The sequence below is a fragment of the Arachis hypogaea genome, chromosome 17 (assembly GCF_003086295.3).
Source record: "Arachis hypogaea cultivar Tifrunner chromosome 17, arahy.Tifrunner.gnm2.J5K5, whole genome shotgun sequence".
NCBI lineage: Eukaryota > Viridiplantae > Streptophyta > Magnoliopsida > Fabales > Fabaceae > Arachis > Arachis hypogaea.
In genome coordinates this window covers 17,167,701-17,228,648 of record NC_092052.1, presented here as the reverse complement: position 1 = coordinate 17,228,648, position 60,948 = coordinate 17,167,701, and the positions used below count along the sequence as shown (strand labels likewise).

The following is a 60,948-nucleotide window of genomic DNA, read 5'->3' as shown; positions in this document are numbered from 1 at the left end:
TACTTCCCACCACCACAAAATGATTCAAGTCATTATTCTAATGGTGGCTGGGAGTATCACCAAGGAATGAAAGAGCATCCACCCTCACGTTCCAGTTTCTCATTTGAAAGTTCTTCATCACTTGATTATGCTTCAACACAAACCTCCACGAACCAAAGCCTCTCAAAGCTTGAGACCATGTTTGAAAAATATGAGAGGGAGGCACAGATATCCTGGAACGAGCAAGAGAGTTCATTCAAAAACATAGAAGTGCTGGTAAACCAAATGTTTAGTGCACGGGAGAAGGTGGAAGAGCAAAATGAAGAAACCCTTGAACTAGTTGAAGATCCCCTTCAAAAATCCAGAGAATTGTTGAAAAGACAAGAACAACTCATGGAGGAACAACAACAATCCTGGAGAGAACAAGAAATCCTTCTTCAGAAGAAGGATGAGCATTTGGAGAACATAGGGAAACACTCAGAATCACTAAGCAAGAAAAATGAAGACCAATTGATGGATGTGAAGGATAAAGTGAAAGAGCAAGATGAGGAGGCTACTGCATCAAGTGAACTTTCAATGAAGAATGAGGTGGTTGAAAATGAAACTGCACTTGAGATGACAAGGGAACATGAAGACTCACAACTCTCACAAACGTCCCTGACCCAAAAACTCTCAACAATTGAATCTGTGATTGAAAAATATGAAGAGGAGATGAAAAAATGTTGGGAAGATCAACAAACCTCCTCAATGAAAAAGCTATTAAGTCAAATGTTGGGAGGGGAGGAGCATGAAAATGAGGAAGTCATTCCAGAAAATTTACACTCAAGTGAGGCAGAGAAGTACATGAAGGAAGAGTTCATGGAACCACCAATTCAAAAGGTTCTGGATGAATATAAAACTCCAATAATCACACAGCAACCAAGTCTTGAATCCAAAGAAGTGAAGGCAACTAGCAAGAACACCAATTCTGTCCCTGATCCAGCAAGCAAGATTAATCAAGCCATTTGCAAAAGGAAGCTTGCTGAGGAAAGGCCAAGACAAAGGATACTAGCTGAATGTTCTCCCCCCTTAAGGTCATTCCTCTTAACAAACTGGAAGAAGAGGAAGAAAGTGAAGAACAACATGTCAAGCTAATGACACTAAAAGAGCACTTGTTGGGAGGTAACCCAACCGTAGGTAACATTTCTTCTCTGCTTTGTCTTCGTTCTTTGTTTTGTTTAAATTCAATAAATTGGCATATGGTTACATTCTAAGTTTAGTGTTGTCTTGCAACAAATTGTTTTCAATCTTTTTGGATGATTGCATCAAATTAAAAATGAAAGTGACACACCAAGATTCTAAGTTTGGTGTGCTACTTATTTTTCTATGCAATTTATTCAAGCAACACTGCTTGTTTGCATAATCATAATGCCTCTGCAATTTTATTTTTCTCTTTTGGTTTAACATTTTAGTTTCCTCTTTATTCATTTACGTGTTTTTTTTTTTAATGCTTTCTTTTATTAATTGTGTTTGTTAATACATCATCAAGAGAGCTTTATTCATGACAAGATTCTTGGCTTGGTGATTGTATTTAACATACCACAGTTTTATTTAGTCTTATTTCAAATAAAATGGACATAGGATTGCATTCTAAGTTTGGTGTTGCTATGCAACAAAATTTGGTTCCAATTCTTACAAGATACTTGCATCAATTCCAAGTGAAAGTGTCACACTAAGTTTGGTGTGCCACTTATCTTTTATGCAAAGTATTATGCACACCTTCTTAAGTTTGCAATCACAATGTCTCTGTCTCTTGTGCCTTGATTATTATCTTTAATTTTGCTTGCTTAGAACATATGTACTACTAACATTTCATTATGTAAGACATTCATGATCCATCTTAGCCCCATAGCCATTGTTCTAATTGTTGCTTGAGGATGAGCAAGCATTTTGAGTATTGGTATGGGAGGAAGGAAGAATAGAAGGAAAAGAACAACAATAGAGAAGATGAATTACAAGGTTGTAAAGTTCCTTTTCTTCTCATTTGTTTCCAGCATTTATTGCATGATTGTCTTCACCTTCTCTGTTTACATGTGTGTATGAATAAAGCATAATTTGAATCTTGATTTGTAATATGCTGTTGTGGCATTATGACTACCAACTTGAGTTTTGTGAGTTCAAAAGCAATAAAGCATCATGATCATGAACAAACAAGGCATTAAAGAAGATTTTAGCATGTGCATACAAGTATTGGAAAGCTAGTATGATTAATTGTTGCTCAATTGTATTGGATTTTATTTAATTGAAGTTTTCATCTAGTACATTTTGTGAAATCTTTTGAAAATCATGAAAACCTTGAAGAAGCAAATACAATTAAAGCAAGAAAAGAAAAAGGGAAAGGATGAGAAAGCTGAAGGCTCTGAGTACCAATGGCAATTTATTTGTTAAGTACTTGTGGTGTTTATGTATCAAGCCAAATGCTTGAAAACAAAACACTTAGAAGTCAAGGCTAGGCTCAAGTGCAAAAGCACTCCCTCAAAGCTCAAGGTTCTGAGCATCAATGATTAGAGAGTCAAGAAAAGAAAAGAAAAATGAGCTTAATGAAGTCCTCTAATTCAAATGCTTGTGGTGCTTATGTATCAAGTGGTAATACTTGAAAACAAAGCATTTAGAATCGTAGCTTTGTTATTAACTCATGGGGCAAAGCACCTAAAAGGAGAAGCTAATAAGAAAAATCAAAAGCTTGTTTCAAGGAAGAATTATAAGGAAAAGATTTCATAAATTGAGCTAGATAGAAGCATCAATCATTTATATTTCTTTTGTGATTGTAGCATGCATAGAAAACTAGCTTGCCATGAACATTAACTTGCTATTCTTCTCACCTTGAATTGTCACACTTTATTGCATGATTCTTTTCTTGCTTGGGGACAAGCAAGGTTTAAGTTTGGTGTTGTGATGACATGTCAATATGTCATGTTTTTCTATGCTTTTTCATACAAGAAATTGATGATTAGTGCTTAAATATTGTATTCTTTTATGCTTAAATGGTATATTTCCTTGATCTTTTAATTTTATAAATTTGGTAGGAAATAAGAAGAAAAAGAAGCACAAAATAAGCTAAAAAGGAGAAAAAAAGAGCTTTGGGGGCACACTTTGAAATTGGAGCACACTTTGGAGCCTTAGGCCACGCTTTTAAAAGCGTGGCCCATGACCAAATAAAGGAAGCATGAACAATCAGCACACAAAGCTCAGTTCACTAAGTGAACTTAGCTTTGCCGTACAAGAAAAATGTGCTTGGAGGCAAGAAATTTCGCTAAGTTAAAAGTGGGCGTTTACATCATGACCATGCCTCCTTCAAAGGGCAATAACTTGAGCTACAGATGTCCAATTGATGTGCTTCCAGTTGCGTTGGAAAGCTGACATTCAGAGCTTTCCAACGATATATCATAGTCCATATTTGGCATGAAATTGAGGTACGAGTGAAATGCATCTTTAAGAGCTAAAAATAAGCAAAAAAATCAGCCAATGCTTCCACCAAGGCTCGAAGGGGGAGACACAAGGAAAACAAGGAAAGCAAAATAAAGCTCAATTCACTTTCTCAACTGAGCTTTATCGGGCTCCCACTCATGAAAATACAAGAAAAAAAACTCACAAAAGTGCTTCCACCAAGTGTTGAACCTAAGACCTTGAGGCCGAAAGCAAGGCACCACAAAGGAAAGCTCAGTTGGTTTTTCCAACTGAGCACTATCTCCCCCCTTCTCCCCCACAAATTGACACGGACCCAAGGCACCAAGGAACTTTGGCGCACAATTTTGGCACACAACCAAGGCTGGACGCGCATCAAATGACACGGACAGCACAACTTGAAAGCTAAGTTGGGTTTTCCAACTGAGCTTTGCCCTGGGAGCTGCACCATGGTCCAAAATTCAATTAAAAATCAAATTGGATTTAATTCTTCATCAATTAAACCAAGGCCAACTAGATCCATCTCTCTTCAAATCCAAAGCAAGCCAAGCCCACATCATCACTCAAAGGCACAAGAACAAGCTAGAATTGGGATTTTCATTTAATTTGTTTTTCATTTCAATTTCATTTTTATTTTGTAAAAAGCCTATATAAATGCATCATTCTCATTTTCAGGAGGAGCTCGATTAGAAAGGAGGCTAGCTCCAATAGGGAGTTGTGCACTCTTTAGTTTTTATTTTGCTTTCTCTCTTAGTTTTATTTTCTGTTTTGAAATTTTGGATTGAGATTGGAAGGAATTCTGTTTTCATTCTCCATCTGCAACTTCTCTTGTTCTTCTTCTGCAATTTACTCTTTCATTTTCATTTTGCAATTGTTCTTGTTGGATCAAGGAAGGATTTGAGATCTAGAATTGTTATCTAGTCTCTTCCACTCCTGAGATCTTGAACCACTTTTAAATTGCTGCAAATTAAGCATTGCTTTTCTGTCTTAAAATTCTTCAATGCATTTTACTCTTCTGTTTAGATCTGTTGCATGATTTTGCATCTTTTACTTCTCTGTTTGATTGCTATCTATACTTTCCTGTTGAATTTTAATTTCCAGCACCCACTCCCCTTTATATTTCATGCAATTTACATTTCTTGTCATTTAAGATTCTTGCAATTTACATTTCTTGCACTTTAAGATTTCGCTCATTTACTTTCTACAACTTTAAATTCTTGTCAATTTACTTTCTGTTGGCTACATTTCAACCAATTTCACCTCAATGTTAGCTTGACTAAACTAATCACCCACTAAAGTTGCTTGATCCATCAATCCCTGTGGGATCGACCTCACTCTAAGTGAGTTTTACTACTTGATACGACCCGGTACACTTGCCGGTGAGTTTTTGGTGTTTTGGAAATTCATTTTTCCACAAAAATACCATCAAGCGCACAATAAGATACATTGGGGATGGTAGTACAACTCTTTTTTGGAGGGACAATTGGGTGAGGAGAAGAAGCCCTCTTCTGGAACAAGCTAAAAAGAGCGCCAAGAAAATAGAGAGCAGAGTTAGTGAATGGATAAATGAAGATGGAGACTGGAACAGAGATAAATTTATGGAATACCTACTTGAAGGCACCACAATGCAAATTCTTGCCCTCTCACCACCTAATCAGAACAGTGAGGAAGATAGAGATGATTGGATGCACTCGGAAGATGGAGAATTCTCTGTAGCAAGCATATACAAAGTTTTAGCAAATTGGACAAAACCCACCACAACCATTTGGAGCAAGATATGAAAATGGCAAGGACCTCAGAAAGCCAAGATTTTCATCTGGAAAGCCAAGCAACAGAATCCTTACCAATCAGAGGAAGGCGAAGATGTTTAGAAGCAGCGAAGAATGCCAATTGTGCCAAAACCCACAAGAAGACCTTTTGCATGCGTTAAGAGACTGTCCTAAGGTTTCCAGTACCTGGGCACAATTAGTTCGGCTAGAGGCTCTTCAATTTTTTTTTCCAGGCTAACAGGGAAGAATGGATGGATACAAACATGACTCACCGTTTAGGGAGCAACCCGGTTTAGAATTGGATGGATATCTTTATGATAGCATGCTGGAAGATGTGGAACTGGAGAAATAAAGAGATGCATAATCAACAATATAGAAGACCCCAGAGACCACACCTGAAAATTTTGAAGAAAGTTGAGGAAGTCGGAGAGGCTTTTCGAAGAAGACAAGAGAATGGGTTAAGCAAGAACAAGGAAGTGAGACAAATCAAGTGGGTACCGCCAGAACACGAGTAGATGACACTGAACATAGATGGCACATCACAAGAGAGTGACGAGTTTGGAAAACTCTAATTTAATTTTGATGATGAACAAACATTATTAATTACAAAATTATTAATTTGATTTTCATTTAACATATTTTAATTAATAATTTTGTGATGCAGGTTTTTATTTGGGCCAAAATAGAAAGAGAAATCCCAAGCCCAATAAAAATTAAATTCAGCCCTATGTAATTCTTGTTATATGATTGTTGGCTGAAAAAGGTTTTATCTATTGGGCCAGAATGAATCTCATTGCTCCAAAGCCCAACTATGTTCCATGCTTAGTAAACCAATGCTTGATCCAAATTTCATCAGGAAAGCAAATGTTATTATTGGGCCAGAAATTAAATATTGTTACAACAAAGCCCAATGTTACATTTGATGAGAGTTCCTCATGCTTGGTCCGATACTTAATGAAAGAAAGCAAATTGGTTCCATGGTTTCCAACGGATTCCATTTCTTTTTAAGGGATGGACTTCAAATTTAATTTGCTAGCATTGGGAACATGAGAGAGAACTTGACTTTGATTTGATGGGAATCATTATGATTCACGCTACTCCACCTAAGGGAAGTAAAAGCAACCTTCTCTCACTTAATTTTGTTTATCTCATTAAATTGCTTTTCTTCCAACATTGTTTCTTCTCTCTCATCTCTTTCTCTCTTTCGGTCATTAACCAGAAAATAATGGTTGCCATGGAAGCAAAACTGAGCTACCGAAATGAAGGAAGAGCACGCCTAAAGACCATCACAATGATGGCAAGAAAACATATCAAAATAAAAGCATACTGTGGCTAAGATATTCACCAAATATGGTTAGATTTGGTGAAGTAATCTTGAGCTCCTCATGCTCAAAAAGGAAGAAGAAGATTCGGCCAGCAAGGAGGAGACTCTTGGAGGCGTGACTTGTCTTTGATTCTGCTCAACCACCACAGGAAGTAGCTAGAGTGGCGAAGTGATGGTAGAGGCAGAAATTGAAGCAGATGAAGTCATCATCATCATGAAGCATCAAGGGCCAAAAATCCATCTTGGAGAGCAAGCCAAGGATGGAGAGCTCGGATTGATGAAGAGTGGTGACCAAGAAAGGACTAGAGGTAATTGCATGTTGGGTTTTGCATGGTTATCTCTTCTATCTCTATGTGGCCGAACCGGTTCTGTTTCTTGAAGAAGAAGAAGTTAAGCTTGGGTTTTGGCTTCAAGTGTGGAGGCTTCCCTCTTCTATAAAAAGAGTGAACAACCACTGTTTGGAGCAAGGAGTTAGAAGTAAGCAGTGAGAGTGCAAGGCACAGGATTCTCATAGCTACCTAAACTTACAGATTTTCTTCTCCTTCAATGTATTCTGTTTTGTAATTTTTTTGTTTAATTTTGTCATGTCTTGAGTCTCATGGAAAAAGGCAAACAGTGAGGTTTGTATGAAAAAGCCATAGAGCGGAAAAAGGAAGAGAGTGCAAAATTAAAAGAAAAAGGCATAGATGTCTTAGAGTTCCTTTGTTCATCTATGTTGTGTTTCATGATTCTGTGGGAATCTCCTTGTAAGTTGGGTTAGCACTTTACAGCTTGTAATCAGGATTGATTATAGTGAAATTCCATCATGGTTGTGATGGAGACTGGATGTAGGCTGCACTGCACTTAGCAGCTGAACCAGGATATATCTGGGTGTAACCTTCTCTCTTCTCTACCCCAACTCTGTTTCTATTGCACAGGAGGTCAAACTGAAAAATATCTCGTGCCAAGAAACGAGACAAAAAGAAAAGTCTCGTGCCAAGTGACGAGATAAAAATAAAAGTCTCGTGGCTAGGGACGAGACAAAAATCAAAAAGTTTTCTGAGGTTATCTCAAAGGTCAGCAAGTGTTACTAAACAAAAAGGGGGCTAAGATTCAACCCCCCATTCTCTTAGCCACTGAAACCATCAATTGGTATCAGAGCTTGGAGCAAAGATCCTCATGGCAGAAAACAGTGGCTCAAATGTGGTGTCCTATAATCTGACCGAAGGACAATCAAGCAACAGACCTCCTCTGTTCAATGGGAAAAATTATACCTATTGGAAAGAGAGGATGAAGATATTTGTACAAGCAGTGGATTACAGACTTTGGAAGATCATCTTGGAAGGGCCTCAATATCCAACTGTTACAAGTATCGAAGGAGTTGTTTCTCTGAAACCTGAAGCAAATTGGACGGATGAAGATAGAAAAAAGGTGGAGCTCAACGCCAAGGCCATCAATCTGCTCAACTGTGCTATCAGTTTTGAGGAGTACCGACGGGTATCACGTTGCACAACAGCAAAGGAAATATGGGATAAACTCCTAGTCACTCATGAAGGAACAACCATTGTGAAAAAGACCAGGATTGATATGTTAAACAGAGAATACGAAATGTTTGCAATGAAGGAAGGAGAATCCATTGATGAGATGTTTGAATGCTTCAACACCATTATTGTTGGCTTGGATGCTATGGGAATCAAGTATCCTGAATCTGTGCTAGTGAGAAGAGTGTTGAGATGTCTCACAAAAGAGTGGAAAACAAAAGCTTTAATTATCTCTGAGAGTAGTGGTCTTGACTCTATGACCTATGATGACTTGAGAGAAAATTTACTTGCTTTTGAAAACACCTACTTGAAAAAAGATTCAAAAAAGAAAGGAATAGCTTTTTCTTCTGTCACTAACCCTCTGGATGATGAATCCAGTGATAACTCATCTGAAAATGAATTTGTGTTGTTTACAAAAAAATTCAGAAAAATGATGAAACTCAAAGGCAAAGGCAACAGCTCAAGGAAAATGAAGAAAGACCTTAGCAAAGTAACTTGTTACAACTGCAAGGAAATGGGGCATTTCAAATCTGATTTTCCCAATTTAAAGAAGGAAGAGAAGCCAAAAAGAGGAAAGAAGAAGGGACTGATAGCTTCATGGAAAGATTTGGAAAATGACTCAGATGATGATGATGAGGAATCCGAGACCAAGTCACAATCTTGTCTCATGGTAGATCACATAGATCAGGTGTGCCTAACATCCAAACAGAAAGAAAATATGTGGTATATGGATAGCGGATGCTCTAGGCATATGACCGGAAAAACAACCTTCTTCATAAAGCTTGATGAATATGATGGAGGTCTTGTCACTTTTGGTGATGATGCAAAAGGAAAAATAGTGGCTGTTGGGAAAGTTGGTAAAGATTTTTCTTCTTATATAAATGATGTTCTCCTTGTACATGGTTTGAAACATAATTTGCTTAGTGTTAGTCAATTGTGTGATTTGGGTTTTGAAGTTGTTTTTAAGAAGTTTGTTTGTTTGGTTGTTTGTGAAAAAACTGGGGATATTTTATTTGAAGCCAAAAGGTGTAACAATGTGTATGGATTAACTCTTGAGGAATTAAAAGAACAAAATGTAACATGCTTTATATCTCTTGAATCTAAAAAATGGCTTTGGCATAGAAAGTTGGGTCATGCTAGCATGTACCGAATTTCTAAGCTAGTCAAAAAGAATTTGGTTAGAGGAATTCCAAACATCAAGTTTGATAAGGATCTTACTTGTGATGCTTGCCAATTGGGCAAATAAGTAAAATCCTCTTTTAAATCAAAAGATGGAATCTCAACCAAAAGACCATTGGAGATGTTACATATTGATCTTTTTGGACCTACTAGAACTCAAAGTTTAGGAGGAAAATACTATGGTCTTGTGGTGGTAGATGATTACTCTAGATTTGGTTGGGTACTTTTCCTTGCTCATAAGAATGATGCCTTTCATGCCTTCTCCACCCTTTGCAAGAAAATTCAAAATGAAAAGGATTTGAAAATTGCCCATTTAAGAAGTGATCATGGAAGAGAATTTGAAAATCAAGACTTTGAAAAATTTTGTGATGACTTAGGGATCTCTCATAACTTTTCATGCCCTAGAACCCCCCAACAAAATGGGGTGGTTGAAAGAAGGAATAGAAGCCTTCAAGAAATGACTAGGGCTATGCTATGTGAGAGTGAGATTCCTAAATTTTTATGGGTTGATGCTGTGAACACTGCATGTTATATTTTGAATAGAACAATCATTAGAAAAGGGTTGAAGAAAACACCTTATGAGCTATGGAAAGGAACCCCTCCAAATCTTAAGTACTTTCATATTTTTGGATGCAAATGCTTTGTGCTTAACAATAAAGAAAACCTTGGAAAGTTTGATCCAAAATCCTATGAAGGAATGTTTGTTCGATATTCCAACACAAGCAAGGCCTATAGAGTTTATCTCAAAGAGCATAGAACTATAGAGGAATCCATACGTGTTACTTTTTGTGATTCTAACTTAATTCCCAGTACTGTGATAGATAATGATTCAGATGGTGAAGAAGCTGGAACAAGTAAAGAAAATCCTAAATCTGTTCAACTTGAGGAATCTGTCAGCCCAGTTTTGTCTCATCAGATTGGAGGAGACATTTCCGTATTGTCTCCTGAGCAGGCATGAGAAACTGAAATAGTGAGACAACCAGAAGTTCATCAAAGCTCAACACCTGTCCGAAAGCCTAGAGAATGAAAGTCTATGAGGGGTTATCCTCATGACTTCATTATTGGTAACCCTTCTCAAGGTGTAACAACAAGATCCTCCACCAAAAGGCAAACCAAACCTAGCAACTTTGCTCTCTTGTCACAAATGGAGCCCAACAATGTCAAACAAGCTCTTGAAGATCCATCTTGGGTCAAGGCCATGCAAGAGGAGCTTGCTCAATTTGACAAGAATGAGGTTTGGACACTAGTACCTCATCCGGATGGTAAGAAGGTAACGGGTACTAAGTGGGTTTTTAAAAATAAACTTGGTGAGGATGGACAAGTTGTTCGTAACAAGGTTAGATTAGTGGCCCAAGGTTACGATCAAGAAGAGGGTATAGATTTTGATGAGTCTTTTGCTCCGGTAGCTAGAATGGAAGTAATTAGATTGCTTCTTGCCTATGCTGCCCATAAGGGTTTCAAAATGTTTCAAATGGATGTTAAATGTGCTTTCCTTAATGGCTTTATTGATAGAGAAGTGTATGTGGCTCAACCCCCCGGTTTTGAGGATGAAGAGTTTCCAAATCATGTTTTTAAACTATCTAAGGCTCTTTATGGTCTTAGACAAGCTCCAAGAGCTTGGTATGAAAGGCTTAGTGCCTTCTTATTGGAAAATCATTTTCAAAGGGGTACCACCAACACTACTTTATTTATTAAAGCATCTAATGATGATATACTCCTTGTTCAAGTTTATGTTGATGATATTGTATTTGGATCGGCCAATGTATCCTTGTGTGAAGAGTTTGGAAAACTCATGACTAGTGAGTTTGAGATGAGTTTAATGGGAGAGCTTACTTTCTTTCTTGGCCTCCAAATTAAACAAACTCCTAGTGGTACCTTTATTCACCAAGGAAAATATGCAAAATAACTTATTAAAAAGTTTGGCCTAGAAAATTCCAAATCAATGGGTACACCAATGCATCCTAACACAAAACTTGAAAAGGATGATGATGGCCAAGATGTGGACGAAACAAGGTATAGAGGAATGATAGGTTCACTCATGTATCTTACCTCCTCTAGACCGGATATTGTTCAAAGTGTGGGTGTATGCTCAAGATTTCAATCTCATCCAAAAGAATCCCATCTTACGGCTGTTAAACGCATCATTAGATACATTAAGGGAACTTGTGATTATGGCTTGTGGTATCCTAAATCTGATGAATTTTGTGCAGTAGGGTTTTGTGATGCAGACTATGCGGGAGATAGAGTGGATAGACGGAGCACATCGGGCATGTGTTGCTTCCTTGGAAGCTCACTCAACATGTGGTCAAATAAGAAGCAAGCCACAGTGGCATTATCCACAGCTGAAGCAGAATACATATCCGCATCTGCATGTTGCTCTCAATTAATTTGGTTAAAAACACAATTGGAAGATTACAAATTAAAGATCAATAGTATACCCTTATTTTGTGATAATATGAGTGCTATAAACATTTCAAAAAATTCTGTTCTGCACTCAACCAAGCACATTGAGATAAAATATCATTTTATTAGGGAACATGTGCAAAAGGGTACTATTGATATTCAATTTGTAAAATTTGAAGATCAAATTGCTGATATTTTTACAAAACCCCTCTGTGAAGACAGATTCTGTACCCTGAGAAAAAGTTTGGGAATGTTTAATTTAAGTTTCATTGATAATTTGTGAAAAGTTGATTCTGTTCAGTTTTGTCTCATAGGTTTGGACGAGATAAAAATGCAGGGATGATGATGGAGCTATGGTCAAGGGGGGAGGCAATGCAGAATTCAAATTTTATGGGCCCCACCAAAATTCCTTGACCCACCATGACAGTTTTGTTAGTTTTCCGTTTTGTTTGGAAAATAAAATCACAAAATCTCTTGGTTGTCTTATCAAATCTTGTTGGAAGAAGCATGTTATAAAATCAAATCTTTCCTTCTAACTAATCCCTTGATTCAAGGAAACCTCTTTTCAGTTTTTGAAAACCCCCTTGGTTAATAACCGCGCCATTAATGGTTAATAACTCCCTCCATTATCTCTCTCCACTCCACATTTATTGCACCACTAACCTCCCTCCTCCCTCACTCCGTTTCGGCCTCCCTCACCCTTTCATATTCAACTTCTCTTCTCTCCTAACCATGAAAAAGAAAACTGCTCCTAGGAAAAGTGAAAGGCTCTTATTCTCTCAAAAACAGTCTACTCCACAATCACACACTCACATTCACATTCACTCTACATCATCATCATCACCCTCACCTCCCTCAAAACAAACAGACACAATGAGAAGAAAGGTCATTGCCACAAAAACCTCCTCAAGAAAGAAGAAAGGAACGACTCCCGTGGAAGAAGAAGAAGAGTCTCATACATCACCTATTCCTTCTCCTCCACCATCACCACCGAAGAGATCAACTCCCCATGCATCCGGAAAGAGTTCTCACAAGGGCAAGGGTTTCGTGCTTCATGAAACCAGAGAACCCACTAACCTTGGTTCAATAGATTTCAAGAACAAGTTTCACAAATCTCACTCACACTTTGATCCTTCAAGGTACTACACGTGCACTTTCTTTGAGTTTCACAAAGAAGTTTTGGAGAAACGGCATCTGTGCCCCTCTTACCTAGTGAATCTCGAGTCCCTGGCCTCCAAAGGAATCAATCTCCAGCCCTTGTTTGATAGTCTCAAATGGGCACCATTGCTCCTTATTCATAAAATGGTGTACCCAGGTTTGGTGAGGTAGTTTTATGCAAATCTGAGGTTTATTGATGGTAGCCTTCATTCTTACGTGAAACGGGTTCATATCACCCTGAACTCTGAAACCATTTCTTCTGCCCTTGGATACATTGATGAAGGGCCAAAGGCTTACATGAGTCATAAATGGGATTCACATGTAGGGGTTACATACAAGCAGATTCTTCATCAAATTTGTGAAAATTTGTCTGGCCTAGATGGAACTGTTCCTACTCACAAGGCCTTGGGTCCAACTAACTCCCTGCTGCACCGCATCATAACTCACATTCTCACTCCTCAAAGTGGTTCTCACAATAAGGTAACCGTATCTGACTGTCTCATAATATTTGCTCTTGTTACTTCATCTTCCATTTCATTTAGTTATATTATGATTAGACACATGTGGGAGTCTGTGAAGAGTACAAAAAAGGCTAATCTACCTTATGGAATGTTTCTCACGTGCATTTTTGAGTACTTTAAGGTAGATCTAACCAATGAGGATGTAGAGAACAAGGTCTTTATGATCAAAGGAGGCAGGACTGTTAAAAAGGGAAAGAAATCAATGGCTTCTGATGACGACTTTAAGGGCCGCCCAGAATCCTCAAAGACGACCGGTTCCCTCAGAGAAATCCTCACAGAATTCTCCAACATGTCCGACCTCATGATTCAATTTCACAAGTCTGCTCGCAAACTTGCATATGAAAATGAGTCGGCCTGGAAGAAATGCCAAGAAAGGGTCGGTCTAATGCTTGAAAGCCTTGATGATGAAGTTGGCAGTGCTGCAGGAGCTGAGGGATCTGACTTTAATCTTTCTGATGATTAACTTTCTGGTTACTATTTGATATTGGCACAATCTGGCTCAATTTGTTATTTTGTTATGTTAGGTTGCAAACTGATAGTCGTATAACTGTGTGACACTTTGTTAAACACCTTTGGATTATGTTCTGGGTTATATTTTGCATATTATGTTTTCATGTTCAATATTTCTTGCAGGTGCCCCTTAATGCCAAAAGGGGGAGAAAAATAATCCCAAAAATTGAAACTGGAACAGGGAATGAAATTCTTTGAGAAAAGAATTCATGATCACCTCTGTTAATGATTGCTTGATAATGCATTCGGTTTATGCATTTGGTTTATGTTGGTTGATAATGCATTTGGTATACTATTTTTGATAAATGATAATGCATTTGATGTTTATCTTGGTAAAATATTGATTTATGTTGGATTTATTTTTGGCAGTTCCTTTGGTTCTTAATGATGAAAATTGCTGTGTTTGAAAAGATTAAATCATGATTGAAAAATATTTTTCCTACAAAGATTGCTCTGATTTATTGAAAAATATTTTTGAACAGCAAGTCTTTTGCCAAAAACAGATTTTGGTTGATTATGACGTAGTTTGAGCAGAAAATCAATTTATGATATCAAATGAGTTTTTGAATATCATCCAAATCTACTCATAAATCAAGCATTCAACATTTCAAAACAAATATGTTGAATAACATTACTATTTAATGCTTGATTCAAATATCACAGGTTAGTACTTCCCTTAGCAACATTAGCATATATTAAGGGGGAGCCATGTGATAACTTGAAAGGGGGAGAAATTTAAATTCAAAGGGAGTACTCCTTACTCAATCTTAAAATTTTTTTGCATTTCAATTTTAATAATGTTTGTCATCAATGGGGAGATTGATGAGTTTGGAAAACTCTAATTTAATTTTGATGATGAACAAACATTATTAATTACAGAATTATTAATTTTATTTTTATTTAACATATGTTAATTAATAATTTTGTGATGCAGGTTTTTATTTGGGCCGAAATAGAAAGAGAAATCCCAAGCCCAATAAAAATTAAATTCAGCCCTATGTAATTCTTGTTATATGATTGTTGGCTGAAAAAGGTTTTATCTATTGGGCCAGAATGAATCTCATTGCTCCAAAGCCCAACTATGTTCCATGCTTGGTAAACCAATGCTTGATCCAAATTTCATCAGGAAAGCAAATGTTATTATTGGGCCAGAAATTAAATATTGTTACAACAAAGCCCAATGTTACATTTGATGAGAGTTCCTCATGCTTGGTCCGATACATAATGAAAGAAAGCAAATTAGTTCCATGGTTTCCAACGGATTCCATTTCTTGTTAAGGGATGGACTTCAAATTTAATTTGCTAGCATTGGGAACATAAGAGAGAACTTGACTTTGATTTGATGGGAATCATTATGATTCACGCTACTCCACCTAAGGGAAGTAAAAGCAACCTTCTCTCACTTAATTTTGTTTATCTCATTAAATTGCTTTTCTTCCAACATTGTTTCTTCTCTCTCATCTCTTTCTCTCTTTCGGTCATTAACCAGAAAATAATGGTTGCCATGGAAGCAAAACTGAGCTACCGAAATGAAGGAAGAGCACGCCTAAAGACCATCATAATAATGGCAAGAAAACATATCAAAATAAAAGCATGCTATGGCTAAGATATTCACCAAATATGGTTAGATTTGGTGAAGTAATCTTGAGCTCCTCATGCTCAAAAAGGAAGAAGAAGATTCGGCCAGCAAGGAGGAGACTCTTGGAGGCGTGACTTGTCTTTGATTCTGCTCAACCACCACAGGAAGTAGCTAGAGTGGCGAAGTGATGGTAGAGGCAGAAATTGAAGCAGATGAAGTCATCATCATCATGAAGCATCAAGGGCCAGAAATCCATCTTGGAGAGCAAGCCAAGGATGGAGAGCTCGGATTGATGAAGAGTGGTGACCAAGAAAGGACTAGAGGTAATTGCATGTTGGGTTTTGTATGGTTATCTCTTCTCTCTCTATGTGGCCGAACCGGTTCTGTTTCTTGAAGAAGAAGAAGTTAAGCTTGGGTTTTGGCTTCAAGTGTGGAGGCTTCCCTCTTCTATAAAAAGAGTGAACAACCACTGTTTGGAGCAAGGAGTTAGAAGTAAGCAGTGAGAGTGCAAGGCACAGGATTCTCATAGCTACCTAAGCTTACAGATTTTCTTCTCCTTCAATGTATTCTGTTTTGTAATTTTTCTGTTTAATTTTGTCATGTCTTGAGTCTCATGGAAAAAGGCAAACAGTGAGGTTTGTATGAAAAAGTCATAGAGCGGAAAAAGGCAGAGAGTGCAAAATTAAAAGAAAAAGGCATAGATGTCTTAGAGTTCCTTTGTTCATCTATGTTGTGTTTCATGATTCTGTGGGAATCCCCTTGTAAGTTGGGTTAGCACTTTACAGCTTGTAATCAGGATTGATTATAATGAAATTCCATCATGGTTGTGATGGAGACTGGATGTAGGCTGCACTGCACTTAGCAGCTGAACCAGGATATATCTGGGTGTAACCTTCTCTCTTCTCTACCCCAACTCTGTTTCTATTGCACATGAGGTCAAACTGAAAAATATCTCGTGCCAAGAAACGAGACAAAAAGAAAAGTCTCGTGCCAAGTGACGAGATAAAAATAAAAGTCTCGTGGCTAGGGACGAGACAAAAATAAAAAAGTCTCCTGAGGTTATCTCTAAGGTCAGCAAGTGTTACTAAACAAAAAGGGGGCTAAGATTCAACCCCCCTTCTCTTAACCACTGAAACCATCAGAGAGCTTTAACAAGGTGGGATGTGGCGGGTTAGTGAGAGATGGAAGGGGCAAATGGGTAGATGATTTTTCTTATAACATTGGGAAATGCTTCGCCTTTGAGGCGGAACTATGGGTTATTAAAAAGGAATTGGAATTAGCTTGGACATTGGGCCTAAAGAAAGTGAAAGTGAAAGTGGAATGTGACTCTAAAGCTATTGTGGATATTATCAACAGTTCAAAAAATCTTTTGAGCCACCTAAACGTGCTCATTAAAGAAATCAGTAGATGGAAACGGAGAAACTGGAGAATTTTTTTTGTAAATATTTACAGAGAGGACAACAAATATACATATTGTCTGGCACGTAAAAATTTGAATCTAATCCCAAGATTCCACTTTTGAGATATATACCTCCTATGGAGGTAGTTAGTTTACTTACTGATGATGAACAAAGAGTATTTCTGCCTTGTCTTGTTAATCTGTAATTTTGTTTTTTTTTTGGACCCTCAACCCCGTTATAATACCAAAAAAAAAAAAAAGTCATAATGAGTAGTTAGAAATTAACGGTAATTAGTAGTTAATAGATAAATATTTATAAAATTAGTTCATAATATTTTTATATAACTTAATTTTTGTATCAAATAATATCACAAGTTCACAAATAATATTATTTTTAATCTCCTTTTCTCCCAGAAATTTTAATACTAACGTCTAGCAACTTTCAACACCCCTGCTTGATGTTATAGGATTATTTAGCGTGGATGATGTTTGTATCTTCAATGTAGACATGTTAGATATAGCTTGACATGTTCTATGCTTAATCCTTTAAATTCGTGATAAAAGTCAACTAATTATGCAAAAATCATCTTGGAATTTGAGAACTTGCATCCTTAATCTTTTTCATAATGTCGCGTTGTCTCGCTTGACGATAGTCTTCAGTAGTGCTTATTTGGGTAAAGTTACTCTTTAACATTTGCTTCTTGCCTCGCAAGAGTGATTACTTCTCCTTCGTGGCTTGGCTTGGATTACTTTTACTTCAGCCTACTCCTCTTTGATAAGTAGAATCCATTGTTGATCTTCTTAAGTGGTAATTCATTCACGACTCTCATTTACATATTGTTTGGTTCAACGAAAAATGAGTAGAAAGAAAATATAATAAAAATAAAATAGATAAAAAAGGATTTTTTTTCCTATTTGATTTACCAAAGAAAATGATAGAAAAAAATTTTTCAATTGTAAAAACATGATTTTTTCTCATTAAATTTTTTTTACCTCTATTGAGAAGAAAATATGAAGAAAACGTGTTTAAAAATTTTGTTTTTTAAATTTATTCTCAACTTCAACTCATTTGATATAATTATAATTTTTTTTCTATTTTCTTTACATCTAAATAACACGAGAAAATAAGGGTATTTTTAGTTTATATTTTTATTTTCTGTTTTCAATTTCAATGTTTTTTATTTTTAGAATTTTAGAAGAAAAAAAAAAGAAAAAACAATAAGTATAAATATAAATAGAAAATAAGATTAAAGTGCCTGTCCAAAAAATAAATAAAGCAATGATGTGTGCTTCCATATTGAAAAAGAGCAAATAATATTGGACCTCATGGCCATGGTGCTTCTATAATTTTTCATGCGTGGAATAATGGACCATCCCCATTATATATAATCTTTTTAAAAATGTAAATGTTAATCATGGAGACTCAAGCAAGGGTCATTGAAGCCCCTCCAATCTCTTTCCTATGATGGGTTCCTTGTGTCCACATAGCTTCCATGTATATATCCTATCATATGAAATTGGATCAAGTTGTTAATTATCCTTTTCACTGAACAGAAAGAATGGTACTATACGTGTTCAAAATCCACTTTGGCTATATACATATATTCAGTCAATATGGTCCCTACAGGAACAATTTGACTTGGTGCAAATTAAATTTGTTCAACTCTAGAGTTCAAATTTATTCTTGCAATGTAACACTATTTAAATCAAGAGTGGCTAAAAGAAGATTAATAATAAGGACATGGTTTAGATTCTATGTATCTAGGGGGAGAATAACATAACAAGCTAGGAAAAATATATTAAGAAAAAGTAAGGTCAATAAGTTCATAAATATAAAACCGGTTGTTGGGAGATGAAGCAAATGGGGTCTCTTATTTATGTGAGTGGAGTTGTTAAGAACAAACAAATAATGTCATGGCACAACATATGAACCATGAATAATATACTGTGTGGCATAAATGGAATCAAATATAACTATGAATAATGCTGCTGACCCTATGGATTATGGAATTATCTAAAAAACACTTTTGAAAGTGGGAGGATAGGGAGAGAGACAGAAAGAGAAAGGTTAAAGGCTATAGAGAATCTTCAGAATGATAAGTCCATTTTCTGTTTGCTTGTTTTTGGCTTCTTTCCATATATAATGCATGATCAAACCAAGTTGTTAGTTTGTTTGAAATTTTATCTGGTATGTAGGGAAAAGCCATTGACACTTTTTAGACCTACCTATCAGTTTGAACATAATGTGTAATTGTGAATGTTACAAGTAAATAGAATTAAGAAAGTGTTCTTATTGTATTTGATCATGTGATTATGAACATGGCTGAAAAGTGTTATATAACTTTATAATGAAAGAAATATTTTGTATATTTATTCTGTCTCATATTTTAAATATATATATATATAAGATGTAATTACCGATATTAGATTTCTAATATAAAAAGGTGAACTTATGAAGTTTATGATAATGATATTCAGAAAGTAATTGCAAATAATTTATTCCAAAGAGAGTACATAATAATGTAGACTACCTACGACATCCAGATTACTTAAGCATATCTGATCATATCCCCTCACACTATAATAATAGCAATTATTTAAGTTATATTGGTATTAATTCATCATTATATCTATTCCATAAGACCATAACCATAACTCCCACGTATGCTTTTTGCCATAAATTAAACATCAATACCCACCATCTATCTGTCACTTTCTCTTCCCATTTACTACTCCTTTTATATATTTTTATGATTCTTTTTCAAATGCTTCAGAAACATTGGAAACCAAAGGACATGGTTTTGTTTCCTCATGATCAGTGTCATAGTAACAGTGAAGAAAATGTATGTCTCCAATTCCAAAGCAGTTTATTACCAAAGGTGATCTCAGAAGCAAGCTGCTTTCACTTGTTCTTGAAAAGAAACTTGCAAGAGGGTACGCTATACTCTCTTTTACTCTCATGTCTCTACTGAACTTTTGCTTCTGTTGTGCTTCTAGTTTTTCCCTTTTCCTAATTCTTCTTGGTTTTTACATAAGTTGGAATCACTGAAGAATAAAGAAAGCAATGTAAACTCTCCCAAGTAAGCCTGCCTTTGTTGTAGAATATATCTTTGTTTATATAGAATTTGCAGAGATTATAAGGGATTTAATACTTAAATATGGACATGGTGTGCATCTTCCAAGGAATTCAATTCCTTTGCATATAAAATCAGAAGTGATTTCAGAATGATTTGATATCAGATACTAGAATTCAATGTCTTGAATCATTAACAAAACTCAGGCTAACTAGTTTTTCATAGCATGCTTCTTGCTAATTTGTTTCACTCTTTTCATTTGCAAATGATTAGGCAAGATAACAATCATTGGTTAAGGTTCAAGATTCGGTCTAGAAATAGGTCCTAACTGAAGGTGTTACTCTGTATTCTACAATCTGAATTGACTTGCATATGGAACTTGACCTTAAATTCAATCATAAACATTTGCAAACTAGGTGGTTTGGAATGTTCCATATTTAAACTTTTTTGGCCTTGGCAACTTTATCTTTGACAAATCTTAAAAAGAATTATAAGTTAAAAAATGTAAGTGGTGTTCCTGGAAACAAGAGATGCTGAAACCTTGCTTTTCAGGCATGTTCTTTTTGTAATTCACAGAGGAGGATTTATTCTCTCTCTCTCTTTTCTTTCTTTTTTTTTCTTTTTTCCCAATTAGATTATCTTGATCACATATAATTCTTTCACAGTATTAGATACCAGAATAAATAACAGAGTCAAGAATTTCCTCATTTTTGATGCAAGCTAAATATGGAGCTAAGGGATTTCATTGCTTACCAAACTGCAGGAACAAATAAATCTTCCACCACTTGCTTAAAAATTTGTTATTCTGATGATTGATTACTGCATCCATTTGTTAATTAATTTCCAACTTAAGCACTGTTAAATCATGAAAAGAAACATTGATCTTGAAGTTGAAGCCTCTGCCGAACACGAATCTGAAGTTAGCAGCCAGGTTGCATCCAGTGTCTCTATCCAAGAAGCCTCAGCAGGTCCTTACAGTGACAGCCTCGATAACTCTTTCATCAGGAATCCAATCGCAGTTCATCCTAACTGGGATGCTGCTTCACTTGACTTAACTCTCAACTTCAAGAACAATGAGTTAGGGGCAACAAGAGATTCATTAGGATTTTCATTCTCAACCACTACTAGTGAGAGCAGCAATGACCCTGCCTCTCAGACCACAGAATCCACCGCACCGCGAAGTTTCTCTTGCAATTACTGCCAGCGCAAGTTTTTCAGCTCTCAAGCTCTTGGCGGACACCAGAATGCTCACAAGAGAGAAAGGACATTGGCAAAAAGGGCCATGAGAATGGGATTTTTCTCTGAGAGATATGCAAGTCTAGCTTCTCTGCCTCTGCATGGTTCTTTCAGGTCTTTCGGAATAAAGGCGCATTCTTCGACAATGCACCATGGCTTCTCACCAACAATAATGAGGCCTGCTCCTGAGTTGAAAAGCAATGCAAGATTTGAGCAAGGATATGTTGGCCTTCCAATGTTCTCGGAGGATGATGACTCGGAACTCATGTGGCCGGGTAGTTTTCGCCAGGTCACAGATGCTGGCAAAAATAATCATCGGGAGTTCATACAGACTGGAAATCCAAATTTGAGTTTCAGTGAGGTGAGTCCACCAGAAGAGATAGAGAACTCAACACCAGATTTGACATTGAAACTTTGAGGGTGGTTATTTGGAACTGAACTAGGCTTGAGTTTGTTTTCTATATAGTGATATTCTTGTACATATGGATATGGTTATTTGTGTTCTGTTTGCATTGGTATTTTGCTTTGTATAAGAGCTCTGAGGAGGACAATTTTTGGAGCTTCCATGCTTCTCATATAAATGATGTTTTTCATTTACTGCAATTATTAAGCTTCATCTAAGTTTTCGGTTGCCACTAGTAGCATTTTGTGACATCTTTCTGACGCAATGTAACAAACACTTGGCCGACATGTTATAGTATTTTGTTGCATCAGGATTCTACATTTGCAAGCCAAAATAAAATGAAATAAAAGAAGCATTTCCAATTATGCAGGAAAAAGACAAACCCCCTGCACTTACATGATGACGTCAGGATATGTTATGCCATCTGAATTCTGAGCCATGCGCCACTCATCCCGCTTTATACGAGTCCCTCACTTTCCTTTCTCTTATGACTCTTTAGTCTTCTGCTGCACTACACACACTTGCAGTTCTTGAATCGTGCTTGTAACACATGGCATCCGCCTCTTCTTCATACGCCTATCATGTGTTCTTGAGTTTCAGAGGAGAAGACATTGGCACTGGATTCACTAGCCATCTCTACGCTGCTCTCTACACACACTTGAGTTTCAATTATTAGCCAAATTTTAATAAAAGTGCTGGACTCTAGACTTTCTCTTTAATATTTTCATTGGTTTTTTTGTGTAGGAAACTGAAGCAACTCATAGCATCGTTCTACATGATAAGGAACTTTATAAGGCCGCGGTGTGTTGGAGAGATTTAGCTTCCTCAAATATATGCCAGCTAAAGCTCCTCATTTTGGATGATATGAAAGCTCCCATTTTCAGCAATATTCCAAGTTGATTAAGAGCTTTACATTGGAGAGGTTCTCTAATGGAAACTCTACCCCTTACAGATCAACACTATGAACTTGTTGAAATTGATCTGTCTTGAAGCAACATTGTAAAACTATGGGATGGAGAAAAGGTAGAGCTCTATCGAATGTTATTACATTAACATTTACAACCAAAAAAGTAATTCTCTGATGTTCTTTGTTTTGTTCAGCTTCTAGAAAATTTGAAGTACTTAAATCTGTCATCATGCCCCAATCTGAAGCATACTCCGGATCTTTCTGGGACTCCTAATCTAGAAACACCTTGATCTAAAGGGCTGTGCAAAGCTGAACGATATTCACCATCTGTCCTACACCACAAGGGCCTTGTTGTATTGAATTTACAGAGTTGTGTCAATCTTGAAACACTTGGAGATAAAATGGAGATGAGTTCACTCAAGGAACTAGATCTATGGATGTGCAGTAGTTTGAGAAGGCTCCCAGAATTTGGGAAGTGCATGAAATGGCTCTCGATTCTTACTTTGGGTGTTACAGGCATAGAAGAGCTTAGTAGTGTTCCAAATATTGGGGTTTTATGTTGTCTCTCTAGTCTAACCTCTTTGAACAGTCTGACGACCCTCTACTACATCTTAGCCGCTTATCTTTGTTGACGTTCTTGGATTTATCGTGGAACCGATTTGTAAAGGTTCCAATAAGTATCCATGAACTTCCCCGGCTTACACGTCTGCAGCTAAATCGTTGCCATAATCTGGAGGTTTTGCCAGAACTTCCATCAAGTCCAAGAGAATTAGATGCATCATGTTGTGAATCACTAGATGCATCCTAGGTCAATGATGTTATATCAAAGATGTGCCATGTCTTTGTAGAATCAGCTAGGCAAGATGGTGAAGATGTCTTACAAGTGTTGACCATCAAGAACAAGGTAACGCTGTATCAGTTCGATTCCTATTACATGGTCAAAACACGCGATAAACTACAACCTTTAGTGATCTGCAACGGTAAAGAATTCATCAACCGGAGTTTATTTCAAGTGTTTTGTAGAGTTTCTCCGCATTTGTTCATTGTCTATTTTAGTAGCCTGTTATGCCAGGAGAATCGCTTCCAAATGTTATTTCTCGGATTATAATATCCTAGTACAGAGATTTGGAGCACGTTGGGTGTGTAAGCGAGACATTCAAGATTTCAAGAAAAGAAATGCATGAACTTGGTATCATGTGTAAATTGTCGAGGCTATAGTGAATTTTGGAGGACACGACATGTAAATGAAACGAAGTCATCACCAATATGATCAGCTACCTGACATCTATTATCTATTATATTATTAATAATTTTATAACTAAAATGTATCGTAAGTTACTCTTTTATTATAATTAAAATCAATTTTTTTCTTCTAAAATTAAAAAATTCTCCTCTTTTTCTCTTTTTTTTCTATCTCTCTTATTAATTCATTCACCCAATCTATTTTCTTACTTTCCTTTTATATCAGGAATGAGATGTTTTTGGTTACATTTCCAAGCATCTCACTTAAATGAGGAATAATAACGTTTTAGAATGTTGCTATAGATTTTGATATTTTAGTAACCGAACTCTAGCGTTTATAGCCGAGTTATAATGTTTTAGCAGAGTTATAACGGTCACATCAGCATTATTAATAGTACATTAATTTCGTTAAGTGTTAGTGAGGAATTTGATGATAGGATAACATTAATGCCATTTTAAACATTTTGGAATAAAAATAAACTAATCAAAACCATAGAGACCAAAATAGAATTCACTTCAAATGTTGTGGTCAAAAGAGTACTTTACCCAAAAAAAAAAAAAGAAGGAAACGTCATGCATTTTCCAAAAAATAGTTTTTCTGCATGACATAATGTATCAATTAATCATGAACATGATCAATTTGATCCTGGCAGGAGAACTAATAATTCATTGTTGATGCCAATTTATATTCTGGTGTAATGTGCAAAGTTGGTTTATTAGCTAGTAGAGATGAGCTTAACTTGATGGGGATCCCATGTTAGTGTTACTCGTTACTTAATTTTTGATGTCTTTCTTGCTTATGTTTTTGTAATTAAGAGGTTTATTTGTGTTGATATATATGCGACTTGTAAGGTATCAAATTGAACATGTAACAAAATGAACCCCCAAAAGACGTGTAACAAACTTTGATACAATTGAACATGTCGATCATTTCTTCCAACTCCCAAGATATCAAATCTGTCGAACCATCTTGAGCATTAAACATGTGATCATCCTCAAAACTACACAAACACAAACATTAAGCTAGTATCACTTGAAGAATAGAAAATACTGTCTGAATAATAGTGAGAATAAGCAGAAAAATTCCAGCAATGGAAGCTACTGTCTTCCATGGAGTGTTACAGTAATCACGCCTCAAAGTCGCAACTTTTCTGTTCCAAGGGTGATTACAGAAAGCATTCAACTCTTCACAAATACGAAGATATTGCGTATTAATATTTGGATGCACAACATTCACTCCAAGACCATTAAACATTTCAGCCACTGCATTGCTATCACCTATCCAATTCTCAATTATTCCATTCTTTACGAAGAAATCTACATCTTTTTCTGTGTTGATAAGGAAATCAAAGACTGCAGCATAGTCAGTGAGATAGGATTCATGAATATAGTGGCATTGTTCAAAAGCTAACAAATTTCGCAAAATAACTTCAGTGCTGTCCATCACTCTAATGAATGGGATTTTCAAAGTATGACCTGAAAGTTCCAAGTCTAGTAAGCATTGACTAGTTTTGTGTACTTCAAACTTCACTCCAGCTTCGTTCAACTCAGTTGTGTTAGGATTTGGTTGAATTAGTCCCACATTGCTTAGGATAGCAAATGGAGTGGGTGGCCTAGGCTATAAATATGAGGCTAAGTTCTCCATTTGTTTTTGCACCAGTCAGAAACACTTTAAGCTTGTATCTGATTTTTCTTTTCCTCTGTACTCTTTGATTAGAGAGTGTTGTGAGGTGTAGTTAGATATTTGCTTTGAAAGAGTGTGGGTGTACTGGGGTGCCGGTGAGAGAAAGAAGTCTATGTGTTGTAACAATTTTCACATAGTGATATTCTCTGGTTGTCATTTGACAACGGCCGTGGTTTTTTCTCCGGTAATTGGAGTTTCCACGTTAAATTCTTGTGTTGTGATTGTGTCTATTTTATTTCTCTGTCAAAGGTGTTTTCTCAAGGGGGAATTGTGTCTTATTCCCAACAAGTGGTATCAGAGCTTCGGTTCGGTGGGATTTATTCTTAGTATGCTCTGTGGTTGCAGCCTAGTCTGACCTTCCACATCAGAAAAGAATTTTGTCCTGTGGCTTGAGGTTGATCTTTGGTTGCTGTTGTTGTTGCTGGAAGGCAGTGTGACTCTGTGAGAGTGCAGTTTGGAAAAGGTTCTGGCTAAGGAAAGACTTGGTATTTAAGTGTGTCCATTGTGACCCACCTCTCTTTCCTGGGGACCCTTCCTAGTGCACGGTCTACAGTTGAGTTATAATATTCCAGTATACGGTTGCAACAATGTCAGGATATTCAAGTGCTGTGAAGCTTGAAATAGAGAAATTTGATGGAAGAATCAATTTTGGCTTGTGGCAAGTACAAGTCAAGGATGTGTTGATACAATCAGGTTTGCACAAGGCGTTGAAGGAGAAGATCTCTGGTTGCTCTCTCTATGAGAGAAGATGATGTTCTCTAGAAGACAAGAAGTATCCTCATGGTATTACCGCACTGCCATGGATAAGGATGAGTTGTGGCAATCAGGTCCACAATTGCACACGGGCATTGGTTGGCGTTGAGATGCAAGGTGTGTGGCGGAGTTAGGTCGATGGCTGAAGAACTTCCAGGAAAAGCCAATTTGGAAGTTGCACCATGAATTTTCAGCAAGGTTTCGATCTGTACCAAGGCGAAATTCTTGGAGTGGTCTAATTCCAAGTGAGTATACTTTCATGGTGGAGTATGATAGTTCTCTGAACTATGATTGTCGGTATAGACAATGGCAGCAAAGAATTGTCGGTGTTGACAATGGAAGCTGAAGATGTGTGACTATTTCAATCAAGGTGGAGATTGTTAGGATTTGGTTGAATTAGTCCCACATTGCTTAGGATAGCAAATGGAGTGGGTGGCCTAGGCTATAAATATGAGGCTAAGTTCTCCATTTGTTTTTGCACCAGTCAGAAACACTTTAAGCTTGTATCTGATTTTTCTTTTCCTCTGTACTCTTTGATTAGAGAGTGTTGTGAGGTGTAGTTAGATATTTGCTTTGAAAGAGTGTGGGTGTACTGGGGTGCCGGTGAGAGAAAGAAGTCTATGTGTTGTAACAATTTTCACATAGTGATATTCTCTGGTTGTCATTTGACAACGGCCGTGGTTTTTTCTCCGGTAATTGGAGTTTCCACGTTAAATTCTTGTGTTGTGATTGTGTCTATTTTATTTCTCTGTCAAAGGTGTTTTCTCAAGGGGGAATTGTGTCTTATTCCCAACAAGTTGCACTATAAAGTTGTGTTAACTTCGCTTCTCTTGAGCATCCAGAGGTTGATGGTTGCAATAAGTGAGAGGATCTCAACAGAGACTTTCTTGTTAGATCTGTGAAATGAGCTATTCTACCAACATCAACTAAGGTTAGCTCATCATTATTATTGTCGCAAGGAACTATTCTACTAGGAACAATATAACGAAGAGCAAGCCTTAATAATGAAGGATGGCTTTCGCGGCCGCCACTATTTAAGGTAGAAGGAAAAGCTAGATTGTAAAGCTTCTCAAGAACAAAGAAAGGGACTTGATTCTCAAGCATCAACAAATCATATCTTATATAAGTCCCTAACCGTGGTGACAGAAAAATGTCATCACTATAAGGCAACTTGAAATGGTGCCTAAGTAAAAACTCTAATATGAAGCAGCAGTCTACTAATATTACCATAACATGTTCTTCCTCACTAAGCTTGATTTCATCTGAGTAACAACCACGAACCTTTGCCTCCAGCTCTTGCACGCAACTCACGAAACTTTTCAAGTTCTTTTTCTCGGATCTTTCAATGAATTCTCTGCAACATGTTCTTTTAAGGCCTTCCATCTTTAGCAACTTTGGATCCCCATGGTGAAAAGGACCAATTGAAACAACTTTTGGAGTGTATGCATCTTCTTTAAACTTGCGGATCTCATGAGGCACCCTGTAGATGCAGCATTCATCTGTAAGGAGAGGCTGTGCTTCCTTTAATATTGCATTAATCTTGATTAAAACATCATTAGGATTCTCACCTTCCATCTGTATGTACAAGTAGAAACACAAAAGGAAACCAATTATCAATTATATTATGTAATAGAAATAAAAATAATTACTTTTTACACCTAGTTTAGTAATAATGCTAGTATAAAGAATGAATTTATTTGGATTACTAATGAAAAGAAAAACATATATAGAATGAAATGCAGATGAAAATTAAAAGGAATACATTAGGCCACTAACAAAACCGCACCAGATCAATTGCTGAAAGAGCTAATCCTGAATCAAGGAGCAATTGATTGATAATGGTGGCCATCACTAGGATTCTTCAGATATTAATATTATGGCGGAGACTTTTATTGGTTTTCGAGCTAAATAATTAAAGAAGACTTACCATGACTTAAAGAGCAACTTGTTACGGTAATATTATTATTAATACTACAAACTCTGACTTAATGCCTACTAATTATTATTATTTGCCAGTTTTTCTGTCCAATTCATATGCAGAGGAAGCTGCTAGCTAAGTATCCTAAGCTTGTGCATTGAAAGTGCTTTCTCTGGATTCGAATTGCATATTCACATGTTCCATCAACTTGAACTGTGTAGTTGACTTGCTCCTGAACTTGGTCAACTCTTGTTTCTAGTTTTGCAATTAAAGTAATCATAATACAATTACATAGTACATACGTTGACAATGGCTTGAAATTTATACACATATGCTCTATGATATGGATATATCTTCTAGTTTATTTAAGGATTAAAGTTTTAATTATAGTCTCAATCAGGAATGTTGTTCATTAGTGTGCAATTAAGGTAATCATAATATAATTTTATATGCAATTGCAATCGCAATTTAGAATATTTTTCTGAAGAGTAAAGTGATAAATAAATATTTAAAGATTTATACTTCAACAGATTAAATTCTGAAGAAAAAAAATACCAATGAATCTTCTACGATAATAAACGTGGACAAATTAGTTTAAATTAAGACATTCTATCTTAATCATAGAGAGTTAATTTAAAAGTAATGTATCCATATTTATTATTCTAGAAGATTTTATTAGTATTTTTTTAAAAACTAATCTATTCGAAGTATAAATCTTTATTGGTTTATTTGTCATTTTATTCTTTTTTAAATATTATTTCTATTTTAATAACTAGAATTGGTGGTGAGGAGATGGTTTTTGTGTTTTGGCAGATGGCAGAAGAAACTAGATAAATCAGCACCAACGTTAGAGAAATTTTGGAATATATGCTTGTGAGGCATATTTAACTCTATTTTTTTTTCAATGTATTACTGGATTTTAGGATCTTGTGAAATAAAATTATAAAAAATTGTTAAATAAAAGAAAATATGCTGACTAACTAACTATTCCTAGCACTGACAAGTCAATTTACTATTTTTGTGTTCTATACTTCTATGCAAATCACCTGCATATTTTTATCATTTTGTAATCTACTATAATATGGAACTAGAGATTTATGATACTATTATTATGGTTCTTAATGCAGATGCGGGAATTTTTTTTAAATAAATAATTTAATTATTTTAATTATCGAAATAAGTAATTTATAACGTATTTATCAATTTATATCACATTGATTTTGTAAACGAGATAATTATGAATATATCTTGTTTATAATGTAAACAAAATATATGGAATTTGAATAAAATACACATATTTCGTTTATACTATAAACAAGATATATTCGTAATACGCTACAAATTATATATTTTAATAATTAAAATAATTAAATTATTTATTAAAAAAAATTGCCATGCAGATGCTAAAATGGAAAAAAACATAAATATCAAATGTATCCATCAATTTCGGCAAATAAATTTGTGTCTCTCAATGTAGATTAAAAAATTTATAGGAAATAAAAAATCAGGTTGAGGTTGCATGTATTTTTTAAGGACTAGAATATTGTGCGTATATTTTCTAAGTACTAAATTAATAAATCTTTTAGGAATTAGACTAATGTGACATATATTTTCCAGGGGACTAAGTTGATATATTATAAATTAAGAAGGAACCAGATGATGTCAAACATTTTTGAGAGATCAAGTAGACAGTTTAATTTATAATAATCTGTTTTTTGAAAAACAATGCTCAATTTTTTATGATAAAATTTTTTTGTATTGTTTTTAATGCTAATGTACCTATATATATTTGTTTGGCAGAGTTGATATAATCACAAGTATTATCAAAATTGCGTAGCATTTATTTACAGTATCAACAAATTATTTAAGATATGTATTTTTTTTTAATTATAAAGACCAAATTTATATTAACAAATTACACCCTTCATTCAAGAATAAGTATCTTTTTTTAAAGTATATATATATATTAAGAAATTATTAAAATTCCACGACTAAAGAAAAAAAATATCAGCTTAAAACTCTAAAATCACAGAAACGTATGAATAAAGTTTTTTTTTTTCCTAAAAATGCACTTATTTTTTAAATAACATTACTTCTAGCTTAGTCTGAAATGAGTGCTTATAATTTCTTACAAAGTAATAACTCTGCTTTGATGATTAGTGGAGACAATGGCATCACCCTTGTTGTATCTATCATCAGAGAGCTAATATATTTAAATACAACATTAAGATTTCAAACTCCAAAAGTTACCTTAATTTGTGCATTCAAGAACTACTCTTATCTCTATATGATCTTCCCAAATTATGGAATTAATTGTGATATTTCTAGTTTGCAACTACAAATTGAGGCTTACATCACAAGAGAGGAATATCTTAAATAGAACAATAATCCAATTCGCTTTCAATCCATATGTTCAAGCCTAATGAAAAAAACTTGCCTATTTCTACTATTTTATGCACAAATAGTTGGATTTAGCTTGGTGCTATAATATCATCTTCTTTCATAATCTTCGTTATCATTATAATTGGGATTATTAACCATTACATAGTCGTGTGGTAGAGGCAATATAATAGTGGCCAATATGTTTGCCTCATAATAACCACATTCAAGGTTCGAGTCCCAGCCGTAGCTGAGTTGTGATAGAACTTTTAGTGTGTACGTGTGAAAGAGAAAAAAAAAAAAGAAAAAAGAAACCACGACATTGCAGTTGAAGCAGAGATGAGGCTACACTAGATAAGCTGATGCATGTTCATACATTCCCCCTTAAGTTAGGACTAAAGATGTCTAAGAGTCCTAACTTAACATAACAGTTGTTGAAAGGACTAGGGACAAGAAGCTTTGTCAAGAATTCAACATTCTAATCTTTAGAGGAGATGGGTACAAGCTTGATGAGACCCAAAGTTGATTTCTCTCGATCTACATGATAATCTACCTCAATGTATTTTGTTCATTCGTGAAATATAGGGTTGGTTGCAATGTATCTGGCTGACTGGCTATCATAATAAAGAGGAATGGAGTTCAATAGGGGCATGTGCAGATCAGCTAAAATATAGGAAATCCATTGTGCCTCGCAGGTTGCTAAGGCCAAAGCACGATACTCAACCTCTAAAGATGATCTAGCTATAGTGTGCTGCTTCTTGCTCTTCCAAGAGACTAAGGAAGTGCCCAAATAAAAACAAAATCCAGAGACAGATCTTCTAGTATCAATGCATGGCGCCCAATCAGTGTCTGAATAGCCAGAGAGAACTAAATCTGAGGAGACAGGAAAGAACAAGCCTGCTACCGGAGCTTGTTTGAGATACCTGAGAACACAAATGGAGACATGGTAGTGGGTAGTGGTGGGACAATCTGGGTAGTGGCTAAGCTTTTCCACTGAAAAAGAGATATCCAGCCTAGTGGTGGTGAGGTAAACAAGCCATCCAATTAACCATCGATAGGCAGCAACATCAGAATAGGGGGCATAATTCTTTCCTAACTTAGTGGAATAGTCCATAAGGGTTGAAATGTTTGTAATTAGTTATGCCATAGTCTTCGAGCAGGTCTAGCACATATTTTCTTTGATGAACAGTAACACCTTTACTGCTTCTAGTAATCTCTAAGCCTAAGAAGAATTTCAAATCTCCAATGTCTTTAATACGAAAAGCTTCATGTAGCCTAGACTTAGTGAACTCAATTTGCTATAAATCATTACCAGTGAGTATAAGATAGTCAATGTAAACCAAGGCAACAGTAAATTTGTCATTTGTATTCCTTGTAAAAGGAGAATAGTCATTCTTAAACTGAGAGTATCCGTGAGAAAGTAGCATAGAAGTGAGCTTAACATTCCATTGACTACTTGCTTGTTTCAAACTATATAGAGATTTTATGAGCTTGCATACCAGACTAGATTTAGGAATTTAGACCTTGAGGAATTTGCATATATACCTCCTTATCTAAATCTCCATGTAGAAAAGTCGAGTTAACATCTAACTAATGCCAGTGCCACTATTTGGTAGCAGTTGTAGCTAGCAAAATATGCAGTTATCATCTTGGCTATGAAGATGAATATGTCAAAAAAATCAAATCCCTCCCGTTTAGTGTATCCCTTTACAACTAACCATGCTTTGTGTCTTTTAATTAAATCATCCAGATTCAATTTAAGCTTAAAAATCCATTTACATCCAATGGCTTTCTTTCCAAGAGGTAAAGGAGTGAGAACCCAAGTCTTATTTGCATCCAAAACTTCTAACTCAGCTGAGATAGCTTGCTTCCAACAATTTTTAGCAATTATCTCCTCATAATGTTTTGATTTAGTTGAGGTCTCAATGGCTACGGTTAGTATGTGGTGTGAGTAAGACAATTTATGATAGGACATGAAATTTGAAATTGGATACCTTGATGAATTAGACCCAACTGTCTCAATAGATATGTTAAAGCATTGATAGTCCTTAAGATATGCTGGTGCTTTTCTATTCCTAATTGGCCTTCGGAGAGATGGTGGTTGTGGTGTGTGTTGTGATTGAATGTGCTGTGTGCTAGTATGATATTGGTGTGAGTTGGGTGTGATCAGCAAAAATAGAAGCTCACGGATACTAGCAAGTGTACCAAGTCTTAAATGCTTGGGCGGCTTTTGATTCTTGAGCATGTTGGGAGAGGGGATTAGGCGGCAGTTGAAAGAGCTGCTTGAAAGCTTGACGAATGAAAAAATCCCTTTCTTGTTATTAGTAAAGGGCTTTTTCCTAACTAGTAAAGTGGTAAGTAAGGTATGACCCTATTCGATGAAGAAAACATACTTTAGGAAAGTGGTTCAGGCGTTCCCACGAGGATTAAAGAATTGAACAAGTAAATATCATATTAAAAACCTAATTAGATTAATAAAACCTGATTGATGAGGAGGGCAAGAGTGTATCTTGCTGAGAGTTTTGAGAATCTTGAATGCTTGAATGCCATGGATAGTGAGCTTGAATGATGATTTGAGAAAAGATAATGATGGTGAGAGTCAAGGACTTTGGAGATGTTTATACTTTTAGAGAAATCAAACCTTGTTTACTTATATTGAAGTTTGCAAAGATCTTTTACGACAAAATCTTTAGTAACTGATTTTCAATTCCTTGACTCCTTAGTTTCTCAAGCATTAATTATTCATCAATTAATTAATCAAGAGATTAAGTACAAAAATTGATTTTAGAGTCAAATAAGATTTGAAAGAGTCCTTAGGTCGAATTATATGTCACGTATTCAAGCTAGTCCTATCCAGTTAAATCTTAAAAGAAAACACAATTTTCAAAAGTTGTTCTAATTCGAATTATATGTCACTTATTCAAAATTAAAGTGATTGAAAATCATGTATGTGTCGCACATTAATTGAACTACTATTCCTAGCCGAATTCAAAAAGTCATGTGAAAGAGTTTTCAAGCTTTAATTCAAATATCAAAATTTTCAATTATAATAAAAGAATTCAAAAGAGATTAGCATAACTTTCGACATCACTAATCCGAATGAAGAACAAATAACTCAATCATAAAATAGATCAATACAAAACTTCAAAATAAAATAAACATAGATTAATAACCCACAGAAAATATAAACAGAGCTCCTAACCCTTTGACAAAGGATTAATTACCCATGAAAAAGTGAAAGAAAAACAAGAAAAAGAGTTTACGGAGGAGCTGGATCTCCCTCCTTGTGAACAAGGTTCACTTATTTATATCCTATTTCTAGAATTCAAAATTTAAACTAAACTGATCTTATCTTTCAGAGAGGAAGATCAGATAACTATTCCAATCTTATCTCTCGGAGAGAAAGTTAAGCTAACTAATTATTGACTTGTGAATTCAAATTCAAAATAATAATTCAAATTCTAAATGAACCAAATCCCTTATGTTTCTAGAAGCAATTAATAACTAATGTTTTAGAGTCTTCAATGATGTGATTAAGGCTTCTAATGATGTGGATAATTAAGCTTGGGCCTTAATTATTGCTTCCTGAGAGTTGTGATAAGCTTTAAGTTGGGCTTGTATTAGAAGAAATTGGGCAAAAAAGCCCAGAATTCACATTTCTAGATACATGCACCTGCCAGGCGTGGGGCATAGGTCGCCAGGCGGAGGTGAGGAGTGAAGGGAGGCCGCCGAGCGTGGACTACAGCTGCCGGGCGCAGGACAGGTTCGTTGGGCGCAGGGAATGGCCACTGGGCGTGTTGCTTCGTTGAGGGAGTCCTACCAGGCGTGAAGTCCTTCCGCTGGGCATGGAGCTTGGGTGGCCTTTGGGGCACGCTTCTGATTCCTTAGGCCACGCTTTCCTTCTTTAGGCCATGCTTTTGCTGTTTTTGGATTTTTTTTCTTTGATTCTAAATTATTTTTGGGCAAAAAGTTCCTGAAATCATCAAAACACTAACACAACTCCAAATATTTTATTATTAATTAATTTCTATTAGAAAACATAAGAAATTTGATTGAAATCTAAGAAAATGAATAAGAAAAAGACCTTAAAAACTGCTTAAGATGATGTGCCATCACAATACCAACCTTAAAACTTTGCTTGTCCTCAAGCAAAAAGAAAGATAAATGGAGTTTAGCTTAATGAAAAAGATTTAAAGAGCTTTTAAGATTGAAAACAAAAGTGGAATTTATGATAATCCTTGTGGTTACATTCGGCTCTCTTATCCTTCATGAATCTTGCATACTTAGACTATATTATAATAACTATGGAAAACAGAGTCTCTGCTTTGGATGTATGAAACTATAGACTATACTATGTCATCAAGGTTGACTGGAAACTACTTGTTTCTGACATATCATTAGAAGTATTATAATTACAGGAGTGGTTAGAATTTAGGGGTACTGAACCTGCATGCTTTAGTTTATGATAAATGCTTTAGGATTATAGCTCAAGCTAAATAATGATTCCCTCTATGTGATGATTTTTCGATGCAATAATGTTGCTGATGATGTGTGACTGAACTCGAATTCTCTTTGTGCCATTGTTGTTGTAGTATTATGAATCTTTGCTGGTAGAGGTAAAAAGCAAAGTAGACAGTTCTGTCTCTGAAGCAGTGGAGAAAGATGTAACTTCTGGATTGCAGGACATCCAAGATAAACTAGAAAAGTGTACAAAAGAGAGAAATGGTGTTGCTGAGGTGAGGAAGAAAGTTTGAGGGGGATAAAGAAAGGAGGAACAGTAAGGGTTTAAGTTGTATTATTCCTGTATTTTTCTTTAGTTTTTAGTTTTGGAATTTGAACTCGAGATTTATTTTGTATTTGAGTATTAGTTTTTTAATGTATAAAATAATTATAGCAAAAATTATATATGTCACTAATTACTGTTTGATTTGTCTTGTAATAAAAATTGCATACTATATTTATAGATTTGGTAATAAAAAAAGGACTAAAAATTTATATTGTGCAGCGATGAAGGTAAAGTCAGAAAAAGAATTTTTTTTTTTTTTAAATTTGATAAGGCTTTCGCCACGCTTTTAAAGCGTGGCCATATCACGCTATCGCCACGTTTTAAAAGCGTGGCCATATCTTTCTCTATTGTCACGCTTTGAAAGCGTGGCCATATCTCTCTCTTGGCATGCTTCAAAAGTGTGGCAATATCTCCCACATACGGCCACGCTTTTAAGCGTGGCAATCTGTAAAAAGCGTGGCAAAAAAAACGTGGCGATAGATCACCAAAAGCGTGGCAATAGAGCAACCGCCACGCTTGCAGATGTGACCCTTTCAAAAGCGTGGCGGTAGCTCAAAAAGCATAGCAAAAAGCTATCGACACACTTTTTTCAGCTTTTCACCACGCTTTAGAGCTGTTTTCTTGTAGTGTTAGAAATTTTCAAAAACTGAAATTCGAATTATATTATGATAATTATTTTTGAATTTATATGACTTGAAAGCAGTTTACTTTTTATTTGGATTAGGGGAAAGATCTTTTGCGGGCTTTTGACTCTTAGTGCTTTGTCATAAGACAACTCTTTAACAAACTTTCAATTGATAACTCGGGCCAGTTGGCCCCAGTTATCGGGTGATGAGGCACCTATCGGATCTAATTATCCAAACCTCTCCTTAACACAATCATACCACAAGCACATAACGAGGGTTTTGACCCAAACATCGATGTCCAGAGCCTCTTTGGACTTCTTAATGTTTTGTCTTAAGGCAACTTTTTAAGCAGGCTTTCAATCGATAATCCCAGTCCAGTTGGTCCAAGTTATTGGGTGATGAAGGACCCTCGAACTTACTAGTCCAAGTCTATCCTTAAGACAAAAATATCACAGGCACATAACTGGTCCCTACTCATTGGTGCTCAGAGCCTTGGAACTTTTTATTTCTTTTGATCTTCCCCCTCCCTTTTTTTTTCAACTGCTTCAAGGAATTGATGGTCGGATCCTCATAATATTTCTTTAAATTTCTATTCTTAAAGATTCTTTTTCTGTTTTCTCAAGATTCAAGCATTTCAGATTTCTTCAGATGTAACCACATATATTTAAGTACCTCCACTTTTTGTTTTTTAATTTATTTAATTCAATCTTTTCATCAAGATATCCTCCATAAAAATAGTTACTGGAGGAAAAAGCATTCAAATTTTAAGTTTAGGATAAGAAAAGATAGAAAATGCCATGTATGCAAGGAAGAAAAATGTAAATAAAAGAGAAAAACAAGAAAACTAAAAATAGCAAAGATGAAAGTAAAGGAGAAAGAAAATAACTAACCACCAGTAGAGAAATTTTATCTTATTCTGATCTTACCCAAGTCTATTTAGTTATCATCACTGCTCCTTGTGTCAGTTCCTTATGATCTATGGTGTTACCAACACCAAACTTAAGGGTTTACACCAAACTTAGAGATTTATATTAAACTTAAAGATTGATAGAATAATTAGTGTAAATCATGGACAAGAACATACGTGCATGAAAAGAAAAGGGATAAGATGATTGCAACTACCAGTGGAGGAACAAAGGAAAGTAAATATGCATGTAAAAGAGGAGGAGAAAGGGAAGAAGATGTTAATGATGACTACGGACTTTTTAAACAAAAGAAACAAGAAAGAAAATACTAACCATGGTCAGGTTGTCTCCCAACAAGTGCTTCTTTATCGTCACTAGCTTGACATTAAGCTTCTTAGGTTGGTGGTTAGGGTATGTTTTGCGAGCCTATTTCCTCAAGATAGGGTTTCAATCTTTGTTCGCTGACCTTAAACTTTCTTCTAGAATTTTCCTCCATGACTTCAATGTGTCTGAATGGAGATATCTTACTTACTGTGTATGGCCTAGACCACTTTGATCTTAGCTTTCCAGGAAATAACTTCAATCATGAATTAAAAAGCAAAACCTTCTGACCTAGTTCAAAATCTTTTGGAAGGATCTTCTTGTCATGCCACTTCTTTGTTCTTTCTTTGTATAACTGGGCATTGTCATAAGATTGAATTATAAATTTCTCAAGTTCGTTGATTTGCAATAATATTTTTTCTCTACTGTCTTGGCATCAAAATTTAAGAATTTGATTGCCTAGAATGCCCTATATTCTAGCTCAACAGGTAAGTGGCATGACTTACCATAGACTAGTTGATAGGGTGACATACGGATTGGTGTCTTGAAGGCTGTTCTGTAGGTTCACAGGGCATCATTAATTTTTCTGGACCAGTCCTTTCGAGAGCCATGGACCATCTTCTCCAAGATTCTTTTTAGCTCTCTATTAGATACCTCCACTTGTCCGCTAGTTTGCAGGTGATATGGAGTTGCTACCTTGTGTTTGACTCCATATTTCTAAAGGAGCGCTTCAAGTTGTTTATTACAAAAGTGGGTTCCTCCATCACTAATCAGTGATCTTGGAACCCCAAATCTATTAAAAATTATCTTCTTCAGGAAGCCGATTACAACCTTAGTATCATTCATGGGTGATGGCATGGCTTCTACCCACTTAGATACATAGTTGACAACCACGAGTATGTAGATGTTTGAATTTGAAGAGGAGAATGGCCCCACGAAATCAATTCTCCATACATCAAATAGTTCTACTTTGAGTATGAAATTTTGTGCCATCTTGTGCCTTCGTGATAAATTTCTGGATCTTTGGCATTTACATAATTCTCAACAAAAGATTGGACATCCTTGAAGAGGGTAGGCCAGTAGAGACCACTTTAAAGAACTTTAGCCGTTGTTCTTTCTCCACTAAAATAACTGCTATAATCCGAACCGTAGCAGTGCCAAAGTACCTTATGGATTTCCTCCTCAAGTATGCATCTCCGTATAATGTTGTCAGAACATCTCTTGAAGAGATAAGGGGTCACCCCATATGAAATACTGGGAATCATGAATTAATTTCTTCTTTTGATTCCAATTGAATTCCTTGGGAAGGATTCTCTTAGCCTTATAGTTAGCCATGTTAGCGAACCATGGCACAATCGTGATGGCCAAGAGCTGTTCATCTGGGAACTTCTCTTTGAGGGGTACTTGTGATGTTTGAGTTTTCTCAGGATGGATCCGAGAGAAATGATCTGCTACCGGGTTTTCTATCCCGAATTTCCATATCGAATTTTTGGAATAATAAAATCCATCTTATTAGTCTTGGTTTAGCATCTTGTTTAGATAAGAGGTACTTAAGATCAGAATGATCAGTATAGACTATTATTTTTGAGCCAACTAAATAATATCTAAATTTATCAAAAGTGAATATTACAGCTAAAGTTCTTTTTCAGTTATTGTGTACTTTTTCTGTGCGTCGTTTAAAACACGACTTGCATAATAGATTACGTGTGGCATCTTGTCTTTTCTTCGCCCTAAGACTGCACCTATGGCATAATTACTAGCATTACACATTAATTCAAAGGGCATAGACCAATCGGGGGGCAATTATTGGTGTATACACAAGTTTGGCTTTCAAAGTTTCAAAGGCATGCATGCATTCTTTATTGAAATCAAATAGAGCTTCTTTAATTAATAAGCTACTTAGTGGTTTTGCAATTTTTAAAAAAAAATTTATAAATCTCTTGCAGAAGTCTGCATGTCATAAGAAACTTCTAACTGCCTTTAGATTTATTAATGGTGGTAATTTTTCACTCACTTCCACTTTATCCTTGTCTACCTCTATGCCCTTACTTGAGACCCGATGTCCAAGAATGATTCATTCAGTGATCATGAAGTGGCACTTTTTCCAATTTAAAACTAGGTTTGTTTCTTAGCATCTTTCAAAACTAATTACAAGTGGTGCAAGCATGCATTGAATGTGTTACCAAAAACAGAAAAATCATCCATAAATACTTTTAGAAACTTCTCTATTATATCAAAAAAGATAGAAAGCATGCACCTTTGAAAAGTGGCTGCTGCGTTACACAAACCGAAGAGCATTTTTCGATAGGCTAAGACTCCATAGGAACATGTGAAAGCGGTCCTTTCTTGATCAAGGGGGTTAACTGCGATCTGGTTGTATCCTGAATACCCATCAAGAAAGTAGTAGAATGCATGGCCAACAAGCCTCTCTAACATTTAATTAATGAATGGGAGGGGAAAGTGGTCTTTCCTTGTACCTAGGTTGAGCCGTCAGTAATCAATATACACTCTCCAGCCAATGACTATTCTTGTGGGGATCAATACATTTTTTCATTAGGAATCACCGTGATCTCTCTTTTTTTGGGCACCACTTATATCGGACTTATCCAAGGACTATCAAAGATGGGATATATAATTCCTGCATCCCACAGCTTCACCACTTCTTTGTGAACCACCTCCTTCATTGCTGGATTGAGTCTCATATATGCTTGAACCACTGGTTTAGACTCTTCTTCGAGTAAGATCTTATGCATACACATGGTAGGACTTATCCCTTTCAAGTCACTGATTGTCCATCCAATAGCAGTTTTATGGTTCCTTAGTACTTGCAGTAATCCTTTTTCTTTTTCTTAATTTAAGGAAGAATTTTTGGTTACTGGGTTTGTCTCTTGATTTAAAGAGATATCCGGCCTAGTGGTAGTGAGGTAAACAAGGCGTCCATGATAAACCCATATTTTATGATATATTTTGTACTCAATTCAAGTGATTTATTCAATCCCTCACCCACTTATTCATGTGAAATTGTATGGTTTTACTTTCTCTTCCTTATTATGTGATATATGTGAAAAACATGTTTCCTATGCTTTAAAAATAATTATTTTAATTACCTTTTATTACCATTCGATGCCATGATTTGTGTGTTAAGTATTTTCAGATCTCCTAAGGCAAGAATGATTTAAAGGATGGAAAAGAAACATACAAAAATGGAAGGAAAGCACAAAATGGAGTTTTTGAAGAAATAGGCAGCGACGCGAACGCATGGACGACGCAGCCGCGTGCCTAGCGCGAAAAGGCAGTGACGCGAACGCGTGACTGACGCGGACGCGCGCCTTGAGCAGAATGCAGATGACGCGTACGCGTGACTGAAGCGAATGCATGATAAGGAAAACTCCCAGATGACGCGACCGCGTGACCCACGCTGACGTGTGACAGATGCCACACACCAGAAACTGCAGAAAATGCTCCCAGCGATTTCTGAAACCCTTTTTGGCCCAGATCCAAGTACAGAAAGTAGAGATTAGAGGTTATAAAGTGGGGGAATGCATCCATTCAGGAGAGGCATTCAATTATTCACTTTTCACAATTTAGATGTAGTTTTTCGGGAGAGAGGTTCTCTCCTCTCTCTTAGGTTTTAGGATTAGGATTCCTCTTAAAGGATTTAGGATTTTAACTCTTCATCGGGCTCAATATTTCTTTTACTTTATATTTCTCTTTTACTTTCAGATACTTTAATGCTCTCATTTAATTACTTATGTTGCCAAATTGGCTTATGAGCCATTCATGTTAGGATTTTCTTTATTTAATATAAACTGAGGTATTCCAGATTTATAATTCTTATTTAGCTTTTTATATTCTTGGCTTAAATTGATTAATTGGTAACTCTTGAGTTGTCAAACTCATCGTGATTGATAATTGTTATCTTTGCCGATTGATCTAAATTCCTATAACTCTAGTCTTTCCTTAGGAATTGACTAGGACTTTAGGTGTTAAATTGATTTATCCACTTGACTTACCTTCATAGTTAGAGGTTGACTTAGTGGGAGCAAAATATAATTCTCATCACCATTGATAAGGATAACTAGGATAGGACTTCTAATTTTCATACATTGCCAAGAGTTTATTTTACAGTTATTTATTTATTTTACTTGTCATTTAAATTACTTGTTCCTTACTTTCAAAACCCCCAATTTACAAAACTCATAACCAATAATAAGAACACCTCCCTGCAGTTCCTTGAGAAGACGACCCGAGGTTTAAATACTTGGGTTATCAATTTTAAAGGGGTTTGTTACTTGTGACAACCAAAACATTTGTACGAAAGGATTTTCTGTTGGTTTAGAAGCTATACTTACAATGCGATCATATTTTTATATTTCTTTACTGATAGAAAAACCCGATTCGTCAAAATGGCGCCGTTGCCGGGGAACTGCAAACGTGTGCCTTATTATTGGTTATTGTAAATATTTTTCTTTTATTTGTTTATTTGTTTTTTTTTGTTTTTCCCTTTTATTTCTATTAGCTACTATGAATTCTCACCCCTTTCGCTTTGAGTTTGGTTCTAGAATTGTTGAAAGGAGTGGAAGCTACAATAGGAACATGCATCAAGGTCTAAGCAATCAAAGATGGATGGAGCCAAGAAGATCTGATCAACCCTTTAGACAACAACACCCTCCAAGATATCATAGGCAAGGACCACTCTACAATGCATACCAAGCTGATAGACATGGTGGACCCCCTTGTAATTACCAACAAGCCCCACCTTGTGCTTATAGACCATCCTCTCAACGTAGCTTTGAACCACCACACTCACAAGCTCCTTTTCACCATTCACCACCGTATGACCCTTACCCACCACAATTCCAATCCAATTACTCCCAAGAACCACCACATTCTTATTTTGAACCCTCTTCCCCAACCAATGAATTCTCACACCCACCCCAACCTCCAATGAATGACAAACTTCGTGTTCTTCTTCAAGGGCAAGCGAGGATGCAAAAGGGCGTATTGGAACTCACTACTGCCTTAACCGAGGTAGTAAATTTAATAGCTTCCCGACATCTGAGCACTCAAAGTACTCCCATGGCTGCATGTGGAGAATCAAAAGAAGAGCGTAGCATGAAGGAGACACTAGAAACTTCGGTGGACAATGAGGAGCATGGCTTTGTATTGGAACAAGTGGAGGAAGCCATGATAGTTGTAGAGGAAGAAGTGGTTAAAGATTTAGGAGATGCTGAACCTCCATGGGAATCAAGAGCTGTAAAGGATTCTGCTGAGAAGTTCGAAATTGATGCCAAAGAGGATAGTGCACAACCTCCAAAGCATACACCTTGTGAAAACTTGGATGGAACAGACCAAGAAATTGATTCCACAAGCAGTGATGATCATGAATCAAGCTCTCCTAGTCACAAACTCACATCCGCAACTGAATTCCTTGAGCCTGAAGAGCCTCATTCAAGTGAATATGAAGATGATGTCGAGGTAGATTTCTCTCAACCTCCAGCTTATGACTTGAGTGACGAGGAAGACATAGAAGACTTTGATCAGGACGCAGTTGCTGTTGAAGAATTTTGTAAGAAAGTGGAGGAATTCACAGAAGAATACAAGGGAGTATAGCTTACAGAACCACTGGAAACACCCATCCCAAGGCCATTACCACCTAATACAAGCTTCAAGTGGGTACAATCCTTAACCTTTATCTTTACCTTTCCACTTGAATATGGTTTGCTGGAAACAGATGGCCAGCTTAGAGCTCTCTGCAGCTTTAAGAATAAGAGGGAAATGGCTCGTACTCAGAGCTGGTGTACAAGGTTCAATAAGGTTCCGCGCTTCGATTCGAAGTGCAAGGATTGGTATCAAGTTCAATTGAATGGGTCTCGGAAGATGTTTGGTCATCTTGGTGAGAACACAATTTCTAAACCGCCCGGATCGAAGAATACAGATCAAGACAACGGCGGATTTAAAAGCAAAGTTTGAGATCCTGGAATCTATTCTGACATTCGTCACCTCGGGAGCCTGAGAATCTATTTGAAGCTGCTCAAAAGCATCACATGCCTAGTTTGGGACCCCGGAGGCTATTGGCATTCCAAACATTAGTGGAGATTTCTGGATGAATTTAAGCATAAGCCACCATAACAGGAAGCTCATGCAATGTCAAACTTAAGGACTTTAACTAAAAGTGCTAGGTGGGAGACAACCTACCATGGTATGGTCGTTTCTTTTTTCAATTTTATTCCATGTTGTTTGTTTTTATATTATATTATTTTCATTAAACCTGAATATTATTCATTAGCATTGCATACTGCATAACTGCATAATTGCAATATTGCATAATTGCATAAAAAAAAGAAAAAAAGAAAAAAGAAGAAGCGCGACACGACCGCGTTGCTAAAGCGTTCGCGTCAGTCGCGAAAAACACCTCCCACGCGTCCGCGTCACTCACGCGAACGCGTGATCTAGAAATCGGCGTAAAAAAAATCCAACGCCCAGAAATTTGGGCTGGAATCGTGCGGCTAGTGTGCGTTTAGCACAAAACGGCCCACGCGTTCGCGTCCGTGACACGAACACTTCACTTGCAAAAACACTCATCCCACGCGAAAGCGTAAGCGACGCGTCCGCATCGCGTGGATCTTATGGCCCCCTAAATGTAGACAGAGAATTGCGCTGAAATGACACTGGAATTATGCGTTTAGCACAATTTCCAACGACACGGTCGCATACCTCACGCGACCGCGTCATTCATCTTTTATCCATTCCATGCAATCGCGTCAACCCCATTTCACCCTAGTCACGCGATCGCGTGCCCCACGCGTTCGCGTGGATTCAAAATCCACTAACCCCCAGTCACGCGAACCCTAACCCCATCGCGCCCCCATATCCCCTTCTTCTTCCTCTCTTCTCTATAACCCTCCTTCCTCCACCACCCAACCACCAACCCCTCCAGCCACCACCTCCGACCGCCGCACCACCCCCAACCACCCAGACCCACCGCGACGCCCACCCCTCCTTCTTCCTTCCCTCCCCTTCTTCTCTCTTTTCTTCCCCCCACCACCGCTGCCCCCACCGCGGCCAGCCACCACCACCACGCCACCAGCGCCGCCTCCCACCATCACAACCACCCTCCAACCCACAACCCTCGCCCCCTTCCCCCAATCCCCCCTCCACCATGATACCCTACCCGAACCCCCCTGCCACCGAACAGTCGTCCACCACCGCGCCGCCCTGTTCCGCCACCGCGCTGCCGTGCCCCTCCCAGCACCACCACTTCACCACCGCCATCTCTCTAATCCCTACCTTAGTTCATACGCCTACCAGGTTCCGCCGAATGCCACTTTTCTTTCATTCGTAGTTAGTTGCATATTTTACAGTTTATGTTCAAAATTAGGCTAGTTAGAGATGCATGTTTGTAGTGGATTCTAGGTGGTTAGGTAGCTAGGATGTGGTTAGTGGATTTAGGCCTGATAATTGCGCCGTACTTGTTGCTTGTTTTACCTATTCTGCAATTTTGGTCTGGCTATGATATTTATACTGTTCATATGCTGTTCTTCACTGTTCATGCTGTTGTTACACCGCTCTTTCATGTTCATATTACTTGTGTCTATTTGCAGCTTTATTTTAATTTATATGAACTGTTCTGCTTGCTGTCTATTACCCGGGAACATCCAATTTTAGCCAAAATGCTGCCCAATTTTCTGCAAATTGTTTCCTTCTCATTCATGTATTGGTTTTGGCAATTTTGAATTTGCATTACTTAGCTTTTACCAAACCAATTCATGAATGCACGGGCCAGCATTCTTATTCTTTTCGATTTCCTGGTTAATAAATTGCATTATTGATGATTAGATTTTATTTTTTGCTACTCATGCATCTATATGATTATCATCAACAATCTGATTTCCTTGCTTGAATATGAGTTGACTGTTGCTTATAATTGTGAAATTCTTGTTACTTAGAAACCGATCATCATGCCACTTACTCTGACTTTCTTTTTACTAACTCACTGATTTCCACTTTCTAACCTCTTTCTCAATCCTAACCGATCTAACTTTCAAACTTCTCTTCTTGGTTTTTAACTATTTACTTTAACTTTCTAACTCAAGGCATGATTATGGTTTTTCCTAATTAACATGAATTCTATTTATATTACATTTTGGATTGTGATTTCTCATTTCAGCTTTTTAACTCTGAAACAATCCAAAATGTACATTTATTTAACTCATTTTACTATTCTACTGCTCTTTTACCACTATGTGCTTATATTGCTATTATTCTATTTGCCTACTTGTTTTCATGCTTTGTTCTTCATTTATATCCTGGAATTTCTGCTTTTCAGGATGTATGACCCTCAACGAAAGGGAAAAGGCAAGGCAACCACTGGTAAAAGGAAAAGAGGTGAATCCTCTATGTCTATCTTGGACATTATGCATGATGACTCCTGGCGGGAAAAGTACTTTACCCTGCAGGAGAAGGCTGACCAGCTCCTCCCTGCCAATGATCCAGTGAAATTTGAAAACAGATACTGTGAGCTGAAGTATCCAGTGTTTGCTACCTTCAGGAACCTGTACCTAGAGAGAACTCTGAAAATTCCAGAAGAACTACAGTAGTACACCTCCGATCAGATAAAATAGAGAGGCTGGTTCTTCTTAGAGAGAAACTTGACAGAGGTCAATGCTTCCTGGGTCAGAGAGTTTTACTGCAACTATTTCAAGATTATCCTATATGCAGTTCACCTCAGAGGGAAACAGATACTGGTAACTGAGGAAGCCATTGAGGATATTCTGCAGCTTCAGCCTAAGTCAGATCAGCCTGACGGTTACCAAAAGGCTGAAGAGGACATGCACTTTCTGAGATTTGACTGGGATGCTGTCAAGCAGAGGATAGCTCTTGATCCCACTGTCCCATGGGTCATGGGAAAGAACACAGCAATGCCTAAGGGAATCAAGCTGATGTATCTGAATGATGAGGCTCAGCTCTGGCACCAGATCCTGAGCAACTTTGTTATGCCGAGCACTCATGAGACGGAGCTGCTTGCTGCTATGATCACCCTCCTATGGTGTGTGATGGAGGGTAAGGACCTGTACCTCCCACGTTTTATCCGGTATTACATGGCCAGAGTCCATGTCAGAGGCACTCTCCCTTTCCCATATCTGATTACCCAGCTCGGCCGTCAAGCTGACGTGCCTTGGGAGCTTGCTAATGAGAAGCCACCTGCTGCAGACTGCAAGAAGATTATCCCCCACAGCAGGAAGTTTCAGGCTTTGGGTTACAAACCCCCATTCCTCACCGCTTTTGATGAGACAGCCACACCTTCAGCTGCCCCTTCTTCATCCACTGCTGCACTAGCCCCACCCACTGCACCTCCACCTGCCTCAGAGCCCGTTTACCACCTCGTGCACGGCCTATTTCAGCAGCTGGACCAGATGGAGCGCCGCAACCGGCGGCGATATGAGAGATCTGAGCGTCGCAACAGGCAACGCTATGAGCACCTCAAGTTGATGATCCTTCTGGCGGCGACATCTCCTCCGAACCTGACACACCATCAGAGCCATCTGAGGAGGAGGCGGACGAGCATGAGGCTGAGACACATGCACAGAGAAAAGCTGAGCAGGCAGGACCGGAGTATGCTGCGCCACAGCAGGAGGAGCCACATCAGATTCAGGCTGCAGACCCAGAGATCCCTCTCCAGTCAGCACCTCCACTGCAGCAGACAGATCTTCCTACCCTTATCCAGTCTGCAGATCTTCAGGCCACCTCAGAAACTCCAGCAGCCCATCCTTCCGGTGATGGCTCTTCTTCACACCCAGCTTGAGTGAGCATCGAGGACGATGCTTTATTTTAAGTGTGGGGAGGTAGCCATCCCTGGCGTATCTTTTTGGTGAACCACTACAGACTCCTTTTATCTTATTTTGTTATTTTCCTGTATTTTTTTTTATTTTTCAGTACTTATACATTGTTCTTTTGCTGTATTTCTACCCTATTTTCCGCATTTTGTACTTTAGTTCATATTTTAGACATTTAGTTTAATTTGCAATTCTAAACTTATTAGTTATAGAATATGTGGATTCATTACTATAGTTTACCCTTTTAGCATATGATAGTTTGGTTTAAATTGAAAATAAAAGGAGTAAACCAGAGACTTTAGTAAATTAAAATAATCCACACACCTTGTATATATAGCATTACATGTTAGTTAGTTAACAACATTTTATCAAGGAACAACACTAAGATTTTAAGGGTCACCCTAAGATTTACATTAAGAATAATGGGAACTCTTAATTTTTACTTGCATGACATATATAACTGATATATGATTTTTGAGCTGGAGAACACACAGCCTGTGAGTTTTGAGCTTAATTGTATGGTTGCATTCAGACCATAAATTTCATTCCTGTGTGTTTTGCCCTTCTTTTTCATTCTGATATTCTTTACTTTGTTTTAATCTATATGTCCAATATAGAATATAGATACATGCCAAGAGATGATTGAGGCCATCATTTGAATTTTTTCTCACTTATCCCAAATCAGCCTACCTTTTACATCACCCTTGTTAGCCCCCTTGAGCTTTTTAAATCCCCTTCTGTTCTATAACCACATTACTAACCTTAAGCAAAAAAATAAAATAAAAATCTCAAGTTGAATCCTTGGTTAGCTTAAGATAGAAATTGTGTATTATTTAAGTGTGGGAAACTTTATGGGAACATGGGATAACAGAAACAAAGTAGGAATTTAAAAAGAATAAGATGTTTCAAAATAAAAAATTTGGGAAGCATGCTCGTGTGAAATCAAAACAATTGAATTACCAGGTGCATTAAATATATATATATATATATATATATATATATTCAGTATTTAAAGGGGATACTGTAAGACCCAAGACTTTTGAAAGGTCCTATTTTGAATTAATCTCAAGTTACATATTTATTTATAGTTTTAATTTCAGAATTTATTTTTAGTAAAAATAATTAAAGGCATTTAATTGGATTTGAAATAAATTAAGGTTTTTATCCAAACTTTATACTTATGGATTATTTTTCTATTCATGATTAAAGTTCTAAAAAATTCGAGAAATAATGAGATTTGGCTATTTAAATTAGTATTTTGTCTAATTTTATAATCATTGAATTATTTTCTAAATTTAAATTATAAAAAATTGGTAGTGATGAAATAATATGAATTTTATATAATTTGATTTTAGATAATTTAATTTATATCATTTAATACTTTAGGTTAAAGATAAAAAAATAATAATAATTATATTACCATAAATTTTCAATTAGAATAATTTATTGAAAATCAATTAGTATTTTTATATCACAGATAATGTTTTAAAATAATTTTTGAGATTTAATTAGATTTCAAAATTTATACTCCATGCCCCAATTTTATTAAAATTACTATACTATAATTAAATCCAAAATCTTAATTCTATATACAAACCCTAATTCCAATTAAATTATAATTTTTCCCTTATTCCTAAGGAAACATTAGCCGCCGTACCTTTCCCCTCCCCTCACCAACACATACAGCATGTGAACCCCCCTTTTGCCAACCAAAATACACAACCCATCAGGAAAAGAAAGAAAGAAGGAAAGAAAGAAGGGAAGAGGGGAAGGGGACCGCCGAGGAGAAGGAGAGGAAGAGGAAGGAAGATGTCCGTGCCCTGCCACCGCGTCAGTTCCTCGCCGCCGTGCTGCTTCGCCGTCCATGAGGAGTCGCCGTCGCTGCCGATCCGCCACAAGCCGCCATCGCTAGTCAACGACGAAGAGAGAGAGAGCCGCGAGAAGGAGTGGGTCGCGCCACCCAGTCGCCGTCGTCGTCCTCCCCGCGCCGCCGCCGAGCCCGCTGAGTAGGAGCCCATCGGCGCCGTTCGCGCCTCTATCGCCGTCCGAGAAGCTTCCATGTCCGTTGCCGTCGAGCTCATTAGTGAGAGAAAGAGAGTTGCAGGTGAGAGGGAAAAGTGTTGCGCCGCTGTTCCTTACTGTGCAGCCACCGCCACGCCTTGTCGTCGCCAGAGTTGCCACCGCCGCGTGCCACCGCCGCTTCTCACCGTCGAGGGGAAACCTTGCTTACGCTACTGCCTTCCGGGCCAGATTCACCGGTAACCCTGTTTCTTGCTTTCTTGAACCCTGTTCCATTTTTATTCTGTTCCACTATTTTGATTATTATTGGTGTCTCTGCTGCCTTAATCACTCAGATTAATCCTACCACCGCCATTGGCTTGCCATTTCTGCTCGGCTGTGCCCTTATTCGCCGTTCTGATTGTTGAAAGGAAATGTTGTCGAAGCTATAGCTTCTCCGTTCCCCATTTTCTTGTTTCTTTTCTGGTAAGACAAATTCTGTTGTACTTTATCTCGCCATAATACTCCATTCCGACTCTGTTTTATTAGTACGTAATGTTCCTCTTTGCCTTGCTTGGTTGTGTTTATTTTGTCTGTTACCTAGAGCTGCTGTATTTGCGGTCGTTATTTTTGCTTGCCGTTCTTCTCCGCTAGCAGAGGGTGCTTAGAATACAAATCATGATGTAGCTGCTGCAGAATAAGGTGAAAAGAGGGTTTATCGCGTTAAAATCGCTGCGAGATTGATTCTTTGAGGTAGGGTTTTTCTTAAAATCTAATTTATATTACAGAGTTGTGATAAATAGATATTAATGTGAGAGAATATATGCCTGCGATTATAATTGTCTTCTAAATATGGTTGTTTGCTGGACTGAATGACTGATTGCTTGACTGCTTGAGTAGTTTGTGATTGCTGAAAAGAAATTAGTTTGAAAGGTTATTTAGTTGATTATTATGAAAAATGATTTTTCTTGGTTTTGAAGCCATTTTTGATGATGTAAAGGAATTGGTTTTGGAAATGGTTTAATTTTGAGTTAGTGACTTTATAAATGATTTAGTATTTGAGCTGGTTTGATTTTAAAAAGAGATTTATTATGGGCACTGATTTGCTTTGAAAATTATTTGATATTGGAACTAACCGAATCTTGGAAAATGATTGAGGTTTTGGAAAGGTTTGATAAATGTTTGGATGGGACCCGAAAAGGGTGGCAGTGTCCGAGTTTTAGAGGAGATGCTGCCGAAATTTTATGAAATTGAAAGTTTTATTTAAAGTAATTAATTAAAAAGATTTGTTTTTTTTAAACATTATATGTTTTAAGATTGATTTGTCTATCAAAGAAAGAATTTTGTTTTGGATTTGAGATTATTAACGAACAGAATGAAAAAGAGGATGATGAGGATTTTATTTGAAATATGGCTTTGAAATGAACTTGGAAATGAGATTTGGATTGATGAATGATTATGATGTTGAGAATATTGAGATGTGAACTTTGAATTATTCACATGGCTTATGAATTTGAAATATCTGAGATACGAGGTTCCCTGGATTAAGTGCCGTGGCTTGCCACCACGTGTACCAGGTTGAAAACTCGATACTCTGTTGACCCTACGACGTAAGTGTGACCGGGCACTATATAAATTCCCGGGAATGATACCCCCATTGAGTAATATTGATTATTTGAGAAAAAGCTATGCATAGACTCTTGGGGATGCACGTCGGGGGACGGTCTAAGGACAATTCAGACTTGTCGGGTTGGCTGGATAACCGACAGATGAGCCTCATCAGCCATAGGACAGGCATGCATCATATGCATTTGTATGCTTTGCTTGGGTTTGAACTTGTTTTGGTTTGCCTAATTGCTAAACTGTTCTTAACTGCTACTTGAACTATTTGCTGTAACTGCTACCTACTTGTGCTTTCCTTGTCTGTCTTGCCTGTGTTTGTTCTGGCGTGCTACATTTGAGAATGAACTTGGATGCTGAATTAATGATTGTGTTGTTTGATTTCGTAGTTGATTTTTGATTGAGATTTTCTTATAAGAAAGGAAAGATTTTGGATTTCTGAAAGACTAAACATTGTTTCTTTGAAAAGGGTTTTGAACAATTTCCTATTGATTTAAAAAGATTCATAAGGCAATGATAATCACTGAGTTTAAAAACAGTTTTCTTATTAAATATCTTCTTATGACAACTTTGAAACTTCGTGGTGAGACCATGTGGTTAGGTTCTCACCCCCCTACAGCTTTACCTTTTCAGGAACCGGATGAAGAAGCATTAAGAAGAGATATACTGCGTTTGGTTTATAAAATATTGTGTTAATTAGATTATTTTCTTCCCTCGTCTTTGTTATTACGAGTTTGTAAGAGGGATAGGAATTGTATGTTTGATATGTATATTATATTATGAGTTATTATGTAAGGAGTCTTATATATGAATCTTATTCCTGTTTGTATTTTTCTTAAGATAAAGTGTTTAATTTCGGGTTTTTCTAAGAAATCAGCGATACAGTGTTGAGTCACAGGCTCCTATTTTAGTATTTAGTATGTAAAGTAGTCGTAATACTTCTTGCTATCAGAGTAGCGCAGCCGGAAGCGTGACTTTTGATAGTGAGGGTGTTACATTGTGGTATCAGAGCGGTCTTTCCTGTAGAGCCTGAGGAATGGACCGGTTATGCTTCAATTGCATATTCTGAGAGTCTGTCATGTAATAGGTCTTGTTTGAATAACGAGAATTAGAACTTTATGCACATGATGGTCTATTGATTAATGCCATTAGTTTTGCATTGCATAATTCCTGGTATTAAGTTTGGCCAGCTTAACACTAGTGAATTATGTATATGTAAGCACTAATGGGTTATCATAGACGATATGCGAGTCATAGAAAAAGCGAATCGCGGGTTTTGGGAACGTTAGGAGTTAATTCTTGAGGCTGTTCGGTTAGGTATCTTGAACTTTGCGCGAATATCACGTATCTTGTTTCTGCTGGTATGCTCTAAGGTTTTTCTTTGCGATTCTTTTCTTCGAAAGTGATCGGATTATCTTCCAATCCTGTCCTCTTGTTCACGTGCGCTCTTGTTTGATCTTAACTACATATGTTTGCTTACATTCCTTAGTGTATTTACCTTCTTTATTTAGGCACTTCCTAGAGTCATGCATTTTTTTTTATATACATTTGAACCTGTTTTGATGCAGTATACCTTTTTAAGTTCTTATTCCGAGTCCTTTGTAAACAAATTGTGATTTAGTTTTCTTTTTATTTGACGATAATTAGAGTCATTCTTCAAATCTTAACAAAACCGCTTTTGATTTGATATATATACTTTTCTATATAAACTTGAAAGTTCCTTATACATTTTAAAACTAATTGTTTCTAATAACTCGCTTGTTCATTCACTGATTTATAGAAATATATTTACTTTAAACACAATTTGATTTTCTAACAACTTTATTACAGTTTTTACGAATATCTTTATTTGATTATGTATTTAAGTATTCTTTAAAACAAAGATTTTTGCATCTTTCTGTTGATTTTCATTTGACAAAGTTATTTTAAAATTGGCATGTGCTATTTTAGATGAAGTTTTGAAAAGCTTCCTTATTTAGCGGAAATTTGTCTGTTTGCAATGCACCACTTATTTTTCTTTATGAAATTTATGCCCTTTGAATTTGTTTTAGTATAAAGAATGATCTCAAGATTTTTTTTAAAAAAAAAAAATTATTATTATAAAAAAATATATATTGTCATTAACCTGAGTTGTCTTTATTTCTGAACTTTTATTCTATTTCAGTCGGAACTAGTTTCGATCAATATATTATTTTTTCTTTTATCCTTTCTATCAAAATTTTCTGAATTAGATTCTTTCTTAAGATATGATTTGACTCTTTAGTTTCATATTTTACATTTTATGTGTATTCTACTCTAACCATATTCATTAGCTATCTTGTAGATCCTTGATATCACGGCTTCTAATTTTGTGTTTCTATACATGGAAAACATAATTCCTCGATAAGCTTCGAACTCGTTTTGCTACACCATACCTTATGGCATTCTTTTGAGATTCTGTTTGGATCTTTCTGAAGAAGTTAATTGATGCGTCCTTTACCTGATTTTATTCACAACTAATTTTTAAATTTTGATGAGAATCGTTTTTACTTTTACATGCACTTCTCCACATGAATTTCAAAATTTCTTTATATGGTTTAAATCTACATATTTGCAATATATGTTTACTCTTTTACCGATTTATAGAAAATTTCACTTTTGATTCCTTACTTAAATGTAACTTGATTCTTACCAATTTTGTTTCCATTTTATGTGTATCTTTATTGGTTATGTACCTAAATATCTTCCAAGACTCTCGAAGAAAGATTTTTGTTCTTGTTCCAAATAACCATTCATTTTACAACTCTCACATAACTTATTTCAACTTGAATATGTTTTAATGTAACACAAACATTTATATTCTTCTTGGTGCTTCAAAAAAAAAAAAAAAAGATTAATTCATATGTTTTCTTTTACAAGGATAAAATAATTCCTCCTTATGTTTTTTCGTTTCTCTGTGGACATATTATTCGGTTATGTTCTTAAACATTCCCTTGAATTCGGTAAACGACGCCATTGACTTTGATCATTTTCCTCTTGTGAATCTTATACTTTGATTCAGCTTGACTTTAATTCTGACAGATGTAAAATTTTCCTCTCATTGTCTCCACTGAAGTTCTTTAAAATCCTCGATGCGTCTGCCTCTTATTTGTAAACTGATGTTTGACTCTTTAAGAGCGTCGATCCTTGTCACTTGTCATTCTTTTCTAAAACCTTGTGACCTTCTGCGTGATTTGAGATTTATTTTAATGTCACATGTGATCTTAGATATGGCAAGTAATGCATTAGTTCTTAGGACACGGTTAGTAAATGCGAAAGGTAAAATTGGTAAATGTGCGATGCCATAGCATGCTGTGGAGCTTTGTTTTACACAAAAGAGTTTTCTTGATGTTAGGTTTGTGACTAGTCAGATTTGCTAAGTGTTTGACGAAATTGAGAACCTTCGGATGAGTTGCCTAATAAAGTACGGTTGAGGATGGTGGAGATAAGTTATGTTGAAATTTGAATAGTTGAGTCTCTGAAGTTCGTATGAAATTAGTAAGCGAACGTTAAGCACATCATTTTAACCCCGACTTGCTTTATAAACTTTTTCTACTTTACTTTACCATCACATGTTTGAAACATATCATCTTGTACATCAATCCAATCTTGTAACTTCTGTTTCACATCATACTTATACCCTTTATATTTTTATGCCATATGAACATTCTGGTCTTTGAAACTATATGAATATATATACGGAGAACTTTTTGCCTTTTCTTTAAATAAGTTCAAGAGTGAAGTAATATGAAAATCTCTTTTATTTTGTATCAATTTTCGAGGACGAAAATTTTTATAAGGTGGGTAGGATGTAAGACCCAAGACTTTTGAAAGGTCCTATTTTGAATTAATCTCAAGTTACATATTTATTTATAGTTTTAATTTCAGAATTTATTTTTAGTAAAAATAATTAAAGGCATTTAATTGGATTTGAAATAAATTAAGGTTTTTATCCAAACTTTATACTTATGGATTATTTTTCTATTCATGATTAAAGTTCTAAAAAATTCGAGAAATAATGAGATTTGGCTATTTAAATTAGTATTTTGTCTAATTTTATAATCATTGAATTATTTTCTAAATTTAAATTATAAAAAATTGGTAGTGATGAAATAATATGAATTTTATATAATTTGATTTTAGATAATTTAATTTATATCATTTAATACTTTAGGTTAAAGATAAAAAATAATAATAATTATATTACCATAAATTTTCAATTAGAATAATTTATTGAAAATCAATTAGTATTTTTATATCACAGATAATGTTTTAAAATAATTTTTGAGATTTAATTAGATTTCAAAATTTATACTCCATGCCCCAATTTTATTAAAATTACTATACTATAATTAAATCCAAAATCTTAATTCTATATACAAACCCTAATTCCAATTAAATTATAATTTTTCCCTTATTCCTAAGGAAACATTAGCCGCCGTACCTTTCCCCTCCCCCTCACCAACACATACAGCATGTGAACCCCCTTTTGCCAACCAAAATACACAACCCATCAGGAAAAGAAAGAAAGAAGGAAAGAAAGAAGGGAAGAGGGGAAGGGGACCGCCGAGGAGAAGGAGAGGAAGAGGAAGGAAGATGTCCGTGCCCTGCCACCGCGTCAGTTCCTCGCCGCCGTGCTGCTTCGCCGTCCATGAGGAGTCGCCGTCGCTGCCGATCCGCCACAAGCCGCCATCGCTAGTCAACGACGAAGAGAGAGAGAGCCGCGAGAAGGAGTGGGTCGCGCCACCCAGTCGCCGTCGTCGTCCTCCCCGCGCCGCCGCCGAGCCCGCTGAGTAGGAGCCCATCGGCGCCGTTCGCGCCTCTATCGCCGTCCGAGAAGCTTCCATGTCCGTTGCCGTCGAGCTCATTAGTGAGAGAAAGAGAGTTGCAGGTGAGAGGGAAAAGTGTTGCGCCGCTGTTCCTTACTGTGCAGCCACCGCCACGCCTTGTCGTCGCCAGAGTTGCCACCGCCGCGTGCCACCGCCGCTTCTCACCGTCGAGGGGAAACCTTGCTTACGCTACTGCCTTCCGGGCCAGATTCACCGGTAACCCTGTTTCTTGCTTTCTTGAACCCTGTTCCATTTTTATTCTGTTCCACTATTTTGATTATTATTGGTGTCTCTGCTGCCTTAATCACTCAGATTAATCCTACCACCGCCATTGGCTTGCCATTTCTGCTCGGCTGTGCCCTTATTCGCCGTTCTGATTGTTGAAAGGAAATGTTGTCGAAGCTATAGCTTCTCCGTTCCCCATTTTCTTGTTTCTTTTCTGGTAAGACAAATTCTGTTGTACTTTATCTCGCCATAATACTCCATTCCGACTCTGTTTTATTAGTACGTAATGTTCCTCTTTGCCTTGCTTGGTTGTGTTTATTTTGTCTGTTACCTAGAGCTGCTGTATTTGCGGTCGTTATTTTTGCTTGCCGTTCTTCTCCGCTAGCAGAGGGTGCTTAGAATACAAATCATGATGTAGCTGCTGCAGAATAAGGTGAAAAGAGGGTTTATCGCGTTAAAATCGCTGCGAGATTGATTCTTTGAGGTAGGGTTTTTCTTAAAATCTAATTTATATTACAGAGTTGTGATAAATAGATATTAATGTGAGAGAATATATGCCTGCGATTATAATTGTCTTCTAAATGTGGTTGTTTGCTGGACTGAATGACTGATTGCTTGACTGCTTGAGTAGTTTGTGATTGCTGAAAAGAAATTAGTTTGAAAGGTTATTTAGTTGATTATTATGAAAAATGACTTTTCTTGGTTTTGAAGCCATTTTTGATGATGTAAAGGAATTGGTTTTGGAAATGGTTTAATTTTGAGTTAGTGACTTTATAAATGATTTAGTATTTGAGCTGGTTTGATTTTAAAAAGAGATTTATTATGGGCACTGATTTGCTTTGAAAATTATTTGATATTGGAACTAACCGAATCTTGGAAAATGATTGAGGTTTTGGAAAGGTTTGATAAATGTTTGGATGGGACCCGAAAAGGGTGGCAGTGTCCGAGTTTTAGAGGAGATGCTGCCGAAATTTTATGAAATTGAAAGTTTTATTTAAAGTAATTAATTAAAAAGATTTGTTTTTTTTAAACATTATATGTTTTAAGATTGATTTGTCTATCAAAGAAAGAATTTTGTTTTGGATTTGAGATTGTTAACGAACAGAATGAAAAAGAGGATGATGAGGATTTTATTTGAAATATGGCTTTGAAATGAACTTGGAAATGAGATTTGGATTGATGAATGATTATGATGTTGAGAATATTGAGATGTGAACTTTGAATTATTCACATGGCTTATGAATTTGAAATATCTGAGATACGAGGTTCCCTGGATTAAGTGCCGTGGCTTGCCACCACGTGTACCAGGTTGAAAACTCGATACTCTGTTGACCCTACGACGTAAGTGTGACCGGGCACTATATAAATTCCCGGGAATGATACCCCCATTGAGTAATATTGATTATTTGAGAAAAAGCTATGCATAGACTCTTGGGGATGCACGTCGGGGGACGGTCTAAGGACAATTCAGACTTGTCGGGTTGGCTGGATAACCGACAGATGAGCCTCATCAGCCATAGGACAGGCATGCATCATATGCATTTGTATGCTTTGCTTGGGTTTGAACTTGTTTTGGTTTGCCTAATTGCTAAACTGTTCTTAACTGCTACTTGAACTATTTGCTGTAACTGCTACCTACTTGTGCTTTCCTTGTCTGTCTTGCCTGTGTTTGTTCTGGCGTGCTACATTTGAGAATGAACTTGGATGCTGAATTAATGATTGTGTTGTTTGATTTCGTAGTTGATTTTTTATTGAGATTTTCTTATAAGAAAGGAAAGATTTTGGATTTCTGAAAGACTAAACATTGTTTCTTTGAAAAGGGTTTTGAACGATTTCCTATTGATTTAAAAAGATTCATAAGGCAATGATAATCACTGAGTTTAAAAACAGTTTTCTTATTAAATATCTTCTTATGACAACTTTGAAACTTCGTGGTGAGACCATGTGGTTAGGTTCTCACCCCCCTACAGCTTTACCTTTTCAGGAACCGGATGAAGAAGTATTAAGAAGAGATATACTGCGTTTGGTTTATAAAATATTGTGTTAATTAGATTATTTTCTTCCCTCGTCTTTGTTATTACGAGTTTGTAAGAGGGATAGGAATTGTATGTTTGATATGTATATTATATTATGAGTTATTATGTAAGGAGTCTTATATATGAATCTTATTCCTGTTTGTATTTTTCTTAAGATAAAGTGTTTAATTTCGGGTTTTTCTAAGAAATCAGCGATACAGTGTTGAGTCACAGGCTCCTATTTTAGTATTTAGTATGTAAAGTAGTCGTAATACTTCTTGCTATCAGAGTAGCGCAGCCGGAAGCGTGACTTTTGATAGTGAGGGTGTTACAGATACAAAAATTCCCCAATTACAAAATAAAAAGAGTCAATGCACATGGGGCAAAATTAAAGTTAATGCATGTGCTTGCAATACAAAGTGGAAAATTTTGGGCAAATAGGTTAAGAAACTTTGATTTATAAAGTATGTATGTTAGGTGAGATCTTAGACTAATCCAGGATTCGCTTATTAGCTCACTTAGCCTTATACATATACCCTTACCTTTACCTTGGCCCCATTACAACCTTGAATAAGACCTCATAATTTTTGTATGTCTGTATTCTATAATTGTTGATTGGTTAGATGAAGAACAAAGTTATAGAAAGAAAGAATAGAAAAAGAATAGAGTGATTATCCCAATAAACACTGAGTGACTAGAGAGTAAACACAAATTTCAGTGAGGGTTCAATAGCTCATCACCATATATCTCTGCTTAACTGTTAATTGTCTTGCAAGTTTGTGAAATATTTTTACCCATCTCAATTGTAAAAGTGCTTTAACATTATCTAAGGTTTGGCAATGCATATATGATTCCTTGAGAATATGAATTAACCTAACTACATGTAAGCTTTATATACAAATAAATAACAATTAGAATTGCATGATTCATTTAGGTAGTTGCATTTAGAATAGATTGCATTGCATGAGATTCCACCACTTTAACCTTACCTTACTCTTTATCTTGGATTTAGCATGAGGATATGCTATTGTTTAAGTATGGGGAGGTTGATAAACCCATATTTTATGATATATTTTGTGCTCAATTCAAGTGATTTATTCAATCCCTCACCCACTTATTCATGTGAAATTGCATGGTTTTACTTTCTCTTCCTTATTATGTGATATATGTGAAAAACATGTTTCCTATGCTTTAAAAATAATTATTTTAATTACCTTTTATTACCATTTGATGCCGTGATTTATGTGTTGAGTATTTTCAGATCTCCTAAGGCAGGAATGATTTAAAGGATGGAAAAGAAACATACAAAAATGGAAGGAAAGCACAAAATTGAGTTTTTGAAGAAATAGGCAGCGACGCGAACGCATGGACGACGCAGCCGCGTGCCTAGCGCGAAAAGGCAGTGATGCGAACGCGTGACTGACGCGGACGCGCGCCTTGAGCAGAATGCAGATGATGTGTATGCGTGACTAAAGCGAACGCGTGAAAAGGAAAAATCCCAGATGACGCGACCACGTGACCCATGCTGACGCGTGACAGACGCCACACACCAGAAACTACAGAAAACGCTCCCAGCGATTTCTGAAACCCTTTTTGACCCAGATCCAAGTACAGAAAGCAGAGATTAGAGGTTATAAAGTGGGGGAATGCATCCATTCAGGAAAGGCATTCAATTATTCACTTTTCACAATTTAGATGTAGTTTTTCGGGAGAGAGGTTCTCTCCTCTCTCTTAGGTTTTAGGATTAGGATTCCTCTTAAAGGATTTAGGATTTCAACTCTTCATCAGGCTCAATATTTCTTTTACTTTATATTTCTCTTTTACTTTCAGATACTTTAATGCTCTCATTTAATTACTTATGTTGCCAAATTGGCTTATGAGTCATTCATGTTAGGATTTTCTTTATTTAATATAAACTGAGGTATTCCAGATTTATAATTCTTATTTAGCTTTTTATATTCTTGGCTTAAATTGATTAATTGGTAACTCTTGAGTTGTCAAACTCATCGTGATTGATAATTGTTATCTTTGTCGATTGATTTAAATTCCTATAACTCTAGTCTTTCCTTAGGAATTGACTAGGACTTTAGGTGTTAAATTGATTTATCCACTTGACTTACCTTCATAGTTAGAGGTTGACTTAGTGGGAGCAAAATATAATTCTCATCACCATTGATAAGGATAACTAGGATAGGATTTCTAATTTTCATATCTTGCCAAGAGTTTATTTTACAGTTATTTATTTATTTTACTTGTCATTTAAATTATTTGTTCCTTACTTTCAAAACTTCCAATTTACAAAACTCATAACCAATAATAAGAACACCTCCCTGCAGTTCTTTGAGAAGACAACCCGATGTTTAAATACTTCGGTTATCAATTTTAAAGGGGTTTATTACTTGTGACAACCAAAACGTTTGTACGAAAGGATTTTCTGTTGGTTTAGAAGCTATACTTACAATGCGATCATATTTTTATATTTCTTTACCGATAGAAAAACCCGATTCGTCAGTCCAATTAACCTTCGATAGGCAGCAACATCCAAATAGGGGCAGACTTCTTTCCTAACGTAGTGGAATAGTCCATAAGGGTTGAAATAGATTTGTAATTAGTCATGCCATAGTCTTCGAGCAAGTCTAACACATATTTCCTTTGATGAACAATAACACCTTTACTACTTCTAGCAATCTCTAAGCCTAAGAAGAATTTCAAAACTCCAATGTCTTTAATACAAAAAGCTTTATGTATCCTGGATTTAGTAAGCTCAATTTGTTGTAAATCATTACGAGTGAGTATAATATTGATAACGTAAATTTGTCTTTTGTATTCCTTGTAAAAAGAGAATAGTCATTCTTAGACTGAGAGTATCTATGAGAAAGTAGCATAGTGATGAGCTTAACATTCCATTGCCTACTTGCTTGTTTCAAACCATATAGATATTTTTTGAGCTTGCATAGCAGACCAGATTTAGGAATTTAGACCTTCAAGAATTTCATATATACCTCCTCATCTAAATCTCCATGTAGAAAAATCGTGTTAACATCTAACTAATGCAAGTGCCACTGTTTGGCAGCAACGTAGCTAACAAAATACGTAGAGTTGTCATCTTGGCTACGAGGCTGAATGTGTCAAAAAAATCAAACCCCTCCCGTTAAGTGTATCCCTTTGCAACTAACCGTTCTTTGTGTCTTTTAATTGAATCATCCAACTTCAATTTAAGCTTAAAAATCCATTTACATCCAATGAATTTCTTTCCAAGAGGTAAAAGAGTGAGAACCCAAGTCTTATTTGCATCCAAAGCTTCTAACTCAGTTGAGATAGCTTGCTTCTAACAATATTCAGCAATCGTCTCCTCATAATGTTTTGGTTCAGTTGAGATCTCAATTGC

The 60,948-nt window shown here is 36.4% G+C and overlaps 3 protein-coding genes and 2 long non-coding RNA genes across 10 annotated transcripts; 3 read left to right on the top strand and 2 right to left on the bottom strand.

Annotated features, from left to right (window-relative positions):
• The first annotated feature begins 19,251 nt into the window (after window positions 1-19,251).
• Window positions 19,252-23,729, top strand: LOC112766039 (zinc finger protein 4). Of its 5 annotated transcripts, XR_011875016.1 has the most exons (5): window positions 19,366-19,719; window positions 19,822-19,865; window positions 20,623-21,456; window positions 21,869-22,521; window positions 22,600-23,729. XR_011875016.1 is itself a non-coding variant. In XM_025811888.3 (3 exons), exon 3 carries the CDS (start codon window positions 20,725-20,727, stop codon window positions 21,511-21,513), a length of 789 nt encoding a protein of 262 aa, XP_025667673.1. In that variant the 5' UTR covers window positions 19,369-19,719; window positions 19,822-19,865; window positions 20,623-20,724; the 3' UTR covers window positions 21,514-21,698. The 5 variants fall into 5 exon arrangements, 3 of the variants coding, with proteins under 3 accessions (XP_025667672.1, XP_072078602.1, XP_025667673.1); XR_011875015.1 differs by lacking the exon at window positions 19,822-19,865 and having other exon boundaries at window positions 19,431-19,719; XM_025811888.3 differs by lacking the exons at window positions 21,869-22,521; window positions 22,600-23,729 and having other exon boundaries at window positions 19,369-19,719; window positions 20,623-21,698.
• An 812-nt stretch (window positions 23,730-24,541) lies between these two features.
• Window positions 24,542-28,007, bottom strand: LOC112762914 (UPF0481 protein At3g47200-like). Its single transcript, XM_072221723.1, has 3 exons — window positions 27,871-28,007; window positions 26,886-27,659; window positions 24,542-25,232 (listed from the first exon to the last, which is right to left on the bottom strand). The coding sequence occupies exons 1-3, from the start codon at window positions 27,931-27,933 to the stop codon at window positions 24,666-24,668; spliced, it is 1,404 nt and encodes a 467-aa protein (XP_072077824.1). The 5' UTR covers window positions 27,934-28,007; the 3' UTR covers window positions 24,542-24,665.
• A 2,942-nt stretch (window positions 28,008-30,949) lies between these two features.
• LOC112762913 (secreted RxLR effector protein 161-like) lies at window positions 30,950-31,495 on the bottom strand. The gene has a single exon (XM_025808722.1). The coding sequence runs from the start codon at window positions 31,493-31,495 to the stop codon at window positions 30,950-30,952; it is 546 nt and encodes a 181-aa protein (XP_025664507.1).
• A 16,989-nt stretch (window positions 31,496-48,484) lies between these two features.
• Window positions 48,485-51,290, top strand: LOC140172939 (uncharacterized). The gene is made up of 4 exons (XR_003183552.3): window positions 48,485-49,113; window positions 49,210-49,339; window positions 49,458-49,606; window positions 51,093-51,290. It is a non-coding gene; the product is annotated as an uncharacterized lncRNA (long non-coding RNA).
• A 3,661-nt stretch (window positions 51,291-54,951) lies between these two features.
• On the top strand, window positions 54,952-59,498 carry LOC112765190 (uncharacterized). 2 transcript variants are annotated; one of them, XR_003183551.3, is made up of 4 exons: window positions 54,952-55,536; window positions 55,633-55,762; window positions 55,881-56,029; window positions 58,822-59,498. It is a non-coding gene; the product is annotated as an uncharacterized lncRNA (long non-coding RNA). The 2 variants fall into 2 exon arrangements; XR_003183550.3 differs by lacking the exon at window positions 58,822-59,498 and adding an exon at window positions 57,516-57,700.
• Window positions 59,499-60,948: the final 1,450 nt, after the last annotated feature.

Coding starts and splice junctions, on each gene's coding strand:
- LOC112766039 (XM_072222501.1), top strand. CDS start 19,536: ATGATTCTTTTTCAAATGCTTCAGAAACATTGGAAACCAAAGGACATG. Junction 19,720..20,749: donor GAAAAGAAACTTGCAAGAGG/GTACGCTATACT, acceptor TTGATCTTGAAG/TTGAAGCCTCTGCCGAACAC.
- LOC112762913 (XM_025808722.1), bottom strand. CDS start 31,495: ATGGACTATTCCACTAAGTTAGGAAAGAATTATGCCCCCTATTCTGAT.
- LOC112762914 (XM_072221723.1), bottom strand. CDS start 27,933: ATGGCCACCATTATCAATCAATTGCTCCTTGATTCAGGATTAGCTCTT. Junction 27,660..27,870: donor CTCTTTCAGCAATTGATCTG/GTGCGGTTTTGT, acceptor TTGTACATACAG/ATGGAAGGTGAGAATCCTAA. Junction 25,233..26,885: donor AGTTAACACAACTTTATAGT/GCAACTTGTTGG, acceptor GCTATCCTAAGC/AATGTGGGACTAATTCAACC.